The 67,876-nt window shown below is 37.9% G+C and overlaps 3 protein-coding genes and 1 long non-coding RNA gene across 5 annotated transcripts; 1 reads left to right on the top strand and 3 right to left on the bottom strand.

Moving 5' to 3' along the window:
• Positions 1–8,226: 8,226 nt before the first annotated feature.
• Positions 8,227–16,090, bottom strand: LOC139114738 (alpha-N-acetylneuraminide alpha-2,8-sialyltransferase-like). Its single transcript, XM_070676615.1, has 7 exons — positions 15,851–16,090; positions 12,477–12,623; positions 12,176–12,320; positions 11,022–11,134; positions 10,779–10,868; positions 9,738–9,973; positions 8,227–8,758 (listed from the first exon to the last, which is right to left on the bottom strand). Exons 1-7 carry the CDS (start codon positions 16,036–16,038, stop codon positions 8,538–8,540), a joined length of 1,140 nt encoding a protein of 379 aa, XP_070532716.1. The 5' UTR covers positions 16,039–16,090; the 3' UTR covers positions 8,227–8,537.
• A 3,832-nt stretch (positions 16,091–19,922) lies between these two features.
• Positions 19,923–34,521, bottom strand: LOC139114736 (CMP-N-acetylneuraminate-poly-alpha-2,8-sialyltransferase-like). The gene is made up of 7 exons (XM_070676614.1): positions 34,262–34,521; positions 25,916–26,044; positions 25,122–25,266; positions 24,720–24,832; positions 24,012–24,101; positions 22,446–22,678; positions 19,923–21,671 (listed from the first exon to the last, which is right to left on the bottom strand). Exons 1-7 carry the CDS (start codon positions 34,450–34,452, stop codon positions 21,451–21,453), a joined length of 1,122 nt encoding a protein of 373 aa, XP_070532715.1. The 5' UTR covers positions 34,453–34,521; the 3' UTR covers positions 19,923–21,450.
• Positions 33,926–41,672, top strand: LOC139114737 (uncharacterized). Its single transcript, XR_011547941.1, has 4 exons — positions 33,926–34,146; positions 34,563–34,666; positions 40,908–41,010; positions 41,374–41,672. It is a non-coding gene; the product is annotated as an uncharacterized lncRNA (long non-coding RNA).
• A 613-nt stretch (positions 41,673–42,285) lies between these two features.
• LOC139114735 (alpha-N-acetylneuraminide alpha-2,8-sialyltransferase-like) lies at positions 42,286–58,805 on the bottom strand. Of its 2 annotated transcripts, none has more exons than XM_070676611.1 (8): positions 58,487–58,805; positions 52,572–52,793; positions 48,794–48,901; positions 47,965–48,109; positions 47,295–47,407; positions 44,424–44,513; positions 43,898–44,124; positions 42,286–43,084 (listed from the first exon to the last, which is right to left on the bottom strand). In XM_070676611.1, exons 1-8 carry the CDS (start codon positions 58,648–58,650, stop codon positions 42,876–42,878), a joined length of 1,278 nt encoding a protein of 425 aa, XP_070532712.1. In that variant the 5' UTR covers positions 58,651–58,805; the 3' UTR covers positions 42,286–42,875. The 2 variants fall into 2 exon arrangements, with proteins under 2 accessions (XP_070532712.1, XP_070532713.1); XM_070676612.1 differs by lacking the exon at positions 58,487–58,805 and adding an exon at positions 55,502–55,690.
• Positions 58,806–67,876: the final 9,071 nt, after the last annotated feature.

Here is a 67,876-nt window from a genome sequence, read left to right as displayed (position 1 = left end):
TAGATATGCGAATAATTAATGAGGTAAAATATGTGGTGTCATAAGGTGTCCCATCATACCAATATGAAGGGTGTAGCACTTGTGGTTACTGAGTTGTGGACAAATATATATATTGATGTCAAAGGTCATTGAGGTCACGTGACATTTTGTCAAAATAATTGTATTGCTAAGTTATTCCTAAATACCAAAAATCAGACCTCTAGCTCTATTGGCTCGCTCAAAATTAGATATGCGCATAATTAATAAGGTACAATATGTGGTGTCGTTAGGTGTCTTATCATACCAATATGAAGGATGTAGCACTTGTGGTTACTGAGTTGTGGACAAATATATATATTTGAGGTCAAAGGTCATTGAGGTCACATCACATTTTGTCATAATAATTGTATTGCTAAGTTATTCCTATATACCAAAAATCAGACCTCTAGCTCTATTGGCTCGCTCAAAATAAGATATGCGCATAATTAATGAGGTACCATATATGGTGTCATAAGGTGTCCTATCATACCAAATATGAAGGGTGTAGCACTTGTGGTTACTGAGTTGTGGACAAATATGTATATTTGATGTCAAAGGTCATTGAGGTCACGTGACTTTTGTCAAACAAATTATATTGTTAACTTATCCCTATATACCAAAAATCAGACCTCTAGCTCTATTGGCTCGCTCAAAATTAGACATGCGCATAATTAATGAGGTACAATATGTGGCGTCATAAGGTGTCCCATCATACCAAATATGAAAGGTTTAGCACTTGTGGTTACTGAGTTATGGACAATAATGTATATTTGAGGTCAAAGGTCACCAAGGTCACATGACATTTTGTCAAAATGTCTGAGGTATCTGTGTGAATTGATGGACTCACTGATGGACTCACGGACGGATATGACCCAATCTATAAGCCCCCTGGACTTTATCCGTGGGGACAAAAAACTGTGTCACTGCATCCTTTAGGCAATATGAATACGATGAGAAACTAAATTTTTATTTTTCTTGGCCTTATAATGGAAGTCTATGGAGAACTGCCTTATACATGGGAGTCTATGGAGGTGTAAACTAAAAAGTCCTCTAACACGGCCAAATTCGATCGCATTGTGAAACAAATCGACGTGCATCTGTATGGGGTTGGGTACTATTCTTGTGCAAAGTTTGAAAGAAATTGACCAGGGCATGTCTGAGATATCTGCGTGAACGGACGGACGGACGGACTGACATGACCAAACCTATAACTCCCCCAGGACTTCGTCCGTGGGCACTAAAAACAACGCAACAGTTATTACAGCTACACCGGCGGTAGGTTCACATCCAGAGCCCCGTACGGTCTGCCGCCGTCGCTTGAAAACAATCTCATAAACCTGGCCATATGGGCAACTGTGTGTGAGCAGCTGGATGCTTGACTTCCCGGAGAAGGCGAGCTGTCACGTTCAAGCTCAGGATTATTTGTCGATCAAATATCAGTAAATTTACCTTACCAGGGCTCGAATTAGCGGTAGTCCCGCGTCCACAGACCACCAACTTTTCCCTGGGGCTACCAAAGTCCATGAAATGGTAGCCCACACGGACTACCAAAGCCTGGGACAGGAAATTACTTAGTGGGCGACATGATTTTGATCGCTGACGCCACTACACATGCTATACCGACGATCATACAGTCAACCACAGAGTAATATACACAGAGTGGCAACACTTGCATGCCTTTTGTTCCATGGTCGTCTCGGTAGACTATTGGCTTTTCATATTAAAATGAGCTTCAAAGGTGTTAAACTTTTTGGAGGCTTTGTTTGTGGTTGATAATTACACGAGATTATGCGAAACATACGACGAGATGGCATCGTACTGCCAGTCGCGTAGCAACCATAGTTACTTTGTGAGCTCTCAGGCCAGAAACACTGCTTCACGCCAATCAAAACATAACACGCCAGCAGTTTCATAAACATGTCCTTTCTTGACGCACGTGTCAAAGACGGTATGACTGACCGTAAACCATTGAGTAAAACCAGACAGTATCGATAAAAGACTTTCAAATTTGGTTCAAACACACTCATTATATATTCATAAAAATATGAGAGGAATTTTTAAAACGGTAAAACCCACTTTCCTGAGGCTCAAAACACTCCCGTTTTTGCCAGCACATCAATTCTGATCAGCACCACCACGACAACAACAACACAAACTTTGTCGAACATACTTTCGCTTAACAATTGGTGAAAATCCGAAAATTACCGAAGGTTGCATGGTCGGCACTCTTCGGAAAAGAGAGCCAAGAGCTTCGTGAGGCGAGGCAAACATGGATTGCTTACGTAACCGCTTCACGCCTTAAACGACAAACTTTCAATAAAATATCATTTATATCTGAACTGATGTCCTTGGATAACAGGCTCGAGAAATGATGGCCAATGAAAATTCATTTTCATATTTATTTAGTCACAATTTATCAATCACAATTGGACACAAAATTATTCAAACTGCAAAGAAAAAGCTGTCGGGCCATCCACACATTTAGCTTTCCGGGGGAAATATAGTCAAAATTGCCACGAAAGTATTAGGAACATGACTGTACCAAGTTGTCATCCTGAAATTCATAGCCAATCTATTTTTAGCCATGTTATGTTTACACGTGTGAGTGAAAAGTCGTTGTCATTGCGTACATCAAAGCTCTGCGTATGTGTGAATAGGTCGTCAAACTTTGAGGCGTCACCGTCGTCCACTACACATGCTATACCGTTCTCCTAAGGCCATGATCAGCAGGTATTGATGTCAAATGACTAGAAAATTCACTCACTGGATAGAATCATGAAAAATAAATCGTTCATTGTCTAGATATAAATAAAATATTCTTTACGAAAAAAACCTCTTCATTCATGCATGGGCTACCAGACCTTGTCGCTGGGCTACCAACTTCAGAAAATGGTAGCCCACTGGGACTACCAGGGTAAAAAGTTAATTTCGAGCCCTGCTTACCTAGATGAAATTTTGTCTATATGCTGAAATTTCGCCGAAGTTTGACAAAATTGCATCGATTTTTCAGGTTCATATCCGACATTTTTGAGTTTTGAGTGCAGACAGAAATAAGTTTTGAGGCAACATGGCTGCGACCCCATGTTGACCCCTAGCCCTGCGTACGATGCTATGTGCTACAGCTAACACACGTGCACAGCATCGTACGCAGGGCTAGCGAGAGAGTTGCCGACATCGACGGTTATTTACGAGAAGTGAATAAAAGACTGTCATTTTTGGAAGCGATCGAGTAGCTGAGGTAGGCTGGGATACGACTTGGGCCCAAGAACGCTGCATTTCGGCAGTAATTTGGCTTTTTACGTCAAGTCCCAAAATGGATTTGAAGTCACCGACCCTACGTACGCGTACGGGTCTTTGCAGGGCTGTGGTGAGCGGGGCGATTAGCTGTAGCGAAACACACAGCATCGTACGCAGAGCTAGTTGACCCCAAGTGAAAATGTGTTCGCGATCAAATCTTCCTATATTTTTTTCAGAATTTTCGACAAAATCATTGCTTCTTACATCTTTTGTAAATATAAAATATTAATACAAAAATGCGATGTGCCATGTCTCCAGATTTCTAAAATATCGTTCGTTGACCGTTCGACGGAATACTCATTTCGCAAACTTGTGACGCAGTTGAAATTCAATACTGACCGCCAAATAATCTTAATGAGACTAATCATTCTAGACATCCTCCAAATTATCCAACCATTCGCGTTAGAGTTCAGCTCGCTTAGAGGATCATAACATTCTTCGGCCTTCGTTTAGATCGACCCTAATCTCTCCCATTTAGGAAATAAATACACAAGCTACCTCGACAAAACTTCGTGCACCATCCAGGACCAAACACGCTACAAATCTGTCTTGACGTCATCATCTCCTTACATGGTAATCGGCATACCGTATTTTTTAGCAAAGGAGACACAGAATATGTCGGAGTATTCAGTTTCAAAACGTATTACATTGTGTGATGTTGTCAAAAAAAGGTAATGTTACTGCAGTGGTATAAATTACAAAACACAAAAGTTCAAATCAGTTTATTTTGGACTGGCTTTACCCAACATTTCATATTGTTTCTTATGCCAGATTTGACCACGTGCTTACTGGCGACCCCTTTACATGCAAATTTTGTGTCAAATGGTGTGTTCTCCTGGAAAAACAAACGTACGATTTCTATATGAAGGAGGCAAATTTGCCCTCAAAACTCGAAACCACCCCTTTACGGGGTGTACCTAGCTATTTTGAACGAGCTTCTCGAATCTGCAGCTCTATTTCGAAATGATGGTCTGGTTTTCTCAGCTCAAGGATAAGTGTTCTCCATCGCTGTGGGCATTACTATTCTCAACTGGGGGTACAGTTTCCAGTCGTAATGTTTTCATTGTGTCCGGGATATAAAACTTTCCTTTTCACAATTTTACTTCGGTTAACACTAGTCAACATCTTGTCAGCGATTAAACATGTTTCAAGTTTAAATGTTAAATTCTGGTCTCGAGCCTCTTGTTCGACCAAACTGAAATTACCCCTCCCACTTTGGCTCGTCCAGTGGGTGTAGCAAGGGTCGTGCCATCGCCTAGGAAACGGAGGGTGCATTAATTGTTGCATTTCGATGCACATTTTGATTATATTCAGAAGATTTTGTGGCAAAAACTCAGATAGAGAAGCATTAATATTCACATCTCACTTATTCAAGACTGGCTGAGAGCAGCACTTCCATTCAGTTAACATCATTACGCCATTTATTATGCCAAGAAAGATGAAGCCAAGACATTTTGCCCTCCCTGGTCTCAGCCAGGAATGGTTATACCTTACAGAGTTTTTTCCCACGGAATGAAAACAAATGTACTTGGGCTGAGGCCAAGTACAATAAAACTATATTCTGTCATTAATCGTCAAATATTTGCACGCTTTCAAAGAATATCATATTCATGAAAATATCACCAAACTGTCATCTCCGACGCCTCCATTGACGTCATCAATGTCAATGCAGCTGTTAATTTGAGTTACACCCTCAATAAAATGTATAAAATGATAATTACTCTACTTACGGCCTGTCAGAGCTTGTAATAAAAGTTACAAGAAGATGACCTCGTAAGGAGGTCACATATTAGTATGGTTATTCACCTTAAATGACCATAATCTGCACTAATTGTCACATTTGATATATCTGTATCTACGCATGGCTAGTTTATGAAATAGTCCTTTGAGTGTTGGAAGGTGTATGACTGAAATACGAAGTGTATGTCGAAATTATGAGAAAGAGGCTATTGAAAGGTTTTGTCAATTTATGTAGGGTTTCGATGTAAAGGTAAACAAGTATTTACACCCTGCCATGAATTTTGAAACTAACCAAAGGTATAGATTACTTTTTGTACGATGTCAAGCTCACGGTCAGCATTTCGCCGAATTCTTGAACGGCTTCTGAGTCCTGCAACATAGATAGTCTCATGGCACATTTTCGCGGTCCCCGTTAGATTGCTATGTTATAGGAATGCTGATATTTGTCACTTATAGTTCGATAATTCACATCTGTGGTTTTAGTCTTAATGTACGTATATCGCGACCTGCATAGGAGCCTAGTTTCCTTGTTGGTAAAACACACCCTTGTTGTCAGCTGATTTCCGGACATCTTGATATTGTAAAATTCTATGTTTTGTAATCTGTCTTATTTACAACTAACCCAGAACTCGCATTTGGCCAAGAATAAATGCGCCCGGTACCCAACTACTCTACTGCGCGACTATTAACACTGAAGTGTTTGATAGCAATAGTTCGTCAATTTCCTATTTTTGCTTTGTTCTTGGTCAGAGCCGATCTGATTAAAATCAGATGTAGAGTACGGCGAGGTCTATACTTACGCGGTATTCTCTTGCTGTCGCCTCTTACTACATCTGACTAACTCCCATAAAAAGTCGCGTTCAAATCTCACGCTCTGGCCAGAACAGCCGACCTATCAGAAGGCGCCTTACAGAGAACAAGATGTATTACTCGCGAATATGCGCGAAGAAGACGCACGAAAATCAATATGGCATCGAAGTGTGTAACCGAGCCATCCGCCCAGTTGGAAACTAAGAAAACTACCGAAGAGTTGCAGTTGGACCTTAACGTAAGTTTTTTATGGTTCGATATGTTGAACCCCAGTTTTCGACACGATACATGAAACCATCGCGAAAATGAATTAATGGTAATGACCATTAATTCATTTTCGCCATGGTTTTCATTTAATTTATCTAAAACCGGTGTCATATATATGCCTGGTCATCCATTCATTCAGTATCTTTCAACATGTCAAACAATATAAGTAGCATCTCGTATCAAACAAAATTCATGACAAATGGCCGACTTTGTCCCTTTAACAACAACTGACTACCAGTGCCGTCTCCGTGACAAAGTTTGGCCGAAGTATTGAAGTATAGAGTCTATCAGTCTATTCCCAAAGTGGTCAGATTTACAGACCACTATGACAAGACACTGCTATTCTATTTCATCACTGTGCAATATATCTGTCGTGGAGAGAAGACAACTCCACATGTCATCCACTCTACTGTTGGTGATACGACAGGGGACTCGTACTTGTTGTTTATTTGTGTCTGTTTGTTTGTGTGTATGTGTTTGTTTGTTTATTTGTTATTTTAAAGAAAATAACAGTGAAAAGCTGTTTTGTTAATATTTGTCAATAAAGAGCAGTTTATATGTTTGTTTATTTATTTATTTGTTTGTTTGTTTGTTGTTGATACGTATTTCCGATGGTTGGGTTAGCGTTAGGCTTAAGTTAGGGTTAGGGTTAGGGTTAGGGTTAGGCTTAAGTTAGGGTTAGGGTTAGGGTTAGGGTTATACTACATATAGAGGGAGTGAATAAGTTTGCAGTTCTTTTTTGATCCGTCTTAAGCTCTGTTTAGAATCTCAACATGTAATTTGTTCGTCAGTTCAGTCAGTCGCATTATCTTTTTTCCCCATATTTGAATTTGATGTATGCCTTTTGTTACTCTTGCAAGGAAATTTAGAATAATGATATTGTGATCCAGGTGTTATGTGTTCAAGTGTTATTACGGGTCGTTTGGGTTTTCCTCGTATTTTACTTTTCAGTTTTGACGAGGACATCTCTGATGATTCTTCTGTTCCTTCTACACGCTATGATTACTTGGATGGTCTTAAATACAGAGGTAAGTGCTTGGTCGCTCTCTATTATTTTCCAGATTTTGGTCAGCGACCATCTGCTTACATAGATTAAAATTCGTGCATGCAGACGGGGTTTTGCTCGCTGCATAATTTTTTATCTTTGTTGCCGATTTATGATTGACGCTTTCGTAGATTTACTTCTTCAAAAGTACCTGATATTCCCGTTCCTTGAAATCACCCTATTATATTGTTTATGTTTCAGGGTGATTTCCCCCGTTTACCCCCCAAAAAAAAAACAAACGCGCGGGGACGCCAAATAGAGAATTTATTTACTTTTGCCCTGCAAACATTTCACTTACGTAGATGAAATTCCTCCTCTAGTCTATGACCATTGTTATAGGAGGCGTTCTTCAACAGTCCCTTTGACATCTAGCCGTTAGTGCTGGGTGTGCTAGAGCAAAGGTCACAACTATGTGGTATTAAAGTAGTATGGGCCTCTCGCTTAAACTGTCCTCAATAAGGAATCTTTCCGACTATTCTCTTTCAAAATCAAGAATAAAAATCGAGGGTCACCCTGCAAATTTGGTACTAGAGAAACAAATCACCAAGGATTTACCGATATTTGAGATTCAAAATGGTCGCCATTCCTGTGTTAAATCAAATAGAGAAAAATAACATTTTCGATTTTTAAAAACTAAGACGGTGAGAATTTTTGTTACATCAGGAGCTTTGAAATGAGCAACCACAAGAGTTAGATCACAGAAGAATTGTAAATATCTGGGAGCCCGTATTAGAGGAGCATTCTACCTTTCAACACATGGCCAGCGCTGTTCCTTTCCATAATCACCGAGTCATCTTTCCGTGATTTGTCTGGGAATCAGCCGACAAACACTTCAGCCGAATCCCAAAACAGATGCTATATCCTTGAGCGAGAGGATAAGGCTTTAAATATTAAGTTTCCCCCTCCGGGACAAAATCTAGCTATAGCGGTCATGCTTGGCACGATGATAGTGGAAAGAAAATGAAGATATACAGTATTCAAAAGAAGACGGCATAAAGAGAAACCGTTCATGAAATGAAGTTTTTGCATGAGTTCCATGGCAACGAGAGTGGATTTCATATTTTATTGCAGTTTCAAAATTAGCATAATTATAATTTGTTTCTCATCAAATATATGTAGGTATCGTGTGTGTTTACCCGGACCAGCCTGAGTCATCGTCGTACACCACGCCCTCTTCGGCGAGTCTTATCACCCAACGCCGAAAAGGCCGTGGTATCACTGGCCACGTTTAGCGTTCACGCATTGCTGCAAGGCTCTATGATAGTCGATGAAAAACCGACGATTGATTTTTGCGTAGGTCAGCGGAGCGAAAATTATTGCTCTGGCTCGCGAGAATGGCCTGAGTGTGAATGTACGACTTTTATGTACATCTTTCAACGTGTACATGCAGTACTCCAGCTTGATGGAGTTTCATTAATAAGTTAAATTCGTCCGACATATGATGATGAATACTGGGTTTTTGCAAGTCGTCCGTGTAGTGGAACGGGATTGGTTGTCCATATTGATTATATGAAAATGGCCAGAATCCATATAGATGAATCTCTTCACACAGGATCAAAGCTAGTGTCGTAAGATACATACCTGTCACCAAAGAGAAAAAGAATGGAAATCAATTTTAGTAAAAGAAAGTTATATTATTTTTAACGCGAGGTTTCTCTTCTGCTGACAATATTTACATTATACCGATCTTTCTTTTCATCCCGAGAAAAAACAACAGGCAGTAGGCCTGGAAGAAGTTCTGTTTTTCGCTTCGAGACGCAACAATAACATTCATATATAAAACATAAGAAACATAAAACTGTAAAGGACTTCGGACACTTTGTTTGATGGCAATTGAATTTAAGACACAGCGAACACCGTTAATAGATCGGAAAGTCATTTATGTATCGAAATGGCGCAATACATTGTAAAAGTGCAGATTTTTCTTGTTATAGGCACAGTCCCTCTGTTATAGGGCAGGACGCTATTGAGACGGCATGGGAATAAAACGAATAATCAGAATGTATCGAGGAGTTTACGTTGGTATAAAAACTCAAAGCAACATAGTATTCTTTGACAAATTCGGCATCATGGCTATCTTCAGTGATTCGTTAGTAAGTTGATTGTTTCATTAACAAGTTGACAAATTTTTTGAAAACAACATTCAAAGTTCTCCTAATACCTCCAGGGCTGCCTATTCAATGTTACAATACGATTTGGAGAAATAAACGAGTTTGCAAAGAAATGTGACACTATTAGGCTACTCGCTGCATACATCAGCTGGCTAAGGAACATATTATAATAGTCTCTCTGAATTAAAACTTTTTTCTCTCTGCGTCCATTTTTGTTGTGTCAAAACTATGTTACATATTAAAATATTAAAATGTTATATATTCGTCTGGAAATTCATTCAAAACTGTTTTTAAAAACGCCATTCTACGTTCAATACTTTAAAAACAATTAATGTAAAAATGCGTTTATTTCACAAAAGAAATATGAATGGTATCGCTCTGCCTCATGGACAAACAGCAATTGACGACCAATACACACATAATACAAATGTCAAACATGAATTACCTACCGGTTGAAATGGTTCCCGTGACATTATGTTTCCAGAACTCTCTGACTGATAGTATGTGTTGTGGGTCGATCAAGGCTACTTTAGCTGACACAGAACTTTTCTTCAACTCATCCATTGCCCTCAACGACCACTTCAGCCCGGATGCTCCGCCAGTTGGTATGGCAACCACACCGGAATATTGAGATGCGATATCCGTGAAAAGTCGCTTTGATTTCTTATTTTCAAGTCTCTGGTACCTTTGACAGCAAATGAGGAAAATAAGTATCACAAATGGCACGACCATGGGAAGGAATCATCGTGTCATCGTGTGCTTTGAATTAATCGTGTAAAAGCCACCTAGTCACATGACTGACTTATTCAGCAATTTACGACTAGCTTTACTTGAACTGTTCAAGCACAGTCAAACTGAAAACATCGCAACGACAGACCATGATATGATGACATGATCATTTTCTATTCTGTAAATAATATTCTAATTCCTGTTTTAATTTCAGTACTACAGTTCACTTCACGTTGCATTGTATTGTCTTCAAGTTTGTATAGACCTACAAACCCCTCACAACATCTTATCGACTGTTTGATCTGTTTATATTGTTTTGTTTCTTGCATTGAGGTAACATTCCCGAAGGCAACAGTTATCATCAAATTTGTACAAATCATTGTTTTAAATGCTTGTGTTTCCAGATTCCATTTGCATTCCCCATTGTTAGAAACAGTCTTCCTTAATTTATTATTACGTTATTACTTTTTAAATATGCATTTTCTTTCGAAATGACGGGTGTGGATACTTCATGCTTGCAGTTTTTGTCAAATATTGCGATGCTTCTATATCAGTGATCTAAGAAAATCCCAGCCACCATGCAAGAATTGGAAAACAATTTTACCAGCAATATGCACTACGTCATTACTTCCCTACTTCACTACCGAGTTGAAACTTCGCTTCAATGTCAGTGAGCTCCCTTGTCATTTTATCAGCATCATACCAGCCTCTCCATTCATTACTTTAGTTACATTTCTATCAACGTTCTACTGTATACGTACCTGACCCAAAGTACACTTGGATTCAAAGTGCTCAAGTTGCTACGAATTCCCGCATCTCTAGAGTACTGATGAAGAGGCTGTAAATTGCATCTGTGAGATCAACAAAATATCCTTCAAGTTGTCACTTATTTCTTGCAACGAATAAGAAAATTAACGACATGTAAATAGGATTTCACCATGTTCACTCAAAAGTCACTCCAAGTAAATAGTCAGGGGAAATATACAATGTGAAAACTGTCCTACCTAAATATAAAGTTAGCGCCATCAATTCTTTCTCCACATTGGCTATTGACGAGAATGCCCGAGTTACCCACCACGTTGCATTTCCGATAACCATTTAGATTCAGGGGATTCTCCTGTTCGGATGCAATCAGACAAATACATGATAACTGGTTTAATCAGAGGTCAGAAAATATAATGTGGAGAAAATGTCAATTCTGGCGAAAGATCTCTTTCAACTTGCGAGTAATGTTGTTGAAATTCACGATTTCTCTACCATATCTTGACTGCACTACTTTAACAATAACTTGTGTTGCTTTTTCAAGATGTATGACAATAGTACATTGATATAAATTGTTCGTAAAAGTGGTTCTTAGATTTGAAGCTATTAAAACTGTTAAGTAACATGGTTTTACGAACTCAAAACGTCAAAAAAATCCAATTTATGGTGAATCTCTGTCCAAAAGGTGGATAAAATGAGATGTGATCACTACATTATGAAAAAGGTGATGCATCAGAAGTTCATAAATTTCATTGGTTGATAAAAGCTTTGAATCAAATGTCGCAGGATAATCCCGCAATGCTTCAAGATATGACAGTACAATTCAAAATGATACAATAGTCAACATAATTTAGATGTGGCACGTTTGTTATTGTATCATCAACGTTCTTGGAATCGGATTATGAGACAATTCCGATGCTAGCCCAAGGGACAACTTGGTTCCAGTGGCACCTATTGAAATCTAAATGTTCAATGTGCACTAAACAGTAATTTCTATCACACACTTTCTCTGCTACGACTCAGAAATCTAGGATTTGATTTGGTTAATAATGGTTTTACTTAACTGCTGACTGCCTAATGACAACTTGTCCTCAACAATTTGATGTACGTTATTTAAATGGTAACATGCACTAAACGACAATGAGAAAAGAAACTGAGGAAAAATATTAACACATCACAAAAGAAAACACAAGTTTTTGGCAAAGACGGCGAAAGCGAAGAAACATTTTGATAATCTGGCACAACACTCGAATCTCAGAGAACTACTGTGAGAGCTTGAAACAAAGAGATCCTTGCTTTATGAAGGTACTTTAAAGAAAGTTACACATTAAGATATGTAGAGAGTTGTTGGTCCCACATCCGGGCTCTGAAACGCTGAAATCAACTATTTACATACCTGTATGAGGTGATTGTACAAATTCTTATTCACTGTAAATGTTTCATTCGGTTTTCTTGGGAAACGACGTTCAGTGCCAACATGAGTTGTTCTTTTGGTGAAAAATATGGTTCTTGCTGATACCAACTGATCCTGTAATTTGCTTCTGTTGAACACCAGGAAAGATGAAATCAAATTATCACTGCTCAATTCACACTTGAATAAAAAGCTTTTGGCATATTCATCGCTGCTTAAAATTATATATACAATATTCTGAGAAAGATATATTTTGACGGGCAAAATCGCAAACAAGTGTCCTAACCTTACGCGCCTCAAAGTTGTCTGGTTAAGCTGCCAGGGTTCTTCCAAAGCTCGGTAAACTCGTTTCAATGTCATTATGTGCTCTTTTAGATCGACGTCCCGTTTTCGTTCTTCATGCTGTGTCCCAGACTCAAGTGGTTCAAGTTCTCTGCAAAGTGTGTGACAAGAGTGAATGAGAGAAGGAGCTTTGAAAAACCTATACATTAATTTGATGTATACCAATTTTCAGAATAGGGAAATGACATTCTAGATAAAATATACTATTGCTACAGGAAAAAAATGCTGCAGACTAAAAAGATCAAGAACGCTTTCTTCGTTTACAAAACAGAAATTGCGTGTGAGCCTTGAAATCAGCCCCTTTATAATCTGCCTTCAGACTTCGGCCTTCTTGTTTACTTCAGTCTAATTGTTTCAGTGTGTCATTTTCAAAACACAATTTTCAAAGGTCATTGGCAGGAAATCTATTTCGCAACAGGTGTCTGCTCATTGGTAGGACAATGAAATGATGACAATTGGGATTATTATTTCATAATTAATTGTGATAAATTATTTTAGTCATTACATGTACATTTGGTTTGCGTAGATTTGTCTTCTGAGTGACAAGAAGGTTTTTTATTTTACGCTGACTTCTTCGTGATTTCATTTTTTCCAGTTGGTTAATTCCTTGAGTTCGACGATTTTTTATCTAAAAGTATTTGGGAATTCATCGAGTGAAGAGACGAAACAGTAGTAAATGTAATCATTGTATTCCAATAGATGATTCTTGTACTTCTTTGGCTACCCTGCAGCACCACCACAGACCGTACAGCGCCATCAATGTAACGATTAGCCACCTGGCACATTAGAAACAAGGAATTTGACTTTTTTTTTCGATACTTATGACAACTTTGTTTATCATGAAATGTGAATGGTTTTATATGCTGGCAGTCCCAGGGCCCAGCATAGGTAATTCAATCATAACAAGGCTTTACTGCTGACAACGTGTGCATTCTGGATCGAATATTTACTGTAAGGTCAGATGAATTACTTTTTAGTGACAAAATATCTAAAAGATCATACAAAATAGCTGAAATTCCTCAACAGGTAATTACATCAAAGCCCATAGTTTAACACAGCAATGTAATACAGTTGACATGTGAATAGCCGTGTCGTGTAGACTGAATGGAATATTCCTACTAGCTTGATCTGAAGGGTTTTGTGTGTATCTAATGTTTATCAGAAGTTGTAGATGATGTACAGTCATGAAAATAAATATTGACAGTCAACGAATTCATTGTTCTCTTTTGAAGTGTGTGTCCTGTGCGGGTTGTTCACAGCTAACGTAAGGCTTGTCGGTGAAATTCAGCCGGTCATTGTATAAATTTTATCTTCAAGTGTTTTCAATGGTCACTGTTGGTGTCCCATCGTCAACATTCGATAGAAATATGTAAATTTCGGTCCTATTCATAGTACGGTTTCCGATGCCAGCAAGTCGATTTAGCAATCTGCATGGTGCGACAAAAACCCCTACGACACGTTGCGGTCATGAAGAAGGTACAACATCCGATCTATATCTATATATCCGCGACAGTATTGTCATTTTATGATAATATAGTTGGAATAAATTTGAAATGAAACTAGAAAACTCATCGCGAAAAGAAGATTAGAAGCGATGAAACAGAAATGTTACCTTACAGCTAGTATACATTATGTTAAACAGATACCTATTATGTACCTGGATAACTATTATAGTGGAGTCAAAAGACTCTATTCCGATACATCATTGTGTTGTACAAGTTTTGAATAATTATCGTTTCCATGGTTATTGACTGTGTTGTCTGTTTGAATTTATAACTATGGTGCGCTCAGCGAGTTAGAAATAAGACGTGACAATAGTTTCAATTCCCTATGAATAATATTCTTTCCGTGCTCGTTATGGCCGGCGTCTCAAGATAGAAACTGTACTCCCGATATGAACGTGTTTTGTACATGTTATTAATCGTCAAGGGCTCAATATTTTGATAACTGACAAAATGTACTGGCTCATAACAGATGAACATATATCACTTTGAAAACAAAACACTAAAAAGATTCAACTCACATAACTCCCAAACGTAAAACGTTTAATCTTAGTCAGATTGATCGAGTTATATATCAATGTAATTAATTTATGTTTCCGGGGCCCTGTATAAAGTGTTGTGAAATTGCGAGCTGGAGCTAACATTGTTTCCATAGCAGGAATATCACACAATGCTAGGTGTCTAAATCTCCATCAACGCATCCACTCCGGTGTCATTGTCAGCAGCATTGCACAGCATGGGATTCAAATATTCAAATATCGGCTCCATCGAATTAAGTGCTACTACAAGGTCAGTAGGAACATTTAAAACACTAACAGTGGTCGCCCAGTGACTCCACTTATAATTTGTAATATTCAGAATTTGTGTGAGGAGGGGAGGGAGACACCCTCCCAACCTCCTCCAGGATTGGATTACCTTTCCTCTTCCCTTTGTGCATTATAAGTATTTGAAAACCTTAGTGGTTCAGTCGGAATCCTTTTTACCACCTATAGCTAAACAGTGGTAGGGTCATTTCCATAGACTCAATAGTTGAGTTTCAAGATTCTCGCTCGGATCCCGAAAAGGGACTGTTGATCCAGAAGAACTTCTTTTCCCAACGATATTTTGTCCATTAGCAATATTTCAGGTTTAGGTCAGTCTATATAGTCAGGTGTCAACTTAGGTGTCGCTATACTTTCCATTCCCAACTCGCTTTTATCATGTTATATATTAAATATTTCAACAAAAAGAAATAGGGAATATTTCAGAGGTACATGCACGTAGAATGCATGCCTCTTAGAAGGAAAGTAAAAAGGTTGCAAGAATTCACCAAATTGAAAAACAAATGATTTCAAAGTGGAACGTTGAGGAAAAAATAATGCTCCCCGATGAATCTTCCGAGCACCCTTTCCCCCTGATATCAAATTAATTGTCCGTTCCAAATGGACTGAAACGAAGATTGGGAAGGTAACCTTGTCAATAAAATGCTATTGTTTGTTTGTATATCATTACTCCAGTCTTCTCATAACAGGATATCACGTCACATTATCTCAGCTTTGTCTACATATTTCCTCAGGTTTTAGCACAGGCTGGTTTTACCAGTAAAGCTTAGAGAATACCACGAAAGATAGCTGACCCGAAAGTGGTGTTGATATGTTTACTACAGCCGAATACGGCGTTACAAATATTCCATTGTTCTAGTGTGTGCATACGCAGTGACAATGGATTAAATTCACCTTTACTGTCCATATGCTACTTCAATGCATGGATCGGTTCAACGCCAATGCTGAATGTTACTTCTTCGTATAGTACAGTATAGACGCAAAATTATACTTACCCTAATCGCCTTGCCACACCTTGAACATCTGTACGATGTTTTCTTAAATATGCACCCATCATGATAATAAACATACACAGGGCGATTACGACTGTCGCCCTTTTCCACCGAAAGCGGTAAGTTCCCCGCAGTCGTAGACAAAAGCTACATCGCGGGTTGAAAGACATTGTACCAGTGTTACTGTACATGCACTTTCCCTTGGAGCGCCGCCATCTTATTTTTGTCAAATTTGAATGACAATTATGTCGTTGAAGACAGGGCATGAATAGATTACGCAACATGACGACCCAGTAGGGTTTAGCAGTGAAATGTAGATCTTGTGATAAGCGTTATTGTTCGGAATGAATGAAGATTTTTTTTTGCGTTTTCTCGCAACAACATGTCGCTCCATACCTTCACCAAAGACAGGAGATGCTGAGTACTAAAAATAGACACTAATACGAAATTTGTACGTACCCGACTATTTTAACATGCAGGAGACCCGTTTCATCGACAAATAAGGGAAAGCCAAAGCGAACATTTCTCGGATTATAATCCGTTTTTCAGATATCTAGGACTTTGCATTCCTCCTGGTTATTCTCCCTCCACTCTGTTCAGTAACTTTATGTAGTATCTGGGCGAATTTTATTTCTGATAGCACACTCTCATTGAAATTAATCACAGTTCCGATAATTCTAGGTGTGTCTTCTGGTGAAAATATTGCACGATCGATATACATGTATTGATAACAAGCTATTATCATATTCGGACTCAGTAGTATTTACGGTACGGCCTTCGCGTTACCATGGAGCTTACTAGCTATAAGGTATAGAATATTTATCAGGCATCGCACAATTGTATCGCGTTGCTATAAAGACACTCTGTGTGAATTCTACACTTCCAAATCTGCCTTGAAGACACTCTGTTTAGAAGTAACCAGAATCAAATCAGATGGTATTATTTATGAGTATATGTCTGTTGAAGGACCATGGTAAGACAGTAGATTCAAAGGTGCGATGTCCGTCGGGAATTGGCTTTGAACCAACGTCAAATGGACAGCTTGAATGTATTTGACATACATCTGACAAGACGTTGTCTTTACGATATTGGCATTGAGCATGTCATCGAAGAAGGTTGAACATGTTGCTCAGTGAAAAGACGAGTCTCCTCTTTATCTCTCGTGGAATCAGATATAAGGTTATTGTAATATTACTTTGAGACTTATTTTGAGAATAAATGACATTTATTTTATATTTTTGATCATTTTAACGGAGTGGTTTATGATATTTTTATATGTACATACATGTAGTTCAGTCACTCCCGAAATGGCCTTGCAAAATGCTCCAGATAATTAAAAGTTTCTCTATCGTAAATTAGGAGGTACACTTTGGAGAAAGTACAGGAGAAACCATGACAAACAACAACAATCATCATCATTATGATCAGAATCAACAGCAACATCCATCATTTGTCTCTTCAAATGTCCTTCAGAATTTGTTGTCACACATCATGTGATTTTTTTCGTCTTGCCAGGCTGTGTCTGCTAAGTTTCTCGTTTCTGTCACTCTGTCCTCACAGTCAGATTCTGGCTCTGATACTTTCACTTTGTATATTTCTCAGATTTCTCTGCGCCATGTTGTCGGTATCAAGGCGTGTTTCGGAGCTTGTCTATACTATCATGGAATAACAACACTACCACTATGGCCGACCTTGCTTTTAGCCTCAGACAACTGGTTGGTTTGATCTTTCTCTGGTGTTAGATTTTGCAATTGCTACTCAGAGTGAACACGTGACCAGTTGAGTATAAAGTATTGCTCAGTCTGACTGGTATAACTTCATCATTTTAATTTATGATTTCGTTCAAACTGTAATCTAAAAGACGATTACTCTAATTAGACTGCTACAACGACAAAAGAAAGATTTGCATATTCATACAAATTTCTGTTTCAAATCTGATGTACTGTTCTCGCGTATCAGCTACGGTCGTGCAACATCAAGAATGTTAGGAGATAGGAACTGAATTGGTCGATCAAATTATCGTTTTGGAATCAAGGTAAACACTGGTGAAAAAACCCTGATCCAGTCCACTAGGCAATGTCTGTTTTCTGGCAGAACACTACACGCAGACCTACAGTAAAATTACATCCACTTCAATTCAGTGTTTCTCAAATACTTGGATGTCCTTCACAGATGTAATATCAATAGCCTTCATCACAAAAAGCAAGATATTTTAGGTATGAATATAAACTTGTTTGTGTGGAAATTTATTGAACAAATAACTACAGTGCCTGAATTTTATAAGACATCCACGATTAACCATGTATACTGTTCCATGCACAGTCCATCGCACATATCATACGAATAATAAAATGAAGCGATATGCCCAGTCTCATATCTACCATGCGTTGCATTTGCGATAGCCCCTCCCCTCCCCCAACCCCCGGAAACCAATTTCACAGTGAATATGCCAACCGGAAAACCTGTACGTGTCAATTCTTGGTACCTTAAATACGATTTTGCCACCTCGGTGAGTCATAAAAGTCGTTGGCGGTCGACCATATTTTCAATATGGCTGATCTGTACAGGTAAAACATATAAAATTATTACAAAGGTAAACTTTTATGTTTTACAGGAATTTCATGCCGCCCAGAAAAAATGTGAAAAGATGATTGGGTTTGTAGTTTCACGAACAAACTGAACTCTTTATACTGTGACAGCGATTATATTTGTGTTAACAGTATTTATGAGGTCACTGTTTCAAGCTCTTGCTCTGGTGAGAAGTCGACTTTTTACCCACGATGCATTTCAATACCCTTGCAGTTTGCCTCAAGCACAAGAGAAATTAAGGTAGGGAGAATTGATCACTATCTTCGCTAGTCTTTCTGCATTACGTCACATCAGGCGGCCAATTATGATGATAGATTGCAATCTCGTTGGCTGATTTTCCCTTGTACATCGGTTTGTACATGGGAAATCCTTTAACGTGAAATAAAAGAAATAAATTATTGTCACCGTCACTTGACGAAATACTGCATAGACCGTCGAGAAAAACGTTTTCTCAACGTCACTTGACGAAATACTGCCTAAGCGTCATCACCTACGTGCGTAAGAGAAAATATATCACCATATAGTTACGCAATTATGTACAGCATGCAAAGAAGCCTTCTGCTATTTTTGATGTGTCGCCTGAGATGTTGGTCATCCTGATAAAGGAGATTTTGAAGAAGATTTTTTTTTAATGATTTTTGTCCGCCAGGGTTTACAAAGAATCCAAATTGTTCATTAACTTGATAACCTATCAAACGCTTTTTCACATCCTATCATGTCGTCGTTTGGTCTTTTTCTGTCTGAGACAAATAATGTTTTACAATTCAGTCGCGACGGTTACAACAAACAGAATAACGAACACGTTCTTATAAACTTTGAGGTTCATATTTTGCATTTGATACCCGACATTATCCGGCAGCATTTTATTTTGATATAATCATGTGTAGTAAGAATATATTTAGCTAGTGGACATGCTTGTGCTAAGTTGTGACTTTCTGGTACAATATAAAAGTTAATGTGAAAAAATGATACAGGCATCATAAAAAGACAAAAATAATGCCCTTTGGTTATTTCAAATAGGTTACTTCAGTACTCACAACCATTCAGGACAGCCCATGGAAAGCAAACATATTTAATCGGCTACTATGTTTCATATATGCAGATAATATCAGTACATGTATAGTTTATTTCCGCCTGGTACTGGTAAACATAGCTTGAAGATGTTTGTACGTCAAAGATGAAAAAATATATGCATATCACTTAAATTAATTTGGATGATAAGGTACGACAACAGAGTCTTGTGAGGGCCATAAAATAAATTAAATTAGTCTAGCAGGATTAGCTAGTCTATGGACACTCACGGAAAATATGTGACCAATATTTTGTGCTTGCGGCGGTCATATCGTGAAGGCTATATCAAATAGACTAGAATAGGTATTGATAGATCAGAGATCGAAAAGACCAATGCAATAAATGTACACTGGCTCATTTTTATTTAAAAAGATGACGGCAAAGTTATTGGAACTTACATAATCACGTGAAAGTCTTAGAAAGTTTTATTTACATTTTATATTCAATGCACCATATTTCAACTTACAAAAATATGCAACTTCTCTTGAAGCCTCTTTCCTATACAAGTTATAACGGCGATGCGTCCTTCGCAAATTAACAGCGTTTGCGCATCATCTATTATGAATCAAGTTTCGATATATCACGTTTGATTCTTTTCCCTGTGAAAGAACACGGTAGTACTCAACTTTACCAAAGTTAAGAATTCAAAAGAAGAAACTGAGTGACATTTACTTTGATAGAATTTAGGTCACGTGTAAAACTGTACACTGCGAACGAACACTGAAGATAATCAACAGCACGGGGCAGTGACATTTCGAACGGATGGCGTGGATCAAATTACGTGGCATAGACGAAGCACAAATCAAGGCTACCAAACATTGCCAAATTAACACTTACATCGAAATGGAAATTACATAGGTACCGTCATGATTATAACTTGATGCATTGCGAAGATGTACTGCACCTAAAGTAAACATAGAGACATAAACTTTCGAGACATAATATTAATTTTTGATTCAAACTGAAAACGTTCATCAGGTTCACCTTTGATGGTTCCATTTTTTATATGTCCCTTTAAATTACTTATATATGTACGTTTCGGCAATAAATAAAATTTAAGTTAGTTTCGGAACAGCGATATTATAACGATTCATCATTGTCAAGATAAACATTTCTTTAGGAGATATACTACCGATTGTCATGGTTACCCTTACAAAATACTGCATGCATGAGGATGAATTTCTTAATTTGTAAGTGTCTATTTCACCACCTTAGTCCTTTGATGTTTGCTTGTGCTGTGCAGAAAATAAACTGACGTTGTCATTCTAGCACCAGGTACTGCACTCTCATTATATCGGATTGTCATTCAACAAATAATAGTTTTCTAATGGCTTCAGGGTCGTGTACAGTCAGTCTGTTGTGAACGGGCTTCAGTTCCTTGTACATCGAACCATCGCGAACCATTGACGAAAATGACCTTTACACTCATTCATGTCGGTGACGTTGACTTGAAACATTAACATACTGTTATTGCCTGTCAACCTGTATTGTTTTGCGTTTTGTGATGATACTTCAAGACGTATCACAGTGTCCTTCGGTGAAAATATCAATGTCACAAAAACAATTTTACTTTAAACGATGCAAGAGTATTCGAGATTACGAAGGTAGAGTTTTGGTCAACGGTTGGTAGATAATTGAAATATTTCCTCTTTGGAAAAGCAGTATAATGACTCCTGTTCTATCCAGCATTGGCATTTCTGATTCCTGACGATACAGTGTGTTGGAAATCCACTTCATTTCCATGATGTGCAAGTTCCCTGTGGTTTTTGACAGCATCCCTGGATGTAGTGAAGTCATTGAAACCATCCAGTTTCTTTCTCCTTGATTGTAAATGGTCGCCAACACATCCGGGCGATGGCTTACATTGTAAGCTAAAGTTTCACTTTCACTTCTTGAAGAACGTCAGTGACGTCATGTTTGCAAAGTCCCGTTTCAAGGCGGAGTTATCTACACGGTCCGACGTGCACGTGTATAAGCCCTTGTTTATGTAAATCTATCAGGAGTTTAAATTCTTCCGGCATGTCGTGAGTGGCCCTTCCCGCTTCTATGTCTTCTGTGTAATGGAATGGAATACCTCTGCCTTGTGCGTCAAATGCAAATGGCCAAAACCCATAAAGGTGTATTTCTTCGCACAAAGTCATCGCTAAACTCGTAAGATACATACCTGTCAAAAGTACAAAAACAGTGACATCTCTTGTTTTATTTCTTAAAACATATCTTTTAATTCTCGGTACTTCAAAGACGAAAGTGAACCATAAAAGTCTCAAAAGGTCGACCATATTTTCAAAGTATGGTAGATTTCTATGGGTTAAACATATAGATTTTTGCAACACTGAAGTTTTAGGTCATACAGGAATTCAATGCCAGAAATGCCTAAAAGGGTGAAGAGATGAATGAGTTCAGTTAGTTTAACGAACAAATAAGACTTTTTGCCGTGACAGCGTTTATATTTAAGTTCAAAATATTCATGAGATAACTATCTAAACTCTTGCTGTGATGAGAAGTCGACTTTTTACCCACAATGCATTTCAAGATCATTTCGTTTTCCCCTTAGGACAATTAGGTACTTGTGAACAGGACACACCGATTTAATACTTTCATTCTCTCCTACCCTATGCACAAACCCGCAATAAAAACATTAAGCTTGAACTGAAATTTCTTCATAAAAATTCGAGACGGCGTCCCTGCATACATCTTGTCTGTTACTGAATATTAAACTAACAAAGGTTCTAGTCATAGCATCAGTATTGAATGCATTTTCGTAATATTTCAAAGTCTCAAACAATTCACTGATTGCATGGCTTCAACACTGCGTACAAATTAAAGGCATTGTGTTTTGTTTGATGTAGCTACCTCTTCCTGACTTGTACATCAGTGCTGCCTACGCACTATCGGTCAGTCAGAGCACAATGCCCTCTGGGTAATATCTCTCTCTTACCTGTAGTCATTATGCTGGTTACATTATGATTCCAGAAAGCTCGATGCGAAAGAAAGTGTTCCGGATTAAAAAACACAAACTTGACTCTGTGGTTGCTATTCATTGCTTTCATGGCCCTTATTCCCATGGTGATAGATCTAGGACCTCCCAAAGGTATGGCTATAATACCGCTGAACTCAGTAGCGTCGCTAATAAACCGTTTTATATCACTCTTGTCAATTAACCGGTTATATCTGAAGGAAAGGACGAGAAAGAATACAACAATGAACGCACTAATTTATTCATATACTAGACATAAAACGACCCAATTGGCACAAGACGAAACTGAATGTCACTGACAGCTGTGATGTAATTTTTTAGGGCGGACTGGTCGGCTACATGGGTATGAAAAGGCTTTGGTAATCTGGATATTGTTATGATAACAGTCTCTTGTCAAATTCAGGCACAGCACTAGCAAAAAGTGGGCTCCATGCATTTTTAATAAAACACGAGCAAGGATGATTTCAGAAATTTGGGCTTCAGTTCCCATTGCCTGTTCGTAAGAGGGGTGCTGATCACGGCTGTGTTAAAGTATCATTTCTGCTACGAAGGAATCCAGTTGGATCGTTTGATTTCTTGTCAAAACCATTGTAATTAGAGGCGAAGTTAAACGATACAAACAGCATACCAAACTTTCCAAAACCAAACCTTTATTTAATTTGTATCCGTCGTACATTCAAATGAGAATATGAAAACAAGTCCTTCAAGATTACCGATGACAAATCGTTTTGTTTTTCAACCTCGTCAATAACTGGCAAAACATGTGCGAACATATGCAAAGACGACCCTTCAGGGCTTCCGTTAATCGCTACCAGGCTAATCTGGGTGTGAATGTTGACAATTTGTATTTTCGTAAACTTCACTCCGCGCTACAATAGAGCGGCAATCCTGTTCTCCGACATTTACGTAACAGTGTCGTTTTAAACTTATGGACTATGGAACAGTAGTATTAGGTCAGGAAAACATGCGAAGTATGAATTGGCCATGTTTTAATAGCTGCCTGATTCTATTAGACCACCCTGCTATCGGGATTTTTCATAAATATAGGTATCAGCGATGAACTTTGATGTCGTGCGCAAGCATTTTCATGAGCCATATTATGATGAAATTACCAAAAATATCTACATGCAGTAAACCAAATATAACCCTGTGCCTACATTTTATGTAATGTCACAGTTAATTATAAATAGTGAAAACACAATCGAGGAATCGGCCCCTTCTTTAACTATGCACCCTATCATTTTAAGTTCTGAATAAATACGACAAGGGAGAGTCTATTTTTCCCGCGTTTTGGGTATCAACTGATTGAATAGACAGAAATCACTATATAGTATGCATGTTTTAAGTATTGTGAAGTACACAGCAGCTGTAATCTTACGTATGACGTAGAAGTCATACTGTGTGCACAACGAATATATTGATTTCAAATACTATGGCACTTGTGGAGGCAATATTCACTTTTTCGGTATCTCTCATGTGTGACGTCACCTTAATCATATCATTCCAATAATCATTCATTTTACTGACCTGTTCCACACGATGCCGTGATTCATTGTAGCAAAATGACTGAGTCGCCCTGCATCGACTGCATATGCTTTCAGTTCCTGTAGATTGCATCTTGTGTAGGAACAATGAAAAGATGTTATAAATTCATAACTGTTAAATTGGTTATCTAAACAATTTGAAACAATAATAGGAAAATGATAAAATGTTTTCACACAAGTCACGCACAGAAATAACTTCTGACAGACAGTATTTTACTTTCTTCAAGGGCTTCTCTGATATCCATCGTTTTCACTTTAAAAAGATTACTATTAGCAGCTGTAACTTTTGACTTTATTTTTAAAACCTTTTTTTGTATGTCCATTGCTAGATCTTGTTCTACTCCAAATAGCATGTTGAAATACCAACTAGTTAGCTTGTTAACACATCGTATGTATTTGTGTATATGATGCACTGTTACTGTTTACTGTTACCAGTCCGGACCAGAATTCACTTGTCAACAAAAACAATGCAGTCTACACATGTAGAGGCTGAGTAGACAAGCTGAATACTGTGTATAGTAACATGCTTTGGGGAGTAGAACAAGAAACTGTACCTGACATTACAAACAAATATAGTTTTAAATATGATCAAAAGAAACAGCTACCGCCCGTTAATTTTCTTTAAGTAATAAATTGATTCTTGTTGAAATGATGTGTAAAGTAAACAAAAATAATTGAAAAAGATTCTTACCTAAATATCATATCAGACTTGTCTATATTTGTTCCACAGTGACTATTTTTTAAAATCCCCGAATTTCCCACTATACTGCATTTTTTCACCCTTGAGAAGTTGATTGGCTTTGTCTGTAATAACAAGAAGATAAGGAGAAATATACGGATCACTACAGACTCTGACTGGTGTGACGTAAGCTGTATGAATTTTATCCAATCCATTTTCCAATTAAAGACGATCAAAGCAAACACAAAACATCTACAAAAATAAGACATCAGACCAAACAAGCGACCTAGGAGCCGATATAGCCTCTCTGTAGTTTTCACAAGAAAACAACGACTAAGCAGAATCGCTGCATACAGTTGCTAACTCGTATACTCACTTGAGGTCAATGACAATACAGTCAAGTGCTATACTCACTTTAGGTAAATGACGATAGAGATCTTCTGAAACAATAAAACTCAGGGATTCTTCTCTTGTATATTTCTTCAATTCACCAAGATGAGTTGTGTCTTGCGTTAAAAATAATAAATTTTCCGGATGTGTTGAGTTTATTAATTTCCTCCTGTAAAGTACAAAAGACTTTTTATTATCGATGCTAAAATAATGAAATTTGCGATAACCTTGCTCTGGAATATGATTGCTAAAATCTTTACCCAGATAACAATGACTTAAAATTAGTCCGGCAATAGGAAAGGTCTTCTTCTGGTTATTGAAGGTCAAGCTAAGATTGACTGTGTACTATCATCCACAGTGCCTCATCATTTACTGTAACACTTGACTTTTGAAGCATAGTAGATGCATCATAGCCAATATTAAAAGTAGAGTTTAATGACAGATTCTCGAGGGTCCATAGTTCAATTTAGAATCGACCATAACACTTCTGTATCATCTCGCTGGTTTCGTTATTGATGATTATGTCCCTGTGAAAAGCGTTTCATTACGTAACTCTAACTCCATAGAATTTATCATGGCTGTCTTGGCATTAAAGCCCACTGCATCACTTGGTTTTCTGCAGATGACTTGATGTACTTCAACCTTGTCATAAAATACAGCGATGTGAAATAGAGTACAGATGGACAGTACATGCAGCGATGTTGTCTTGGACAAGTTTAAATACCAACTTGATGCGTCTTCCGAAAAGAATTATCTTCATTTGGAGAAAAAATTGGAGAAGCTTATTCCATAGCAGAATAGTGACGAATAGAACTTACTGAACTTCTCTACTCCTATTAACGTTTAGATTCCATGGCTCTGTTAGTGAATAATATACTGTTTTTAATTCTTCAAACGCTGAATTGCCTTTTTTCTTGTCTTCTGTCGAATTGCCACTACTCGGGATCCTAAAACAGATCAAGAAATAACCAATGTGTACAGATGTCGCAGAAATGTTAGTGTCATAGTGTATTATCGTGTAATTACTTTTACGTGGAGGGAACATTTCAACAATGAAAATCGAATACATCTTTAAGTTTATCTTAATACGCCGTTACAGTTCGATATTGTTTACGCTAGTAATTTTTATGTTATCATGTTGCCGAAATCTATTTCAATATAAACATCACTACCTGCACATTTCAAAATGACGAAAAAGAAGAATCCCATCCAACTTCACATTATTTAAACAATAAAGTACCCCTCCTGGCCCATACTGGACGAAAGTAAACTTTGCAAGACTGTCCACATAATGCACGAGGCGGGGCCGAGGGTACATTATTGCTACGATGCCAGTGCATTTTTACATGAAGAAAACATCCTGGGCCACTATAATGGATAATCGGATGCATTATCAGAAATAATCAGGGGATATGACGTCACAAAATTCACTGGTATTGACAAAACTATAGTATATTTATTATTGAAGCTGAAGTTTTATCATCCTACTGATCGATAAGAATTCCCTCCGATTTCAATTCCATGGTCATCTCAGTGACGAGATGAAATAAACTGGGCCCAGTTTCGTCAAAATTTTGAGCAAGAACTGTTTGTACACCCACTACTACAAGACTAAACATCATGTAAACTCTAAAATACGGTATATTAACAGACACGTGATCTGTTTTTAATCTATCCACGATTGAGATACGAGTTTCATCTGCCTATCGATATTAATTAGCTAGTACCGCAACAAACAGAGTCAATGTTTATCGATTGCCATATTCAAATTATTCATTAATATGAATATTGAATCGTTTCGAGAGAATTCCTTGCTTTACGATCTCTCTTGTTCAAACCGATATTATTTTACTTGTTGATTTGCCCGCAGAACATGTTCCCTGTTATCGATGGCATAATATTTGTTGAACCTTTGACACAATTGTAGTGAGAACAATGATAGCAATTAAAGAGCGAGAAAGCCAACTGTGCGAGCTAGCCAAACTGTTTCCTGTCACTAAGCTATTATCTCGGCGAATATATCGATGGATTTATGGTGTTGACAATGACCAGTAGAATAACCACGTAACGTGAACTAAGAGATAATTACAATAATCAGTGTTGGCGTAATTAAAAATACGTTCACAATATACTTTAAATGGAATCTTTCGTGTTGTGATAACAGGTTATTTGAAAAGTAAACGTGCTGCTGAGGAAACGTAAATGCGCTTGCGCTGTGTATAGTGTCACGTGATATATAACACCATTTCTGCAGTCTTAAAGACAACTAGAGCAAAGAGAAAAATAATTAGTCTTTATTCTCTGATAAATGAGTGCAGCCACTGTATCAAACACATTTGGACTACAACGCTACCCACTGTATTTCTGAAGGAGAACATATCGCAATATTTTGAAGGCTGTATGATTCAATTAAAATGACCATCTGATACGCAGTGACCCAATAATCGGTCTTATTTCTCAAAGAGGATAAAAAGTGGATAGAAATCGCAGACGCGTAGCTACGCAACTTTGAGTGCGAGAGTTTGGGATGACCTTGTGCATTATGTGATTATCTTGGCATACACATTCGAAAGTTGGACATCTCAATAGAAGTAAGTCTACAGGTCAACTACCCTTCAACAATAGCATAAGATTCTAGCATATCACTTCCCCTCGATATAGCGTAATTGGCCCGCTCTTCTAAACCCAAGCATGGAGATGCTATATCTTTGTTATCGTGTGCCTGCTTTTCGAAATCCACTTCCGCCCTTTTTAAGATTCATCTGATGACATTTGAAAATTTTGGTCACATCGAGTTATTTTAATGGCTAATTAATAATGTCAAGCGGAAGTGATAAAAAAGACAACTTTTCAATATTTCTTCCAACAGAGTAAATCGGTACACGACATGTGATATTCTGCACGTATTTGGCAATTTTAAACTGTTGACGGGTTATCCTCATCGAAATGCAACTGGTGAGTCTGATTAGAAAAACCCTTGATGGGGTTATGGTTGGAGCTCTTGCACCGCTTTGTAGTAACGCTCAATATCGATTTCTAAGCGAGTTCACTGGAGTAAATAACTTTCAATTTGGACTAATTAAAGGCTTGGATTGTCGCATTGAAGTCGTGATTGCAGCCTCGAAGTGGCATCCTGGATTTCACACAATGTATCTTTTTGGCAAACTATTTACAAGATCAAAGACTGTCAAAGAAACAATGCTCTCCGTGTATTTTAATGCTTACTGTAGAACATATGTCTGCATCTATTGTAATCCCAAACATTTATCTGAAACAGGTCGTTTAAAGACAACTGAGTAAACAATCAGATGTGTACATTTTCTGTTGACAAGAATGATCTTACCGACAATGGTACAGTTACACGATTAAAACTCGCAAGAAAAAGCCCACATTCAATACATCTTGTTCACTAATATTAAAGTTCATGTAATACTCGGTACCGACGTTCAGATGGCGTAGAATAGCTTATTACGCAGATTTCCTTTTGTATGGTGCAACTCGTTCAAATTCTCACTCAAAAAATAATTTTACCGGAGATGTGTCTTTGGTGAACCATACGGCATTACTCGTAAAACCTTGATTCCCATCAAATATTGACATTGTTCTGCTTAGCATCCCTGCGAACCGGGTAATAAAGTTTGTTCCATGAACAGATATCCCCAAAACGGAGTAAAATGCAATAATTACACTGAGTATTAATTAATGCAATTCAAATTGTATTGAAGAAATACTTGTGTTTGATAGAAATGTTTGTTGTATTACATCAACATCAATGACAGTAATGGTTATACGATGTTGGTACAGATTCCATATCACAGTCTCTATAAACATGTAATAAATGTTCTGACCTGGATGTTGAAATAGCGACCGCTTCAAGGCAGAGGGTGTTGATCTAACTTTTGTTACATTGGGTGTTTAGTAGCATTCAATTTGAACGATCTTTTACACTTAGGGAAAGAATAACGCAATTACGTTTGAAGTTGGGCCAAACTCGATTCTACTGAAGTATAGATCGGGTGATTGTCTTGTCAAGCTAAAGCAACTATACCCTATTGTCTTGCGATGATGGCGACCCTAATTTGAAAGTGTTGTGTATATTTCTTTTCCTTCATTACTCAGCCAAACACTTTAAATTCTGTACGTCGACATAGGCCGGGTCAGGCCGGTTATTAAATAATTCATTTACTCACTTAAATTTGGATATTGGTGTAAAACATTCAGTTGCATTGACTTGAATGTTAAATATCCAGTGTGCTGGATGCAACCACCAGGATATATCTATCACTGAAACCATGGCGACAGAGTGTATGGGCTGTGTTATATAGTCTTTGTGTGCGTACGTGTTAAATGTACATTCAAAACAGAAATAAACGTTGAAAATTTATGATGTATTGAAAGAGTGTTCATCGATTCCATATATCACAGTCCCTCCATCGTGGAGGGACCGTGCATATATGGCAGGACTGTACAAAAGGGACCAAGAATAATCTTCGACGTTCTAATTACATTTAAAGAGTTTTGCCGCAATGCGATGAAAATATTGCATGACGTATCAGTTGCCACTGTTCCTTTCAGTCTATTTCCAGTGTCTTTGTCTTGACATAATTGGACTTGGTTTCACCATTATCTAGCTATTCACATTAATTTTATTTAAATGTTTCGTTGATGAGGTGTCACAGAGATTCCTTTTAGGACAGGCAGCACAAAATTACAAATTAAAATACATTACATTTGCAATTTTGCGAGACAGTGTAACTCCTAATTTTGTCGTCCCGTACTCTTGGAAAAAGAGAAAATTGTCAATGCTCTAATAGAAAAATTTTGAAGAAGAAAACCTACTGAAGGAATCATACTAAGGGTTACCATGGCGTCAAAGTTTGTCACGATTTTGACAAGTGGATTCTGTTATGGTATAAAAACATTTCTGAAGATGTCTGACATGACAAGGGCTCAAGGTGTATGAGTCTAGGGTATTAGGGTGTACACTGTGTACATCTAGCGAGGGGAGGCGTCTTGAATTGTTAACAAACAGTATAACAGTATGGCACGCAATTTATCAACTTGAAGAATAAGTGAATGAGTGGAGCGAATTTTACACAGGAGAGGATGGAACAAGTTCATCGCGGAGGTAACAAGGAGTGAATTATCAAACTTCAGCTTTTTGTTTAAAGTATCTCCCTTCGACTTTCTTTGCTTTGAATCAAAGTCTTTGTATTGATTTGTTTCGTAACTGAATAAAGCTCCGTAGATTATTTCTCATTCATCAAGTGATGGGATTTAAATCCGAATACAAATCAGGGGATAAACATCCCGACATATTTGCAGCGATGTTCGGAATTCCTGTCTTAACAGTTACCGACCATCTTTTGGTACCTCCACGGACAGGTCATGAAAAAAAAATAACCCTATGAGAGAACATCGATTCAACGGTAGTCAGTGTTATGGTGAAGCCGTCTATGCACCACTACTGTACACCGTGGGAACCGTGCTCTCTAGCTCTGGGCAATACAAAGTCAACATATCTCGCTACAATGTGTTGACATGCAGTAAGGTTATCGATGAAAGAGTTCTGTGGCCCTGTGCAAAGATCTGCCATACATCACAATGACTCCCCCTGGCCACTGGCTCTTTAGCCACTCTTCACACATTGGTTTTGGTTTATTCAGAGCTTTTTTCAAAACAGACTAGCAAGAAAATCTGAATCACGCGGATTGTCTCCCTTTAAGTAATCGTTGCATTTGTCAATGAGTTTTGTCAACAGCACTGACAACAGCTGCCCTCCCTTAGCTAACGGCACTGTCGCTTAACTGTTGAGCCTACACGCCTTTTACTGCGAGCCTTTCATGTTTACTCGACAAAAGTTCAAACACTGGTACCATCACATATTATCTAGTGTGATATCCGCTTAAACACATAGTGCTTCTTTCTCACTCATTTCATCAGTCATCAATAAGTTAATCAACTCTTCAATCTGGAGATGTAAAGACAGTTGACCTAGCGAGATCGCCACATAGTTGTATTCAGGAGAGTTAATGACAAATTTTTTATCACACTCAATATTTCCTAGACGTCTTCCAATTTCATGATGCTAAACTCCTACCTGTCAGCAGATAGAATTTTTTTCCAGAACTTCAGCTCTTTCCATTTGTCTTCAACTTATCCCAACAATCATGATGCTTCGTATTTCGTCTTCCTCGAGTTTAATGTTTTGCCCCAATTGTATGTAAAACGCTTTGTTATGACAAGTCTATTCCGTTGCAAATTGTGTCATTTCAAAATCGCGAGGGTAGATGCTGAAATTGTACCAAGTTCAATTTCAGAAGGACAGCGTTGGCGTTTCGTACATGCACTGACCAATTGTTTTTCAGAAAACCTTCGAAATGTCTCTCATTTGTAAGTGCCAGGAATTGAACCCATTTGTGTGTGTGTGTCAAGATTTCATGTCTTTTGAATGGCAGCCCTTTGGAACTCTACAGCAGGTCTTCGTTGCCTATTATTACTCAAATGATTTCCTTTGAAAGTAAATTTACAGGCAAAATGTCCCTTTGATCTCCAAATCCCTCAATGTTGTCTAAACCACATCCAACCAACCAGGTGTAAACAACAAAGCAACAGAACACAAGGCGATGGAGGGCTTTGAATCTCTTCGGTAGAGCCTAGACTTACCAAAAGTTTGTCTACAGTTTACCAGCCATTGAGGTTTACTTGTAGCTACCAATGGTCGCTTTTGCTATGGCAACCAACGGTCCAATGTCACCAATGTCCTTCTGGAATTGAACTTGGTACGATGTCAGCATCTAGCCTTGCGATTTTGAAATGACAATTGTCATTTTCACTGACTGAATTCCAATCTACCCACGTTCTGCACTGCAAACCATCGTCAGTGTCAGACAATAATAGAAAACCAAAACATGACCAATGCACACCTGCATATGTATTATAGAGAAAATGTTCGCTGCTAGCAACCCAAGTTCGTTGTTCATAGATTGATAGACCTCACCAACTGGTAGATTTGACTCTCTAAAGCTTGTCACGTATTTAGAAAACTACGAATTCACCGGGAAATGTGTAAGTAGGATAAGAAGAAGCATGCAGTTCTCAAGAAATAGAAAATTACTGACCACCATGGAGGATAGAAAAGAACAGACCGATGTTATTATTAAAAGGAAGGACAAGACGACTGTTTGTGCGTTGTTTTATTTGGAGGGGAGGGGTGAAATTCTAAATCCACAGGAACGGATCAGCAGTAGAAAGTTGTGGAGCTACTGCTTATCATAACCTTGAGCTACTCGTGGAAGTTTTGATTGGCTCAGTATAACTCGCAATGGAGTGACTAGTGTCTATATTGACCCGATTGGTAGATACAGACTTCCTAAAGTGGTGTTGTACTTTGAAACACTGTCGACAATTCTATCTCAGAAGATAAAACAAAAGTCTCGACATCCATCGCTTTAATATTTCATTCGTCAACCAATCTAACACCTAATTACATATATTATGACGTTAAGATCGATACAATATTAACCTCGATTTTATCAAAAAATCCGTTTTTGTAAAATATCGCAAAAGTTTGCAAGATTTCAACATATTCAGGTGTTCACCTCTTTCAATAGAGAAAGAAACAGGTCAAGATTTCATGGTTTAAACGAAAAGCTGGTCTCTTGTTAACCGTGTCAGACATTGCACTACGGTCATTAGATGTCTCTTGGTCCACTTGTTCCTCGAGGTTCTTTACCCGATCAAACTCCAATGTCAATGATTTACTTACTTCCATATTGATCAATCAATTAAGGTTATGTTTCTTTATGCTGACGACTTAAATTTTGTCAGATCATTAAATCATCGATTGATTGCAGAATAACTCAACCTGCCGTTGTCAGATGTTGGTTTATGACACCAATAATGGCACTGCGTGTACATCACAATACAAAGTCATTTCTTTCAGCGAAATGCATGGCGTCATTAGCCTTAATTACCAGTACGCTATTGACAAACGGACAATCTAAGAGTGGGTGTCATTGGAGATCTAGGTACAATTAAAAATTGCAGGTTCTTTATTATTATGCGAAGAAAATTATCAATAAAGATTTCACAAGAGAAACACTTCTAAGAAATCTCAACATAAATGTATCATACGCAGGAAACATTTGCATTAAATCGCACTGCTCAAGTATTTGAATTCTCATGAGAAATGTCTCATTGAGTTTGCCATACATACGCCTTCTTTACAATAATAATTTTCCTATAACTGTTTAAAACACTGCTTTCTATTCGATCTTTCATCTTGTTTCATCATTCAGGTCTCAAATGTATTTTTCTTAGCTGAATGTCTTCACATCGTTGTTAAATGACGCAGTACCTACATCATTTTAGGGTGGCCGAATACCGTTTATAATCATTTTTGGTCTTCAACAGTATATACTTTGTGTTTAATTTAATGTTTGGTGACTTGCGCCACAGTTCCTCCGCGTAGTGATCGTGCTTGTATTTAATTTATTTTTGTTGTGCATTTTGATGTTCGTATGAAACAATTTTAGGGTGTTTGGTAGTGCTAGATGATGTTCGATACATGACATCATTCTATTTATATCCGATTTTCTCGCTCAGATACACTACTACTGTGCTCATTATCAGTGTCTGTTATGTACTTAGAACAGTGATATGCGTTATCCTTTTTTTGTCTAATCCCGTAAAGGAAACGTACATCACACAATATCTCTGTTGTTTAAAAATCTTTAAAAAATGACAAATTACGGGTGGCTTGAAACTTTCACATTTGAAAATAAAGAGATGAATTTGGAAGGACGTGATTGGTTGAGATATGGTGAAAAACTGATTTACAATTTATTTTTGGTCTCTCTCCTGTCAGAAATCACATACTTCTACCATGTAGGTAGCCATACATGTAAGCCTTCTCTGTGCTACCCTGTTAAAGTATGGCCTATTAGGTAAAGAGCTGCGTCCTCAATGAATGAACCATACCGGCACCAGACGCGCTTACCTGTAGGCGCAACTTTACTGAAAACAAGATTCAAGCTGTGGAGAACAGGTGAGTGTAGAAGGCTTACACATAGATTCCCTAGTATGTGAAGACAAGACAACTAGAACAGAAAACATCACCTAGGTTGTCATGTAATCGATAGCTTTGCCACGTCTCGACTTACCAGCCATATTCCCTCTTATTGCGATCCCAGCATTCACAATGTACGGTTTGCGTGTGTTCGTATTGCAGCACCACACCAATGTAAACAAGAAGACAGAAACAGAAAATGGCAAGCATCTGTTTTGTAGTGACGATGAACGGCATACGGTAAATGGTCAACGAATTTGATATCCGCGGGCACGAGTTCCCCATGATCGATCCAAAGCTTGAGATTGCCGTGAATGGTACGAGGCGTATTGACAGTCCACTCGCACTTTCTGTCATTATGGCAGAGTTACGTAACCACCTTTTATTCCTTTGAGAAAAGCTGATTGGACCATTGACCACAATAAGATGGCTGAACCAGTCGCTCAGCAACAAGAAACACTCAATGTCAAAGACGACATGTACTTTTGCAGAGGGCGCTGTGAGTAAAAATTATCGTCTTCTTCTTTTGGCCTCTGCCTCTGAGTGTGTCGGTTTTAATAAATAAGTGTAGTTTTGAACATCGTTCATCCTGCTGATTAACTTTTCTTAGCATGCTCACTTCAAGGTGACCATCTATTTACAGTCGAAGCTTCATGGTCCATGGCAAGCTTCTACATACTACACTAGCGATGGCATTCAACATTGAGACAATGAATTGTTTAGTTTACGCTTGACTTGGCAGTCACGGTCGGTCGTTCATTAATGCAATGATACGTTAAGTTAAGGAAAATGCTTGATGGCTTCACAGTCACCTGTGCTCTATTCCCCTCTGCGCCTATGCGCCCCATAGACGTGTGCACATATGCCTGAGAGGAAGGTGGGGCGTGCAGGTGCAGACGGGAATAGAACACAGGTGACCGTGTTGGCTCTTTTAGTAAACATCGAATGATCACAGATGCGTACAGCGTTGCTTGGATAGTGGATCGAAGGCCTTGGATCGAAGTGTGAGGCCGAAGGCCGAACCTCGATACCACTTTTTAACGAGTAGCGCCGTTCGGCCTTCAGCCTCACAATTCGATCACGGACCTTCGATCGACTATCCAGGCAACGGTGCAAGCTCCTGTGCAAATGAATAGCAAATGGTTGCAACTTGATTTGAACCCAGTAGCCGAACATTCCATGAAGAATGGTCATCTCACCTGATTACAATAACACAATTGACAGAAAAAATAACGCATGACAATGTACAATAAATCCAATTGTAGTTTACATTGTCGGTGGCCAATAAAATTGAAGGGATACTTCTTGTTTGGCATTTACATTTGTCACCGTATGGCACATCTACGTCGGCCAATCCAAATTATGGTGTTATAAACGTGTGTCCGCGACAACTAACATAATGTAAATACCTAAAAAGAAATATCCTTAAATTATATTCTCCGTGAATGATATAAGTGATCTCTGTTCAAATAAGCTTATACAGTGCCCCATCCACCCCGACTTCTCCCAGTCTGGAGATTTAAGTAGGTGAAAAATAACTTCGACGCCTACAGATCCTTGATCAACAGTTGTCATGGCTCACAATTAACCTATGAACAATAAGGAACAAAAGCCATTATAGGATGAGATGGCCGCCACCGATTCAGAATTGCGCATGCCCATACCTAAAGATGGTGAGAAGTGTTTAACTTTCACGTCAAAACGTTAAATTAATTGAGACAGTAAATTGACATCTTCCCATTTTTCATTCACGGGTTGTTTTACCTTTTGAATTTTTTTTTCTCATTCAATAATTTGTGCCATCAGCCCTTTGTGCTGAGTACAATAATAATACATTTTAAGTCAAAGGTACATGTACATAGGATATTCGTCATAAAGTGAAGGGTTTTGCTTCATTTCACCTTTTTTCAAACAATACTGAAATTTGCTAAGATTACGGAAAACATCTTTATGGTTTCGTTGCAGTAAGTGTGTGGATATATCTCGATTAGGCCAAAAAATAAACTGTGCTGTTCCGATACCATGGTTTTCAAAAATAGGGTAGGTTGGTCGGCAGGAATTTGTTTTTCAAAATATTTTTAATTTTAGATATCCATTTTTCAGGGGTTCGGGGCGGTCAAACACTGACCAAAAATGTATGTATCATACATATAAAAGGAAAAAACATAAAAGACATCCCCGTTCAAACAAAAATTAATTGCCATTTAAAGAACGCGTGATTTTACGGATTTTTTCTTTCTTTTTTTACTTCCGTGTTTACGTAGCTCTAAAAAGTTAAGGGTCGGCAGGTAAAAATAGGGTAGGTCGGGTTTTCGGAACAGCACAATTTCGGCCTTAGGCACATTGATGTAGGAATCGGGTGTTTATTTTTTATTAAGGTGGTATGCGCCTCGCAAGTGAAAGACTTAAACGTTTGCTCAAACTTTCCTAAATGAAACTTTCACCCATTCATTCTCTTACCAAATCATCAATTAAAAAATCGAGGGTCACCGTGTATAATAAATTACCCAAAATTTTGCGATATTTGAAATTCAAAATGGCCGCCGTCCCTGTGTTAACTCCATGGGGAAAAATAAAACTTTGGATTTTGCGATAACGTAAGACGTTGGAAGTATTTCTTCCTCCAAAAGCCTTAAAATGAGCCCCCACAAGTGGTAGATCAGAAAAGAATTGTAGAAATTTGACAGTACGAAAATCTGTCCCCGAGGCGCGTCCTACCTTGGTTCAAGTCGATGAATTTAAAAAAAAAATAAAATCATTTATAATAGTTTCTCTTGTGTCTCTCCTATTTCATACGAACCTATTTGAAATTTGGCAGTCCAGGCCAGGTTTTCCTAGCGATTGAACGCGTTACCTTTGAGTCTGCGCAATAGTGAGTTAGTTTCTGCCGGAAACTCCCCTATATAGCGTTCACCCCACTCATCGCGTTCACCCCACTCACGCGTTTCACATGAAAACACAAACCATCGCGTTCCCCGACTAACGCATTCACAAATCACAGACTTGAACCAAGTCTTGGGCATACTGAACTCGTCTTCTATATTATTATAACCACAAAAACATATTCTCTTTTCTTTTGTGATACTTTCATGTATACCTCTTTCTATGCAGAGTAAGTGTGATGGTGCATGTAATTATGTTAGTGCATCATCAAGTAGCAATTTTATGGCAATACACAGATGATTTTCTGAACAGAATGAAGTTTTAAATAAAGCGTAAGTTTAGAATCGATTATAATAGTGGTGTTGATCGTACTCAGTAGTGTAGTTCAGAACTTCGTAATGTCAATATCACGCAAAAACCATAGGAAAAGAGCAAATTCTTGAAACTTGTCCTACAACACATTTTATAGTGATTTGACAGTCTAGACTACCCTTGATACAATTGATAAAAGTATCTGTCTGGATCCATTCTTAGTATTCAAAGCCGATATTTACCAATTCTTTGACATCTCACGTAGCTGATAGAAAACCTGCCAAGTTCTTTATGTTTCTGCCTGATTGATTTCAGTTGATGGCTGTCATATTTCCTTGACCGGGGTGTTTTCCTTGTATCCACAAGTTATATTGTTTTCCTTTACTGGCAGTTACTGATGGTTAGATTATTTACACGCACTTCTCTATCATCTTCAAGGGCGCTACCGCAAAATATTTGTTTCTCTGATTTCTTGCTTGGGCAATGGGAAGGCGGGCTGATTATTTTTGGTAGTTAGGCTGCGTTCACAAAAAACGGTTAGGGGGGGGGCTTGAGGAATTCAGGGGGGATTCGAAAATTTTGGGGGTAGTGGAGGGGGGACTTGAAATTTTGCTCCCCTGTAGGGGGGGACTTGAAAATTTTTGGGTCCCTTTTGAGTTTTACATTTTCCAATTCCAAGTTTTTGTAGGTAATTCAATGAAAAGTGAATACCATTTTTTATGTCATCAAAATGTTGTGATGTTAGTTATAATTTAACAAAATCTAGAACCATTTTGTCACATTTCATGACTTTTATCTCGAAAAATCTAAACGTGTGATTTGTCGTAAAAAACAAATGAGCCTTGTAACAGGGCAGAAGCTGCAACTGTAAATGATTTCTGCAATATTTCTGTGCAATATAACAACTACAGTTTCTTGCTATCTCCCTACAGCATGCCCAAACACACAATATTTAGTTTGTCGACAAAGCCTGTATATATAAATATAAATATGTATTTGGTGATAATTTAATTGGAGTCCAGACTGACAATCAGTTGTCAGTGATACAAATGCATGGTACACATACATAGGCTGTGATAGCAAGCTGAATACTGGACAATTCAACATGCTGTAGGGAGTAGAACAAGAACGCAGTTGTAAAACTGAACAAAAATATTGCCAAAATTATCAAAGTTAATACAGCTACTGCCTACGGGTAGTGTCACTATCAGATGCTACCCTGCTACTGCAGTGTCACTGTCACTGCATACCTGAACAGTGACAGAGACAGCTCTGACTCTGATGTACATGGTAGTTGAAGAAGAGTTTTGGTCAAATGACACTCAAGACAGTGAAACTCACTTGTACACAAGATCAGGCCAGAGAGCAACACATGGAAGAAAACATAGAAATGTTTGAATTCTGGCATATGAGAATAATCAAATATTAAAGAAAAAAGATGGGGTCACCATGCTTTATTTTCTAAATTTTCACACTCTTTATTATAAAATGATACAGAAGTAAAACTTTGCATAGTAAAGACTGAAAGAAAAAATATGTGACCAAATGGAATTATTTATTTTTTAACCAAATTTGCAATTATCACACCCAAAATTTCAGAGATTAAAACATTTTATTCGATGGAATATTTTAACCTTCTGGTATTGTCAATTTTGAGTAGCATCTAATCCATATAGGTCTTGTAGTTTTGAAACAATTTTTTGGTAGGTCACTGTGCAATACGGCAATTAGCCAGAATTCACAATTTTCCTACTCTCTCATGATTGCATTTTGTGTGCTCTTCAACAGGAGCAATTGACCTGGCCAGAGTTGGATTAACTCAAGTTGGCTTTTAGACCAATAAATCTAAAAAATTCACTGATGCATTTAAAGAACTTGCCTTGGGAATTCGACTATACAAAGTGCTAATACAGGTAGTGTTGAACACCTGTGAGCAGAACGGCGCAATACATGTTTATTTTTTCTGCGCTCACATCCTTTACAAGTATGCGGGCCTGTGATAGTTTGGGGGGGGACTTGAAAAATTTTGACCATATAGAGGGGGGGGGGGGCATTTGAAAATTTTTTAGGGTACTTAGGGGGGGATCTGAAAAAAAGTAAGATTTCAATCGAGATTCCTCCAGCCCCCTCCCCCCCTAATCGTTATTTGTAAACGCAGCCTTAAATACATTTTATCAAGAAGGAAAATAACTTTCTCTGTGGTGACGGTTGATTTGGGACATAGAACAGGGGGGCTAATAGAAAAAAAATCGGCGTTGAGGTAAGAGCTAATAGCTGCGACTCCAAGAAAATCAATGACATTTTCTTCTACCTAGCCTTACAGGAATACGTTCCGTAAGATATGATTATGAGACAGTAATGCTAGTGGACGAGTCTACCCTCATTTACATGTACCTAGAAGCCCGACAGTCGAGTAAAATATCTTACAAGGACGCCATCAGTGGTGAATCAGTATTCTCGATATTTGAGTTAACATTTTGTACCAATATATAACGTGACCTTGCGTTGAAAATATGTGCTTCGCCAGTTTGTTTTGATATTCTCCGAGAAGATCAACTGTTCGGACAAAAGGCTTGCGCATCTCTTGAGTATGAGACTTGAATGATGACAAAACTTATGGAAAACGCCGATAACAGGAACTTCAAGTTGTCGTCCCACATCGTTTAAACTTAAGAAATACAGGTTTTTGTCCAAACTTCAAGGCTTCTCGGGTGATATCATGATATGGTGTGATTCTTCAACAATGAAATGACCTCACTCCGTGATAACGTGACACGTATAAACAAGAATCTTCTTCTAAACGTAAAAAGACAACACCGTTTGCATACTTCAAGTGGGCCGTGAAATGGCCTCTTTAAAAATGACCCCCCTCCGAAACTTGTAGGGCCTATAATAAACCTCCCCGTTGTTATCTGTCTAAACAATGCCCCCAAGATTTTTTGACCAAAAATGACAAAAATTGCCCTTAAACGGTAATTTTGTCAAATTTGTTGTACTTTCAACAAATTAGAAGGGTAAAACCCTTGCAAACATCCAACCTAAATTTGACAGCAATTGAGCCGGTGGTTTTGGAGAAGAATTTTTACATAAAATAAGGAAAATAACCAAAAAATTCAGCAAAAATACAAAATTCAAGATATCTTTACGATATACATAAAACTGTATAAGGTCCATTTAAGGTACCTGCACACTAATTTTCAAGGCAATTAATACAGCAGTTCTTAAGTTAGTAATTTTTGACAATAATTTTGGCAATGCAGCCCAGGATGTATCCACACACCAAATACCAAGCTAAGAAGTGCAGCGGTTCGCGAGTTTTTGATGTTGACAGACACACTATATGTACACACATACATACATACATACATACATACATACATACATACATACATACATACATACAGACGCCACCAACTTCAGCTTATACGATAACTTCACGTTTGTATACCATATGTGAGCTAAAAACTATGTTCACATTAACCAGTAATTGCTTCATCTTTGCTAAAGTGTACACTAATTGTTCTCCTCTTTCTTGTCTGTTACAGTGTAGTTTGTGTCAGAGCTAATTAACACCTTGCCATCCAAGTCATGTATGATGGATCCAATTCCTAACGCATTTCTAAAGCTGCAGTGATGTAGCAGCACCAGGTCAGTGTTTGTCAAACTGTAAACAAGTCTTTGCTTTCTAGTGAATTTCACGAATCCTGTAAATAATTGTTCACCGCTTACTCAAAACAACCAGTCTATCAAATTTAACCTTTCTGTCAATCTCATTGAGTGTGTCGTTCTAAGTCAACCATTGAACGCACATCCCCATCGCAATATTTGTTTGCTGATTGAGTGTCAGTCTGCCTATTCTCATGGTGAAACAGCACAGAAACCGCTCTCATCGGACTTGTCGCACTCTTTAGACAAAGATGTAAATTTTGATTTACTTTATTTAACTGCTGTCTCCGATACCATTGACCTTGACATTTTGTTACACAGACTATCATCGGTTTTGCATTACAGGTGTTGTTGTAGACTGGATCATTCTTACATAGGTGGGTGTACACAGCCTGTTTGTGTCAAGACCTGCCCCAAGCACAGTCGCTGATTTGTGGTGTTCCCAAGGCCTCTGTCCTTGGACCAATTCTCCTCACTCTGCCCTTTGAGAATCTGTTGTCAGGCTTTAGTTGAGGCAATTCCCAGCTGTTCCACGTTAATTGAAGTATATTCTGTTTGCTATTAGTTTACCAGTTTTGCCATTGAGAATGCACTTTGCAGTAATATTTATTTGATGTTATGAAATAAATACATTATTTTATTTATTGATGTTCATGAAGTAAATATATTTCTATTGTTGATAACATTTATGATATAAATGTCTTTGTCATTTGATGATTACTTGAGATGAAGTAAAGTATGCCCACCATATTATATCAACTGATATTTCCTTCTGTACCATAAAAATATGTTCTCGATCCTTACTTTAATCCTCATAGTACAACAAACACAGCTTTTCTGAGTAGTTGACATACCAGTTCTAGTTGTGCTATGATGATATTTTTGTGGTGTCAAAAGAAAAGAAATATTGAAGAAATCAAACTGGCTATATTTTGCAATGATTCTCATGAGCTACAACTAAATGAAATGCATGTCTACCACACGGGGCCATGGAAGTCTTACTTTGATTTTCACTGCCCCATTCCTTTCCCCGTTGCGCTTGTTCACACATAATACTTAGCTGATCTTGAATGTCAGTTGCCCCTGAGTGCATGGCTGGTCTAGGTCTCCAAGAAGCCATCTGATCGCCATGAGAGCATTCTCATCTGACCAAGGGAAGTCTACGCTGTCTCATTACTTAAATTTGAATAGTTGATTTACAGATGGTTGTGTTGACAGATGGTTATATCCAAAAAATACACACATATGCAGGTCAAATTGATAGATAGGGGTGTCTATTAATTTTTTTGAATGGGGCACAACATTCGTCACATATTTATTCACAGAACAGTGAGAAATTGGAGACATCGAAGTTCAAGGGTAGGCAGTTGCATACTTTTGTTCAACACCACCATAATCTGCCACAAGTCATTGTCTAGGAGACAGTATTCTTTTTTTTATTATTGTGCGCTCTTTAATGCAAAAAAAATAGTTTCCTTTCAACACACTAGTACTACATGTTTGGGATTTATTTAACAAGGAAATTGCGTAGAAAGAAGATCGTCAGAGCGTCAGCGAAAAACATCGATGATGAAGTTCACGATAATATCACAGATCACTCCGTGATATAGCATGTTCAATGAAGTATAGCTTTCAATCTGTTTCACAGACTGAATATTTGCCAAGATAGTTCCGTTTCCAACATTTACCTGTCCAATGATATCGTATACACAAATTTGTACTGTGATGCTTTAGTACTCAGTCAACAATGGGCAATATTGACTGCAATTGAGAAAAAACTTTGGCTCGGAACTGATGTACAAAAGTGAAATAACTTTAAAGTAAAATAATTAATTTTCACTTGGTTGTCACGTACATGGACCTAGATGAAGACGCAAGCCTCCTTGTTCGTGAAGATCACGAAGTATTTTGTATTCACCAATGCTATGGTATGTCCTTTGTTCTTCACTATAGTAAAAAGGTACGGGCACTCCCTTGTAGTCCTTTCTGAACGGCCAGATACCATACAGATGGACTTCTTTACACATTGAAAGAGCCGCTAGTGATGTAAACATTCCTACAAGAAAAAGAAAGACCCATGACTGTTGTTATAATATGGTCACTGCTCCTCAGCAGTCATGGTGCACCGCTCATAAAAGACTAAATGCAGAATTCTTGTTGTTGGTGTGTTACAACTGTTGTTTATTGTTCTCTTAGACAGGCCACTGTTTATGCCGAATCTAGTGTTCATTCATTTGGACAAACATACATACGAGATCAAGCAAAACATTACGATGACATTTCCGTGTAAAATATTTGACTGTAATTTGCGAGATGCATATTTTAACACTGGGGGAAATTCAAATACTAGGTTTAAAACATTGCCTATTAACCAAACCGATTCAAACAGGCTCTTGGCAAAGAACTGGTTTGGTAGATTTTGAAAACTAACAATGTCAGGGAGCTGATTTTATTCTCCGATTGAAAAGTGGAGACTTAAAAATATCACAAAAATCGAAGATATTACTGCAAACAATTTTGTAGTTAGGATGAGCAGAAATGCATCAAATTTTAGATAACATAAAACATTCAACATTGTCGTGCATGGTCAGATGCCCCGCTCATGTATATAGAGGCCATCCCGGTCAAAATGGTTCATATAAAAAGTAAACCAATAACTAAGGATTTGATGAGGTGCTTTCATTTTACCAACTCACCAACTCTAACCAAGTCTCATTTCTCTCTACACATCTACATTATCTTTCTTTATGAATCTGAATGTGTCCTATGTTTCTTGCGTCTTTGTTTGAGCATTTCTGGGGAAATCTAGTTCTAGGCCGACTCTTCTGGAACGTTGAGTCATTTCATAGATGTGATATCTTAAACTTACCCATGGACAGCATCCTTGTATAATTGTACTTTTGTGTTAAAATTGTCTTGAAATCTCTGAATATCACTGGATTGAAAAACAGGGTTTCATTCTTCATAAGTCGTCTTGCCTTCATGCCGAGCGAGGCCATTCCTTGATTTGCTAGTAGAATGCCAAGATAACCTTTCAAAGCTGTTGCGTTTTCTATATAATACTTCCGATCTCGTACCTCCTGAAGGCTCTGGAACCTGTAGATGGTTACATACAAAGGAAACATATCGGAGTTCATAGTTTAACATGGTAAGTGTTATTATGCATAAAGAGATAATGAACAGTGCCTTCAGGCTTCAACGATGGAAACATTTACGGGTGATGGTCGTGTCAAGGCAACTAGATTGCTGCAATTTGTTATAGCACAAATGCCACAAGATGAATTAATTTGGAATTGTTCTTTTGCGACTTAAAGGGTTGTGATGACATTTATTACAGTATTGGAGAGGTGACGTCATTCAAAATATTGGATAAAGGGATAATTGTATTTTATTACCGTGATTTCAAGACACTTGGTCCAATGATGGTAAGGTTGCTTTTACAACCAATGTCAGGGGTAAATTTACCGGGAGTGTTGAAGTTGTACCTGAAAAAAAATCAAAATATACTGTTTTAACTGATCAACTTCAACTTAAAATTACAACACTCTGACGTGACTCGAAATCTTGTCTCGTCAGAGCTATTAAATCATAGGAATATGAAACCCTGCATGTCTAGGATATTTGCAATTAATTTAAATTGTTGATTTGGGCCAGTTTTTTTTGGCATATGGGGAATACAACATGGATGTGTCAATCAAAGAGTTTATACCCAATATGTATATTAATGTATATCCATGACCAGCTTTCTCTAGCAATTCAAATGCATGCCTCTTGCTCCAGGGTTTATTGTTGCCTGCCAAATGTCGTGAAATAATTTTTTCATAATGCCCTCTCGATGAAACTAGGTACAAGTATGGATTGCAAAAATGATGAAAAAGTACACCATGTAATGGTTGGCTTTGAAATATCAGTACTAGTTGGCAAATTCTGAAATGTCTTGCATATTGAACAAGGTTTGTTTAGATAAAGATATTTGCACTGAATGCCAGCAATGGGATTCTATAACCTACAAATGTTTGTCAACAGGATAATTAATTTAGACATAATGGTATATATCTGGTAAAATCTAGAAAAATTGACGAAGCTTTCCACAAGTACTAACGATACAAAGATAGGCAGATAGTCTATGTAGCCGACACGAACACGAACTGTCTGATACAGGCTATCAAATACTACGCAAAATAGTAAAGAATGAACTACAAAATCACTATCAGTTTTAAGTTGCAGGTAGAATAAGTCTGTGCCTTTGTATAAAATACTATAAAAATAGTAGAAAGTGAGCGACCAGCTGAAAGTTAGTCGAGGAGTTACACTACGCATATCATTAGCATCTCATTGTCGGCTACATGGACTGTGTGCCCAAAGATATCATGGTAGTGTTAGAGAACAAGGGTGCGATGCTACATAAAGCGTTATATCCCTGCTTTGCTTTGTGTTTTGTTTGTTTGTTTCTGTGTGTGTGTGTGTCTGATTGTTTGTTTGTCTGTCTGTGTGTCTCTTGAGGAGAGGATCCAGGATTAGCTGAAAAGATGTCAATTTACGAGTGTCATCTACAACGTAGCTATATACGATACGTAACAGTTTGTCGTCACGGTAACAGGCAGCAAGTTTAGCCCATTTGTATGTAAGTTTGGAAGAAGCCAGAAATTACCATATCTTGATTTATGAATTGTCTATAAGTGGGACTAAAGACGAGTTTGATCGTATGCTAAACTCTTTCAGCAAATTCACATGCAGAGCAGTGTATTCTTAGAAATGGATCTTCTTCAATAAATGTGTTAAAGACATACATGACTGTGCATTTAATAAAATACTGTTCCTCAGTCTGGTCCTTACAGGCTAGTAATTCATATCAAGAAGCTCAGAGATAGATGTTAAACTAGTTTTGATTTTTTATCGATATAATATTTAGACTGTATCTGTTGCATTGTTTGATGCAGGAACTGATTTATGTTTGAGACAGTTCGCAATATTTTACCACACTTGGATTACTGTTGTCATTTATGGGGAGCATCACTGTTTATGAAAAGGTTGCATAAGATTCAGAAACGCGCTATCAGAGTGATGTGTGATGCAAGGTATAACGCTTCGACCAAGCATTTATTTAAAACAATGTATATAATGCCATTACCAGATAGAATAGTTTATAAGAATGTTTGTACAGTTTTTAAATGTTTAAACAATCTTGCACAGCAATATATGACAAGTCTTTTTACCGAAATTGATCATAAAAGAGTTACACGATCTAAGATACAAAAATTGTTAGTAGTTCCTGCAACAAATAAGGATTTTTATAGAAAAGGGTTTACTGTAAATAGTGCCAATCAGTGGAATAATGTTGATGTAAATATGAAATCTAGTAACTCATTGAGCAGTTTTAAAACTGCTTACCTTAAAGCTTATACGGAATAATTTTTGTTTTTATGAGTTTTAGCTTTCTTTTCAAATTGTTTTTATCATTTAGTGTGATTGTGCATTCATTTTTCCTTATATGCAGGTTCACTCCTGGCCACTTTTTTCTGTGCATTGTATTGTGCTAGCTTTGTTTGTCATATTTCATGTTGTTCTGCTTTTTATCAGTTTGTATGTTCATTTGAGGGCCCTGGGGAAGATAAGCATCTTTACTGAAGCTTACCAGGCTACCCTCATTAAACAAGGTTTAATAATAAAATAAAATAAAATAATACAATTTATGTTGATGAGAGATATCAGCAAATCTATACATTATAATAGTACGAATCCCATAACAGAGCATTCAATTTCATCAAACTCACTGAAAATAATGAACATACCATTACATGTCAAGGGTAGCATTGAATGAACGATAGAAGTGCAGTGATCATGTTAAAAATTGCACTTTGGTTATTTAGAATTCTCATTGCTTGGAGAGTGGAGACATATACTACAAAACTGATGCAGGCACAACACTGGCTTATTGGGCATGTCCAGCTGAGAAATATTAATCAATGTCACAATTGTGAAATATGAATATCAGTAATCAAATGATAAACTGTTATTATGCTTAAGGCTGGGGTTCCGGTTCATTTTTGCAATACTTGAAAAATCACCAATAAAACAGGTAAGGTCACACTAAAGCGTTCTCCGACTTGTCTTATGTAATATGATATATGCCCTTTATATACATAAATAGTGTATATTTGTCACATACAGAAAAAAATTATGCGAAACATTAAATTTCTGACATTGAAAGCATATACCCTTAGCAGGTCAATGTTTACACTATTAAATGAAATTTTCAATATTACCTGAATACAAAATCAGCTTTATCTATCTCCTTTCCACAGCTTGTGTTTTTAAGAATTTCATTGGGTCCTACCACAGCACACCTATGTAAAGAACCAAGGTTTGGCGGCGTCTCCTAAAGAATCATAAAATAAAATGCATGATTTTTAGATATAATGAACAAAATACAGAAATCTAAAAGGAACCAAACACATGAATAATGGAAAAGGCTGAAGAGAAAAACAATGTGTGTGATAAGATCATTATAAAATCATCATGGTATATATTCATTTAAAGATTATGCATTTAAGTAAACTTTTCTAAGATGGGATTGTGCAATCAAACACTTTGTTTGTGAATACTATTTCTAAGGTAAATGCCAGGAAGAGACGCTTTTTTTAAGTACATCAATAAATAAAGATGTGAACTTTGATTATGAACTCTGACGTCCTCATTGTTCTATCCACTTTATCAGTTTCCTAGAATAACAGTAATTCTGACTGCTATCTGGCCTATGAGATATTATATCCATTAACGGAAATTCTGGTGAGGACTGGCTTGATGCAGAACAAACATACATACTACATAAAAGCACTCTTTCTATCACTGTCTGTCTGTCTGTCTGTCTGTGTCTCTGCCTCCCCTCTCTGTTTGCATTTCCCAATTCATTTTCAAAAGGCTCTTCAAACTTACCATAGGGAATGCATTCATCATGGCTGGAGTAATTTTAAACTTTGTCCAGAATGCGCTGGTATATCCATACCTGTTACCCACTTGTGAGTTGTACTTGGTAAGGAACATGTCTTTATCCGAATTTGATCGACGAACCAGCATTCGTCTGTAAAATAATCAATAATATAAGCCATTTAGTCTACTCACCAACAGTGAGCTTAAGTATCCTTAGTTAACGGGAAAGAAGACAGTTTTTCAAATTTCTGTGTCCACTGGTCATGCATGAAATACTTTATCTATTTTCAACAGAGCATGATACTAGGGTTCAATCAATAAACTCTGTTGTTCAACATCTGTGTTTACGTTTCAGTGAGCAGTCGAAACATATTATCCTTTTTTCCCCCACTGTGCTGTCTGTTAGTTGTTATCGAGCTTTGATGCGTTTTTCCACCTCTCTCCAAGGTTTTCACAAATATATGATGGCTTTTCAAATAATAATAAAATATGCTGAAAAATACCGGTAGTACCAAAATTTGACAACTCTGTTCATTTGCTGAAAAGAGGTGTGCGAGGACAGAAAAAGTTGACACACTGACAAAAAGTCAAAAAGTTGATGTTGGACAATTTCATATTGGCTCTCTTTTCCGGTATACAATCATTTTACAACACTGGGGCTCATAGTATGAAGGAATGATTAAAACAGTCTAAGGTGTGCGATGGATGACGGAGGCTGCCCTTGCATATTAGCTGTTGTATTTTTTTTATAATACTAGCTGCATGATCTGTGTGCATTGGTCAATGTAAGTGGCAATTATAGTACCATGAAGAAAATGATATAGTTTTGACTTACCTAAAAGCACCAGCTGATGATGTATTAAACTTCCATTGGTTGTAAAAGTCGTTCACTCTTAGATATTCAATGTACATTTGCAATGACAGTGTTTCGTTTAAAAAGCGACTGAAGAAAGAGAAAGAGAAAAACGGGAGAATTGTAAATGAAAACATTGGGAATTTGGCTGCCATGTGATGCTCGGTTACATAAATCTTTAATCATAAACTAGTCTTTTTGAACTCTAAAAATGGTGAAGTCAACGCCAACATAGGTAATAAAAAAGCAAAACCCTTCCAATAAGCGACTGCTCGTTTCTGAGTAGATAATTTTGTTGGTCCAGCCTGGGATGTCATGGGAATAACATGCACTGTTGCAGTTCAGGAATTATATCTATCACTACAGAAAAATTGATTAATTTGTATATGACCAATATATTTTGCTGGATGATAAATCTCACAGATGTATTGTGACAGTCTGTTGAAAAGAAATCCAGTAAAATATATGTGATCATAGGGGTTTAGTCTACGATGTTTTCTCATTGATTATTTATTTGTTACAAATAGATAGAGTAAATAACAATAGTTGCTGAAATGTGACAATGTGTATGTTTGCCTGAAATAAAGCAATAACAAATGAAAAGTGAAATGAAAGCCAGTAGTGTACATACACTCTGTTTGAACTATCACACTGCCTGCACAAATATTTTAAAGTATAACTTAACTTGAATGTATTTGTCCAGGCAGTGTGATAGTAAGGCCACGTTCAAAAAAATTGGTGAGGCGATAGCTGGAGGATTCGCGATTGAAATCTAATGTTTTTCAGATTCCCTCCTCAGTACCCCTAAACAATTTCAAATCCCTATATGATCAAAAATTTTCAAGTTCCCCCAACTATTATATGGTCGAACATGTGTTAAACGAACAATACTACTAAACAATGAAGTTCATATCCTGATTTCAGTATTATTGCTCTTTGTATGAACTCCAATGTCTCATTTTACACCTCATCATGTTGAAATACTCAGTATTCAGCTGTATATATCAACACAGTCTGCAAATGTGTCATCAACACTTATACTGCTGGGCATTGCATTTCAGTCCAGCCAAGAATTGAAATGTCAATATGTGAAACATTGATGCATATTCATACTCGGGGGATGTTAACAAGCATTAAATATTTCAACATGATTTTAAAAGATTTAAAGTACACGAAAATGATCATGTTGATACAACACTAAAAGGTTATGAAAAAATATTAAGTTAAATGTATTGCTACTGATCATTCTCATCTTAGCTACTCTAAATGTATTCAATAGGAAAAGGCTGACGTAAATGTATCAACAAACAAAAAGATGCGCTTTATCTCCAATGTGTACCAAAGTGAACACTATTTTGTAAACAATGATATTGTACCAACTATTGTCCCCTTGAGCCTTGTTCATTGATATAAACTGTCATGTCTCCTGGTCTTCCATGTTGTTGCTCTTCTGCCTGATCTTGTTGTATATATTTCACTATCACTGGCATCAGATGGACCAAACTCTTCCTCAACTAAATCAGAGTCAGAGCTATCTCTGTTACTCTCACTGTCACTGTCACTTGAAGAATCACTAGAGCTCTCTTTACCCTGTTCTTGATAAAAGTGGCAGCGAATCGTTTCGACTTTGTCCCCTTTTGTTAGTCCTGCTGTTGTTATGCTGTGATTTTGCAGATACTTGTCCAGTTCTTTAACTTTCAGTTTCATTATGCTTCCACTCCTTACCAGGTCACCCCAGTCATAACTCTCATATGGCTTCACTGCCTCCTCTTTTTTCTTTTCCTGCCTCTGATGTCCTTTCATGCCTGCCACCATTGCTTGCTGCTCCATATGGATGACAGACTTTACATGATATCATCCAATACCAGGCAATGTTCAGGGAGTGTGCAAAGTTACTTATTGGAGAATTTTCCAAAGTATCCACCTGTGTTGTATTTTATCTATTGTCAGAGATCATTAAAATTTATGCCAATCAGATTTTCAAAAACTTGTTTCTTTTTCATTTACTATCTGCCAGCAGTATCTAAAATTTTCTAATAGAAATCTATATTACGATTATCTTTTCAACACATTCAGTCGTCAAAGTCACGGTTTAGTTTTCTACTTTTTTGGTAGGGATCATTGTGGCGCAATGCAGCTTCTGAGTTATCATTACATTCTTTAAGAATTCTTACAAACTCTGCTGAAATGCCAAGATATTGACCTTGTTGAACACAGGATGTACAATGCATTTCATTTCATCAATGACTTGTGAAAGGGGACAGTCGCTGCAATTTTTTGTGATAACTTTCTATACATTTTCATATCAACTTCCTAAAAAGGAGTGTTTATATGATCCATTATGGCCACCTGGTCGCAAGTTTGTTTTAATTTTCATCTGTTTTAAGCCAGTGCTAAGATATGTATAGACAGCTCAGTCATTTGTTATGCTTGTATACTGTACCTTGGGGAATGTGAGTTGAATATATGCACATACAGTGATTGACAAGTTGAATACTACGTGTTTCAGCATGCTGTGGGGAGAAACTACACAGAAAACAAATATTCAAAAATAATCAACATCTGCAAATTTTGTCCCCTATTACAATTTTTTGTTTTTCTTATGAAAATTCAATAGCATTCATACATTTAAGTTTTTTTCAACTTAACTCATGAAATACTATAAGATGATTTAAGAAATTGTGTAATCAGCCATGGCAATTGGCTGACATAATAATTTTATTAATTTTTCAATGAATTTATTACCAAACTCTGGAATCTGGAAAAGTAAAAGGAATTGGGTACCAAAATATTTTCAGATCACCCCTACACCCTATGGAAAATTTTCAAGTCCCCCCTCTACTACCCCCAAAAATTTCAAATCCCCCTGAATTCCTGCAGCCCCCATTTTTGAACGCAGCCTAAACCTCAGCAAAACTTTGTGTTTGGAAAGTTTCAAGTTACACGTATCCATGGAGATGAAAGACCAAGGATTTGTGTTGTGTCGTCTAGATAACAGATTGTTGAGTCAACGTTCTTCACCGAGTGGCTGCAGATGATTTGTCATTCACAACTTTTACCACTCTGCATGGCTGCCACCCTTGATAACTTTTGTATCGGAAAACAAGTGCATAATCTTCCTCTTGCTGAAGCAAATTAAGATATACAAAGTATCAGCCCTGCAAACACCACGTAATGTGTTTAAAAAACGCCATGTTAATGTTGACAAATTAGTCCTTATCCAGACAAAAATCCATTTGTCAACAATTAATGACATTTACGTTGTCAAACGTTACATAATTATTGAGTGTTCACTTGAACACTGATCATTTCAACATGGCTCACTTGAAGAACAAGAAAATGTATTTTGCAAACATGGACAAAATGATGGAAAGTTTCCGAATACATCAAAAGTTGCAACTTTTTTAGCGTAAATCAGCGAAGCAATGTCGTTCAAGGACATCGACAGGTCGTGAAATGCACACTGTCACTTGTCACGGTGGTTCCGATCATAGACATTAACTATATTCCATTCGATAAAGTCTGCAACTGGCAGCCATCGTTGTCTACGACAACTATCAGACAAAATTATTTTTTCTTAACCGTTATTTAAAAAAAAATAACATTCCTTTCAAAAATGCCTTGTTCACTGCTGATCACATTCTTATTCGGAGCTCGCCATACATAATGACGTCAAATAGCATACTCCCTCTACCTATAATTACACCTGCATATTTTAAACTTCCTTGAGTGGTATGATAAAATCAAATCTAATTCTCACCTGTAATTGTAATTCTTGATGGAACTTTCTGGTGCCAGCGTCTCCTCCATTCCATCACCGCCGTCAATATCATCATTCTCGCTATCATCATCATCGGCGCGGTCGTTGATATTCGCTGCAAAACCGGTGTCTATTTTGACCTCGTTGCCGGTGTCTTTGACCGCGTCTTCAGCGTCTTTGAAAAGAATTCCATTGAGTGACATCCTTGGATCTTTTTCTAGCCTAACGACAAATAGAGAAGTTGATCCGCAAACCAGTGAGTAGTTTATGTATTTAGGTGTTTGCTACACTGCACAATGACACCTCTCAATTGATCATATCTGGTTATCATCATCCATAAAGCATCGATATGTCATAAATTCCACGCTACTTTCGCTATGAGAATAAAATACAGGAAGCACGTTCAATTTCTCTACAAAGCTCGAAACAGGTACATCAATTTGTATTCTTGAACAAGCAGTCCATAAGGTGAAACATCAGACGAAAGCCTAATCGTTCCTGCAACAAACATAGAATCTATGATTCCTAAAACAATATCATGAATAACAAGACAGTATTGCTGAAGGCAATGAGTACTTGGGCCGTGATAGAGTAATTTTGAGGACAATATATACTACTATTCAAATATGGTCTTGAATTTCCTCCTGTCAATGAGGCATTTGATTAACTGGTTATTAAACGAAGCAATGGCATGACAACGGCAAAATATGTCTAGCAACTTTTGTGGAGTTTGAGGCAGGGGTTCTTTATTTATAGTGGGAATTGCTTAAACTCCTTAAATATTCAAATTACAGCAAATTTCTTTTTTCTCGATGGTAGATGTCTAATATTTAGATGGGCATATTTAGATTTCTACCCTATAGTTATCCCTATATACCAAAAATCGGACATCCAGCTCTATTGGCTTGCTCAGTATTAGATATGTGCATAATTAATGAGGTACAATATGTGGTGTCATAAGGTGTCCCATCATACCATTTATGAAGGGTGTAGCACTTGTGGTTACTGAGTTGTGGACAAATATATATATTTGAGGTCAAAGGTCATCGAGGTCACGTGACATTTTGTCAAAATAATTGTATTGCTAAGTTATTCCTATATACCAAAAATCAGACCTCCAGCTCTATTGGCGCGCTCAAAATTATATATGCGCATAATTAATGAGGTACAATATGTGGTGTCATAAGGTGTCTTATCATACCAAATATGAAGGATGTAGCACTTGTGGTTACTGAGTTGTGGACAAATATGTATATTGAGGTCAAAGGTCATCGAGGTCACGTGACATTTTGTCAAAATAATTGTATTGCTAAGTTATTCCTATATACCAAAAATCAGACCTCTTGCTCTATTGGCTCGCTCATAATTAGATATGCACATAATTAATGGAGTACAATATGTGGCATCATAAGGTGTCCCATACCAAATATGAAAGGTTTAGCACTTGTGGTTACTGAGTCATGGACAATAATGTATATTTGAGGTCAAAGGTCACCAAGGTCACATGATATTTTGTCAAAATGTCTGAGATATCTGCGTGAACCGATGGACTCACTGATGCACTCACTGACGGATATGAGCCAATCTATAAGCCCCCTGGACTTTATCCGTGGGGACAAAAAAACTGTGTCACTGCATCCTTTAGGCAATATGAATACGATGAGAAACTAAATTTTTATTTTCTTGGCATCATACATGCGAGTCTATGGAGAACTGCCTTATACATGGGAGTCTATGGAGGTGTAAACTAAAAAGTCCTCTAACACGGCCAAATTTGATAGCATTGTGAAACAAATCGACGTGCATCTGTATGGGGTTGGGTACTGTAGGCGTGAACGGACGGACGGACGCACGGACATGACCAAACCTATAAGTCCCTCGGACTTCGTCCATGGTGATTAAAAACAACGCAACAGTTATTACAGCTACACCGGCGGTAGGTTCATATCCAGAGCCCCGTACGGTCTGCCGCCGTCGCTTGAAAACAATCTCATGCACCCGGCCATATGGGCAGCTGGCCGGATCACAGTCGCTCGAGAGCTATTCAGCTCTGGGACTATTCGCCCCATAGACGAGTATACAGAAGCGAGGTATTTCTCGCTTCTGTATACTCGTCTATGGGGCGAATAGTCCCAGAGCTGAATAGCTCTCGAGCGACTGTGGCCGGATGCATGACTTCCCGGAGAAGGCGAGCTGTCACGTTCAAAGCTCAGGATTATTTGTCGAGGTGATCAAATTTCAGTAAATTTACCTTACCTAGATGAAATTTTGTCTATAGGCTGAAATTTCGCCGAAGTTTGACAAAATTACATCGATTTTTCAGGTTCATATGCGACATTTTTGAGTTTTGAGTGCAGACAGAAATAAGTTTTGAGGCAACATGGCTGCGACCCCATGTTGACCCCTAGCACTGCGTACGATGCTATGTGCTACAGCTAACACACAGCTGCAGCATCGTACGCAGGGCCAGCGAGAGAGTTGCCGACATCGACGGTTATTTACGAGAAGTGAATAAAAGACCGTCATTTTGGAAGCGATCGAGTAGCTGAGGTAGGCTGGGATACGACTTGGGCCCAAGAACGCTGAATTTCGGCAGTAATTTGGCTTTTTACGTCAAGTCCCAAAATGGATTTGAAGTCACCGACCCAACGTACGGGTCTTTGCAGGGCTGTGGTGTGCGGGGCGGTTAGCTGTAGCGGAACACACAGCATCGTACGCAGGGCTAGTTGACCCCCAAGTGAAAATGTGTTCGCGATCAAATCTTCCTATATTTTTTTCAGAATTTTCAACAAAATCATTGCTTCTTACATCTTTTGTAAAATATAAAATACTAAAATAAAACTGCGATGCGCCATGTCTCCAGATTTCTAAAATATCGTTCGTTGACCGTTCGACACAAACTTGTGACGCAGTTGAAATTCAATACTGACCGCCAAATAAATGAGACGAGATCAGTCTAGACATCCTCCAAATTATCCAACCATTCGCATTGGAGTTCAGCTCGCTTAGAGTATCATAACATTTTTCGGCCTTTTAGATCGATCCTAATATCTCCCATTTAGGAAATAAATACACAAGCTACCTCGACAAAACTTCGTGCACCATGCACCATCCAAGACCAAACGCACTACAAATCTGTCTTGACGTCATCATCTCCTTACATGGTAATCGGCATACCGTATTTTTTAGCAAAGGGGACACAGAATACGTCGGAGTATTCAGTTTCAAAACGTATTACATTGTGTGATGTTGTCAAAAAAAAGTCATGTTACTGCAGTGGTATAAATTACAAAACACAAAAGTTCAAATCAGTATATTTTGGATTGGCTTTACCCAACATTTCATATTGTTTCTTATGCCAGATTTGACCACGTGCTTACTGGCGACCCCTTTTCATGCAAATTTTGTGTCAAATGATGTGTTCCCCTGGAAAAACAAACGTACGATTTCTAAATGAAGGAGGCGAAATTTGCCCTCAGACTCGAAACCACCCCTTATGGGGTGTACCTAGCTATTTTTAACGAGCTTCTCGAATCTGCAGCTCTATTTCGAAATGATGGTCTGGTTTTCTCAGCTCAAGGATAAGTGTTCTCCATCGCTGTGGGCGTTACTATTCTCAACCGGGGGTACAGTTTCCAGGCGTAATGTTTTTCATTGTGTCCGGGATATAAAACCTTTCCTTTTCAAACTTTCTCTTTGATTAACACTAATCCACATCTTGTCAGTGATTAAACATGTTTCAAGTTTAAATGTTAAATTCTGGTCTCGAGCCCTCCTGTTCGACCAAACCGAAATTACCCCTCCCACTTTGGCTCGTCCAGTGGGTGTAGCAAGGGTCGTGCCATCGCCTAGTAAACGGAGGGTGCATTAATTGTGCATTTCGATGCACATTTTGATTATATTCAGAAGATTTTGTGGCAAAAACTCAGATAGAGAAGCATTTATATTCACATCTCACTTATTCAAGACTGGCTGAGAGCAGCACTTCCATTCAGTTAACATCATTACGCCATTTATTATGCCAAGAAAGATGAAGCCAATACATTTTGCCCTCCCTGGTCTCAGCCAGAAATGGTTATACCTTACAGTTTTTTCCCACGGAATGAAAACAAATGTACTTGGGCTGAGGCCCAAGTACAACAAGAAACAAAAATGCATGCGATTTCTTATGTTTTAAAATGCTACTTTTAAAGAAGCAGCTGAGACTTTGTCAGCACTTTTTGAATTTTCTGAGTACTAATAAATTAATATTTATTGTCATTCACTCTTTCCACGATGAAATTGCCATGAATTCGGCTAGTCATTACAACCTTGATAAGGTGTGTGTAACATACAGTATTGCTGACTACTTGATTCGAGTTTGGATACCAATTCGAGTTTGGATGCCAATTCAGTGTTCGGAATGAATAATAAATGTGGAACTAAATCCAATGTCGACATTAAAAATGATGGCTGTATATATGTAGTGTCCACATTTAAGAGATTTCAACATTGTAGTTGACACCTCCAGAATTAGTCTGAAAACTTTTCCTCGAATTTTGCTGTATAGGCTAAATTATATTATATTATCACTAAGGTTGCTTATGCACAGTATACTATGCAATACTTCGAGTTTAGAGGGCCAAATCTGTATTCGAAAGCGTCCACAAATCTCTGAGTTAAACTCATGAGTGACATTAAACAAAGAATTTGCCTTAAATTATAAACACCCTATTTTCCCCTTCATTTACAAAAGAAGACCCTATGAAGGATTTGAAGGACAGTCATCTTCTTGAAAAAATGTCCAAGAAGAGTGTCAGTCTCAGCATTAAGTTACCTCCACAACTAAAGAATGTTACAATTCATTCTTATTCATGCTATTGGCATTAATCCATCGGCGTAGTACACCAAATCTCCCAAAACAAACACTGGCATACAACCACTGACAAACTAGGTGAAGTTGCATAATATTTTGTAAGCACTCTTCTTGTCGGCAGAGTCTGTACATACGACAAAACTGTAAAACATGCATTTTGTTGGTTTTGTTGACAATTGAATTTCATCCTTGATTTGATTCACTGTTTAAAACAATTATCCCGATACACCTATATTAAAAACGACAGGGATGATGTGACCAAACACTCCTCCCCGACCAGCCAGCTTGTTTTCCTTATCGTTCCTTTGGGTGCCGGTGGCTATGTTTGTTGCCATCACCTGTATGGGGAACCTCTTAAAGATCGATATGTTCAAGGACCTCAAATACGACAGTCACAAAGACTTATTTAAATTACATGTCATGTCGATTAGACCACTATTGCTTTCAAAGTCGTTGCATTCTGTCGTTGACATTGCTAAGCAACTTCATAATAGTAATCTAAATCCATTCAAGTGATTGATTGATCCAACCTAACGTTTGACCACAGAACAATAGTCGTATCACATTGTAATACACAGAAAGGCCAAAACAGAGTCCATGTCTGGCTTTCACTTTCTTCAACCGAGATATATAACATATTGCACATGGTCAAACGATTTCTAGGGGCCATCTTGTATGGTTGGATTTCTCAACCTCACAGGCCCACATAATTCATACAATACGAAATATACGAAGTCACGGTCCCTCCACAAATGTGACGGAGTGTATACCGCTACTAAACAAGCTGTGAAACATTCAGTAACTAAACTTCAGTTGAACTGCCAGACACGGCATGCAGAGACAGAGAGAATAGAGTTCCCCTCAGAGCTGTTTGCACTATAGTTAACGCTGAACGAAAAGAGTGTGGCTAGTTGAACACTAGCCCTGCGTACGATGCTGTGTGTTCCCGGCGTTATACGGCCTCCCACCGCATAACGCCAGGAACACAGCATCGATAGTCAGGGCCAGCTGAACACATGATAAAGGGATCGCTTTCAAATGACAGTTAATTCATACTTACAGCAAAATTGATTGACAGTCACACGGCGGAAGTTTAGGTTTGAACTGGATGAGTATTAGCGAATATATAATCAACAATGCGGAGCAGGCCATCAGGAATTGCTTCATGCTGAGTGAGTAAAGGTAACGTTCCAATAAGGCGATTGTTCGTGGCCAAACCATCATTTCGAATATTTGCTGCAAGCCGATTGTCAGAATTTATCCTGTGAAATATCAAATCCTTAAAACGCGACGAAAATGAAAGTGTCGCCTGCCGATTGAGTTGATCATCGTCTGTCGCTGTACACGGGCATAGCTGATCGATGTTACGTAATCACGTGACGCATAAAGGTGTGCATTTTCTCATGCATATCAATACAACTTAAGTAAAGTCGAGCAAGGAACAAAAGTGAAGGCTTTGTGAACGTATATGTATACGCCATTGGCGGTCTGTAACAGCAACTTACTACGACCTGATCCGACGTTTCCAACCCTTTGTAAGCTGTATAGTTGCTATAAGTACGCATGGAGCTACCAAAATGGTAGCTCCATGATATACGTAATGCACACACTTACTGAAGAGCGTAGGCCCAGTCAGCCAAGCGCAAAAAGTGTGTTTCACCTTTTTCCGAGCAATAAACTTTCCAGCACATCCTACGAGTGAGTTAATAGCAATAAAGGCTAGTTTCGCGTTATTAAAAAAAACGTGTGTAATAGTTGTGTTGTTGCTCCATTGTAAAATTTCGGGTACGATATGAATGGGTTTTACATTTGTAACCATGTCAGAGGGTAACGTAAAACCACGGTCCCTCTTGTGTGTATCCACATTCTGACAAAATTTACAAAACTTTAAATATCTCTAAGGGTGTAGCTTGCCAAGTCGGTGAAATTCAATCATATCAATGACTACTCGCGATGGAAACAATGCTAAACGTTAAATCATTGAAATGTCTGATGTCTTGCTGCATTCTCTATATGCTGCCAGTAGAAGTTAGGTTGGACCAGGGATAATTCAGAACGATCAGTGAATCGAATTTCAAACCAAAAATGCTTGATAAGATGTTTAAAACATATGAATAACAATTTTAGGTAGAAAGCGTTTTATAGTTTGGTTAATTTGCTGACAGACAAAGAGAAACACAGACGAGAAATACGGCACACCGTTTGATGTCACGGTCGTCTCGATAAACTGTGGCCTTTTCATATTAAAATGAGCTTCACAGGTGTTACCCTTTTGGTAAACCATTGAGTAAAATCTGACAGTATCGATAAAAGACTTTCAAATTTGGTTCAAACACACCATTATTATATATATTCATAAAAATGTGAGCGGGATTTTTAAAATGGTAAAACGCAGCTTAAACCTTTCCCCGTTTTCGCCAGCACGCCAATTCCGCTCAGCACTAAACTACAACAACAACACGAAGTTTTCCGAACATACTTTCGCTTAAAAATTGGCGAAGATCTGGAAACTACCGAAGGATGCATGTTCGGGACTCTTAGGAAAACAGAGTCGAGAGCTACCCGAGGCAAGGCGTACATGGAGGGGATTATACGCAACCTGTGCACACCTTGAACTATACCCGTTTCTCTGTGTCTGTGATTTGCTTCACCAATTTATCTCTAAATTACAAGGGAAAATGAAACATTAGGGGCAATCAAGGATATCTTGAAAGAAGGTCACTCATGAGCAAGACTTCAAATTTAACCACTACATCACTCGCTATCGATGAATTACATTTTGATCAATGGGCGTTTTCAGACAGATAGTTTGTGAACTCTGATTGGACGAAACTGGAGAATAACCGCCAATGATAACCATCAAGCATTTCAAAGGCCCAATCACAGTCTCCAACTCCTGACGCACGTTTGGAGGAACAGTGTGTACAATGACCAATCCCATCACCCGTATCTCCGGTGTTGCACGTGGGTCTCTCCAGAACTTCCCTGTACTCGCCGTAAATGCTGCTTCATGGCACGTACCAATAGGACACTATGATATGACGACACCACGCCGACTTTCGCTTCTATAGTTTGGACAGTATTGTGGCATAAAGACTGTCAAGTTTTTGCTTACCTGCTTGCTACATGGACGCTGTAAAATGGAGTTCTGTGCCACGCGTATTATCTTGGGAGCCACACACCTGAATCAGTGGAAGTGACATCTCTGTTTAGAAACACTATCGCATGGCCGAGATCATGGACATGTACTGATAGGACACCATGATATGACGACACCACGCTGACTTTCGCTTCTATAGTTTGGACAGTATTGTGGCATAAAGACTTGTAATTTTTTTATTCCTGTTTGCGGCATGGACGCTGTAAAATGGAGTTCTGTGCCACGCGTATTATCTTGCGAGCCACACATCTGAATCAGTGGAAGTGACATCTCTGTTTAGAAACACTATCGCATGGCCGAGATCATGGACATGTACTGATAGGACACCATGATATGACGACACCACGCTGACTTTCGCTTCTATAGTTTGGACAGTATTGTGACATAAAGACTGTCAAGTTTTTGCTTACCTGCTTGCTACATGGACGCTGTAAAATGGAGTTCTTTGCCACGCGTATTATCTTGCGAGCCACACACCTGAATCAGTGGAAGTGACAATTCTGTTTAGAAACACTATCGCATGGCCGAGATCATGGACATGTACTGATAGGACACCATGATATGACGACACCACGCTGACTTTCGCTTCTATAGTTTGGACAGTATTGTGGCATAAAGACTTGTAATTTTTTTATTCCTGTTTGCGGCATGGACGCTGTAAAATGGAGTTCTGTGCCACGCGTATTATCTTGCGAGCCACACATCTGAATCAGTGGAAGTGACATCTCAGGTTATCAACACTATCACATGGCAGAGTGATGGACTGTTCACGGAGGCTTGCCAGTAAAGTCCCGGTAAGAATTTTCTCAAATGACTAAAACAGTAAACTTCGAAATTTACGATAATCCTTTATTCCTACTTATAGTCCTGGATGATGTTTTCTCAAGCCACATTGCACAGTTCGCATTGTGGGCTATGTCACAATGAAAGCGACTAAACCAAGTAGTGTACAATTTGATCTGTAAAGGGTTGGACTAAATGCACATGAAAATGACATGAAACCACTGTCCCTCCATTTACACACCGGTATATACATACATAAGATCGAGGGTCTATGGTTTGTATCATTAGCTTATATTACTGGTGTGTCGAGCTATCAATAGGCAGGACATGTTTGCTTGATACAAAAACTACTTGAAGTTTTCCAAGATGGCGAGAAGTAATTTATAGCGAACTTTTTGTCAAAATACTGTCATACACTTGCAAAATTTGGAAAACGAAACAGGAAATAAGTACGAGTTTGCCGATGAACGCATACATTTGTCGTTATATTAGTTACCACCTTCCCGTTGTTTAATTACAGAAAAAAAAAATAGTTCCCTTTCTGAGGAAAATTAACAACAATAATAATAACAACAATATAATAACAAGGCAGTATTGCTGAAGGCAATGAGTACTTGGGCCGTGATAGAGTAATTTTGAGGACAATATATACTACTATTCAAATATGGTCTTGAATTTCCTCCTGTCAATTAGGCATTTGATTAACTGGTTATTAAACGAAGCAATGGCATGACAACGGCAAAATATGTCTAGCAACTTTTGTGGAGTTTGAGGCAGGGGTCTTATTTATAGTGAAAATTGCTTAAACTCCTTAAATATTCAAATTACAGCAAATTTCTTTTGTTCTCGATGGTAGATGTCTAATATTTAGATGGGCATATTTAGATTTTTACCCTATAGTTATCCCTATATACCAAAAATCGGACATCCAGCTCTATTGGCTTGCTCAGAATTAGATATGCACATAATTAATGAGGTACAATATGTGGTGTCATAAGGTGTCCCATCACACCGAATATGAAGGGTGTAGCACTTGTGGTTACTGAGTTGTGGACAAATATATCTATTTGAGGTCAAAGGTCATTGAGGTCACGTGACATTTTGTCAAAATAATTGTATTGCTAAGTTATTCCTATATACCAAAAATCAGACCTCTAGCTCTATTGGCTCGCTCGCTTGAAAACAATCTCATAAACCTGGCATATGGGCAACTGTGTATGGGCAGCTGGATGCTTGACTTCCCGGAGAAGGCGAGCTGTCACGTTCAAGCTCAGGATTATTTGTCGATCAAATTTCAGTAAATTTACCTTACCTAGATGAAATTTTGTCTATAGGCTGAAATTTCGCCGAATTTTGACGAAATTGCATCGATTTTTCAGGTTCATATCCGACATTTTTGAGTTTTGAGTGCAGACAGAAATAAGTTTTGAGGCAACATGGCTGCGACCCCATGTTGACCCCGGTATCTGCTAAAGTGCGGGTTGCGGGCTGCGGGGTTTTTAGAATTATGGCTAGATTTCTAATATATGTAATATGGCATTTAGTATATAAGAAATAAAACCTTTAGAATGTGTCTATTATCAATGATGATGATGGCTGCCTGGCCATTACAAATAATTAGGGATCTGAATCACTTTTCTTTCTTGCCATGAATGTGAGTGAGAAATATACGTAATACCAGACTGACAAAAAAAAATCGCGCCTCGGAAATGTCGCCATCCACTTATCGCGGAATGAAAATTGTTACATTTCTAGTATCAGGCCATAGGAAGTAAATTCTTTGTAATGCATCCATTCACAATTCGGTTCCAGGGCAACTCATACAGAAAATTAAACAATGCCTAGTTAAATGCAATGCATAAGAAAGATTTGACTTAAAAAAGCGTAGAAGTGATGGGTATTAAATGCCGTGTATTTTTCATGAAATCTTTAAAAAGAAAAAGACGTACAACAAAGGACTTAGTTTACTTTGCCGTTTCGGTTCAAGCGAGGTCGCGACCTCAGAGAACGACATTCTGCTAACATTTTAGTTTGTGTTCTGCAGCTCCGACTCTCAATAATTTATCTCCTAATATCATGAACGTATGACTTGCACCTGCAGTATGATAGTCGCTCCATGCCGGTATGCCCCCTTCAAGCATTTGATCCAGCGTGACTTTGAAAAGTTTCCTAGGACTATAATCGTGTTCACCACAATAAAATTATTTGAAACGGCGTTGAAAACGATTTTGAAAATTGTGCTTTTATCGGCGGTTGAACTAATCTGAAGTGTGAGAATGGCGAAAATGATATCAAAAAACACACATTTTTTCATGCCCGCAGCCCGCAACCCGCAAAATAGCGCATCCGGTTGACCCCTAGCCTTGCGTACGATGCTATGTGCTACAGCTAACAAACAGCATCTTACGCAGGGCTAGCGAGAGAGTTGCCGACATCGACGGTTATTTACGAGAAGTCAATAAAAGACTGTCATTTTTGGAAGCGATCGAGTAGCTGAGGTAGGCTGGGATACGACTTGGGCCCAAGAACGCTGAATTTCGGCAGTAATTTGGCTTTTTACGTGAAGTCCCAAAATGGATTTGAAGTCACCGACCCTACGTACGGGTCTTTGCAGGGTTGTGGTGAGCGGGGCGATTAGCTGTAGCGGAACACACAGCATCGTACGCAGGGCTAGTTGACCCCAAGTGAAAATGTGTTCGCGATCAAATCTTCCTATATTTTTTTCAGAATTTTCGACAAAATCATTGCTTCTTAAATCTTTTGTAAGATATAAAATACTAAAATAAAAATGCGATGTGCCATGTCTCCAGATTTCTAAAACATCGTTCGTTGACCGTTCGACGGAATACTCATTTCGCAAACTTGTGACGCAGTTGAAATTCAATACTGACCGACAAATAATCTTAATGAGACGAGATCATTCTAGACCCCGGTTCTAGACATCCTCCAAATTATCCAACCATTCGCGTTAGAGTTCAGCTCGCTTAGAGTATCATAACATTCTTCGGCCTTCGTTTAGATCGACCCTAATCTCTCCCATTTACGAAATAAATACACAAGCTACCTCGACAAAACTTCGTGCACCATCCAGGACCAAACGCACTACAAATCTGTCTTGACGTCATCATCTCCTTACATGGTAATCGGCATACCGTATTTTTTAGCAAAGGAGACACAGAATACGTCGGAGTATTCAGTTTCAAAACGTATTACATTGTGTGATGTTGTCAAAAAAAGGTAATGTTACTGCAGTGGTATAAATTACAAAACACAAAAGTTCAAATCAGTTATTTTGGACTGGCTTTACCCAACATTTCATATTGTTTCTTATGCCAGATTTGACCACGTACTTACTGGCGACCCCTTACATGCAAATTTTGTGTCAAATGGTGTGTTCTCCTGGAAAAACAAACGTACGATTTCTATATGAAGGAGGCGAAATTTGCCCTCAAAACTCGAAACCACCCCTTTATGGGGTGTACCTAGCTATTTTGAACGAGCTTCTCGAATCTGCAGCTCTATTTCGAAATGATGGTCTGGTTTTCTCAGCTCAAGGATAAGTGTTCTCCATCGCTGTGGGCATTACTATTCTCAACTGGGGGTACAGTTTCCAGTCGTAATGTTTTTCATTGTGTCCGGGATTTAAAACCTTTCCTTTTCAAACTTTCACTTTGATTAACACTAGTCCACATCTTGTCAGTGATTAAACATGTTTCAAGTTTAAATGTTAAATTCTGGTCTCGAGCCCTCCTGTTCGACCAAACTGAAATTACCCCTCCCACTTTGGCTCGTCCAGTGGGTGTAGCAAGGGTCGTGCCATCGCTTAGGAAACGGAGGGTGCATTAATTGTTGCATTTCGATGCACATTTTGATTATATTCAGAAGATTTTGTGGCAAAAACTCAGATAGAGAAGCATTTATATTCACATCTCACTTATTCATGACTGGCTGAGAGCAGCACTTCCATTAAGTTAGCATCATTACGCCATTTATTATGCCAAGAAAGATGAAGCCAAGACATTTTGCCCTCCCTGGTCTCAGCCAGAAATGGTTATACCTTACAGAGTTTTTTCCCACGGAATGAAAACAAATGTACTTGGGCTGAGGCCCAAGTACAATAATGCCAATAAATAAGTAGGACTAAATTAAGATATCATTCGTGTCCTTGACATGGACATCATTTTTTTCCCCACAAATTTTATGGGGCCATTAGCGCGTTGTTTGTGTACACATCGGCACCCAATGTGATTTTTGCCAACATCAATGTACACCTGTAAAACACCGATAGGAAATAACTTGAACAGATAGTTTATACTTAACACAAGACGATTTTAAAAGATAACTTGAAAAGGGACTTGTCCTGAACGCAGGTCTTCTGTTGACTCAAAATCTGTACAGGTTACCAATGAATTTCCACAGAAAAGTACCCTTTGCAAATTACTGATAGTGTAATTTTTGAAATTAACCAACATTTTCTAGCTATTGTAAATTAAACATTTACGTATCTGCAAAGTACAATACATAGTGTCTCCGTCACTAGGCCGTCAGTCCATCGCCGGGTTTGTTAGGAATTAGTGACCAAAATTGTTGACAGATCGAGGAAAAATTCTATCAAAAGTAAATTTGGCTTGGCAAAGTGGCTGAGTAAAAGAAAAATATCTTTAGTCTAAGTCACTTGGTGTTTATTTGGATCTTCGACCGTTTCGAAGAAACTCCAACAGCTTTTGTAATACGATGTCTCACTGATCATCTGGTAAGTATTTCAATACTGTGCCGCTACGTTCATGTGCTGAAATCGTATCATATTAATTATAATAATGCGACATCATATCAATACGTTTAGTACAAGTCCGTTATCCCGATACCGTAGTAATGGTAATATTCGTACCAACGACTTATAAGTATTCATACTGTAGTTTTGCATTTAAAGGAAAGTAAATGTAAGAGGAGTAAGTTTGTCGTTTGTTTTATACAAAGTTGCATTGTTGCTGTTTGTCTTTTTTAACTTGCTTTTATAACTAATGTGTTTCAGGCCAGAACAACCTGTACGTTATTATCTGCGCATTATTGGAAGTTGGAATATTCAGGGTGGTTTATCAAATAAGTGTAATGATAGTGATTTTGAATCTATCATTAATAAGTTCGATATTGTTTGAATGCAGGAAACTTGGCTTTCTAAGTCTGATGTTTTACATTTAAATGGTTATAGTTATTTCAGATCAGATCGTATTACAAAAATAGACGTAGAAGCTTGCTGCTTGGGGAACTGCTGTTTTCTTTATATTTTGCCTCAAAGAGAGCATTCATAAACTTGGATCTAATCTTTCAGATTTTCTTTTGTTTAGAGTAGACAAGAACGTTTTTCCTTAGAAAAAGACACTTTTGTTTGTTGTGTTTACATACCTCCAGAAGAATCTGTAATGCATTAATCAAATGATTATTTTGAGACTCTTCAGTCAGAGATGTTAAACTATTCTAACTTGGGGGAAATAATCTTTCTTGGTGACTTGAATGCCAGAGCTGACTAGTTTTGTCCCACACCTTTGGGTTATATATCTGACTTTATTAAGGAAAGGATTTCAATGGATAATGGGAAATCTTGCAGTAACTATTTTGGTACACAACTTTCTGTATTGTGTTTTAAGAACATGGTAGAATTGTTGGTAGTAGTGTAGTGTATTAGCCACCCCTATACTGAATTACTCAAACCCAGATAAGCTTTATGGCAACATATCCCCTGCTTGTACAAAGTGTCTGCAGCTGACTGAAATGAAAAACGATATCGCTGACAAGTTAACGAAGTCGCTTACCAATTACAAAAGGAAATGGCGATATATCTTGAAATACAGCTGGGTAATTTGCAAATTAGCTGTCCGCATTCAAGCCATCACCGCTGTAAATACTTGTTCCTCTTCCGCAGTCGATACCACTGTTTCTTATCCATGTCCAAGCAGACATATTTTGAATAATGATGCAAAACAACACATTTTAGAATCTCTGCAGAGTTCACCTATTCAAGCTGAGATCAGTAAGTTTAGTAGTGCCTGTAACAGTTCTGCTTCATGTGACGAGTCTGTTGCTACCTTTGAAACCATTATTCACAAAGTCTCTGATTGTTTTTTGAAAAAATTACACCAAGACCCAGCTCTAAAAACTCAAAATCAAAAACGAAGAAAAAAGGCAACCTTGGTTTGATAATTCTTGTTATTCAGTACGCACAGAGTTAAACGAGGCTTGTAAACTTTGAAGTCGTTTCCCTTGTGATCCTTTCATTAGAGGTAGATGCTCTACTTTAAAAAAGCATTACAAAAAGCTTATCAAGCAAAGAAATATATTTACAAAAAGAATTTGCTTGAACAGTTAGAGAATTCTCATTCTGAAAGTACGCAGAATCATTGGAAGTTATGGAAAGAAATCATAGGCGATAGTGTTACTGACAGAAGTGACGTTTCAATTTCTCAAGGGGAATCATTTTAGGAATTTAGTTTATAGTGGTCATGATGTTTC

Source organism: Ptychodera flava, chromosome 16, assembly GCF_041260155.1.
Source record: "Ptychodera flava strain L36383 chromosome 16, AS_Pfla_20210202, whole genome shotgun sequence".
Classification (NCBI taxonomy): Eukaryota; Metazoa; Hemichordata; class Enteropneusta; family Ptychoderidae; genus Ptychodera; species Ptychodera flava.
Note: the sequence above shows the minus strand (reverse complement) of the source record. Positions and strands in the feature narration are given on the sequence as shown.

Coding starts and splice junctions, on each gene's coding strand:
- LOC139114738 (XM_070676615.1), bottom strand. CDS start 16,038: ATGTACAGTAACACTGGTACAATGTCTTTCAACCCGCGATGTAGCTTT. Junction 12,624..15,850: donor GGTGTGGCAAGGCGATTAGG/GTAAGTATAATT, acceptor CACACTTTGCAG/AGAACTTGAACCACTTGAGT. Junction 9,974..10,778: donor CCAAGTGTACTTTGGGTCAG/GTACGTATACAG, acceptor TTGCTGTCAAAG/GTACCAGAGACTTGAAAATA.
- LOC139114735 (XM_070676611.1), bottom strand. CDS start 58,650: ATGATGGTTTGGCCACGAACAATCGCCTTATTGGAACGTTACCTTTAC. Junction 48,110..48,793: donor TCATCAGCTGGTGCTTTTAG/GTAAGTCAAAAC, acceptor ATTATTTTACAG/ACGAATGCTGGTTCGTCGAT. Junction 43,085..43,897: donor TACAAGGATGCTGTCCATGG/GTAAGTTTAAGA, acceptor TTTTTCTTGTAG/GAATGTTTACATCACTAGCG.
- LOC139114736 (XM_070676614.1), bottom strand. CDS start 34,452: ATGGGGAACTCGTGCCCGCGGATATCAAATTCGTTGACCATTTACCGT. Junction 25,267..25,915: donor AATAGGAGTAGAGAAGTTCA/GTAAGTTCTATT, acceptor TGTACTTTACAG/GAGGAAATTAATAAACTCAA. Junction 22,679..24,011: donor CACGGCATCGTGTGGAACAG/GTCAGTAAAATG, acceptor CCTTTCCTTCAG/ATATAACCGGTTAATTGACA.